This window comes from Bicyclus anynana, chromosome 2 (genome assembly GCF_947172395.1).
Source record: "Bicyclus anynana chromosome 2, ilBicAnyn1.1, whole genome shotgun sequence".
NCBI lineage: Eukaryota > Metazoa > Arthropoda > Insecta > Lepidoptera > Nymphalidae > Bicyclus > Bicyclus anynana.
In genome coordinates this window covers 6,675,308-6,740,063 of record NC_069084.1, presented here as the reverse complement: position 1 = coordinate 6,740,063, position 64,756 = coordinate 6,675,308, and the positions used below count along the sequence as shown (strand labels likewise).

The following is a 64,756-nucleotide window of genomic DNA, read 5'->3' as shown; positions in this document are numbered from 1 at the left end:
GAAAAACGGGGATAATATATAACCTATAGCCTTCCTCGATAAATGAGCTATCTAACACTGAAAGAATTTTTCAAATCGGACCAGTATTTCCTCAGATTAGCGCGTTCATCCAAACAAACTCTTCAGCTTTGTAAATATTACTTTATTATTTATAGATTCCCACGGGAATGGCAATAACATGGGTAAAAGTTAGGGGCATCAGCTAGTATACAAATAAACACATCCCTATAGGTAAGGTGTAGTTTGCGTTAGCAAGAGGTTTACCTGCATTTACCCTTTACCTAACATGCTTGGCTGAGCTTAGTCGCTAGGCAATTAACGCGTTTTCGTGTTTAATTTTTTGTGACTTATATTTTGTTCTGAAGGCGTATATTTTTTTGTATTACAGTACATATTTATTTTATCTTACGTGCAGGTAATAACAGAGTCGATGATTTCCGTAGGTACATTATTTTTAATAGTCATCACCATACTATTCGTATTATATGGGACTATTTTTGTTTTTTTTACGTCTTTCAAGATATTTAAAAGAAAACTGTGTAAGCTATATGCAAATAGTTTATAGCCTATATCACAGATCTGTGGCCTATAAGTTTACTGAACAATCTTTTGTCGTGAAAAAACAGCGAGATACCTGTTTTGTCAAATATTAAAATCAAATAAAATAAAAAGTTAAGATATTTGGTGAAATTATTAAAATCATTCACTGCAACTTTTAATTAATTATTAGTATTATTTTATTATCTACAAGTTAGCCCTTGACTACAATCTCACCTGATGGTAAGTGATGATGCAGTCTAAGATGGAAACGGGCTAACTTGTTCGGAGGAGGATGAAAATCCGAACTCCTATCGGTTTCTACACGACATCGTACCGGAAAGCTAAATCGCTTGGCAATACGTTTTTGTCGGTAGGGTGGTAACTAGCCACGGCCGAAGCCTCCTACCAGCCAGACCTGGACCAATTAAGAAAATCCAATCGACCCAGCCGGGGATCGAACCCAGGACCTCCGTTTTGTAAATCCACCGCGCATACCACTGCGCCACGGCGGTCGTCAAAAAAAATGCTTTCGTTAATATAATCAAATGAGTCTAAGAGAAACTTACTAAAATGCAGGAGTCTTGTTTTATTTTACAGAATGTTGTATATAACTAAAACAAAAATAAAATCCCATTTACAAAATAATACGTTCTAAAGGATAATATGTATGTAGGTTCAATACTCTATAGTTGTCTGAAGACTGCACAACGTAGACTTTACACATAATAGTACTTTTTATAAAAGAAAACATATTCGGATCCAAGCTACATTTTCATATAAATTACGTATGAAACTAAAAGAAAACCAAACTCAAAAATAAGCTTTTGATGCTTTGAGACGAGTAAAACATTACGTTGAACAGTAAAATGAATGCAAATGAAGTAAGGAATACGATCAAAGGAAAGCCAGTCTTGTCTTAAAACAAAAGCTTCCTTTTTGGATACTGAATATAAATTTTTGTTTAAACTTTGTTCAGGAATAAGATAAGGCTTCGACTATACAAAATCGGCACAATTTAGGGTAACTGCACATAGAAATGGACAAGATTTAGGCCATTTATACACTTTGTTTGTTAGGGTTCATTTACACGAGCGGCAGCTCTACCGACGACCGCTGTAGACTGCAGTCAGCGACGTCTCGGCGGCAGCCAACTGCATTCAACTGTCGGCGGCGGTCGACGCAAAGATTACAATGTATTATGTCGACGGCGGTCACCCACTGCAGTCGACTTCCGTTGGCGGCCGCCGAGACGTCGCTGACAGCAGTCGGCGTCACTGTCGCCTGCCGCCGAGACGTCACTGACTGCAGTCGGCGACGCCGTCACCTTCCGCTGAGACGTCACTGACTGTAGTCGGCGACGCTGTCGCCTGCCGCCGAGACGTCACTGACTGACGTCGTTAGCAGCTGCCGCTCGTGTAAATGAACACTAGTTGCTTGATCTACTTAGTTGAAAGTATTCAAGCAACTAATCAACGTCAAGCAGCTATCTTTTTTAATCCGAGCCTGCTTTTCTGATGACAGATGGACTGGAGAATTTCTTGCACAAATGATAAGCCTCGCTTTCCAGCGCGGAAATTCAGCCAGTATTCTTACCACCATACCACACGAGAAAATTTTCTATAACTATTAGGATAATAATTTAGCTTAACTTTCAAAAATTATTTTTAAATTTCTTTACGACGTTTATTGTGTAATTTCATTAAAAAATAATGATTTTTTTTACATTGATTTTCTCTCATTTATTTATTTGTCTTTTTTAATTTTTAACAATGTTACAAATACAAAATATAATTATATTTGTATTAATACTACTTCAGCCATGATAGCCCAGTGGATATGACCTCTGCCTCCGATTCAGAAGGGTGTGGGTTCGGATTCGGTCGGGGCCATGCACTTCCAATAGTTTTTTTAATTCTGTGCGTGATAAGCTAGAGGACGTGCCTCCGACTTTATAGACAACTAGCGGACGCCCGCAACTTCGTCCGCGTGAAAATCGATGTAAACTTTCAACTACCCCTACCCTACCCCGACAATATTGGTTTGTAGTACATGATAAGTATCAGAGATGGCGCTGTATGTGAAAAAAGATTTTCCCGCTTTTCTGTTGAAATTTTTCCTGAATTTTCTTTGCTATAAACCTCACGGAGCCCGAGACCTTTCCAACGAATGCAAAACCGTGGAAATGGGTACGTGCGTTCTGGAGTTATAGCGTCAGGAAGGAAAACCCGACTTATTTTTATTATAGACAACTAACTAACTCTATATACTAAAAGAAACTGTCATTCTACGCCGACGAACAATTTTTGATGTGAAACATCTATAGCCGCACGTAAAACCGATGTCTGGCGTGGCGACGCATGCCGTGGCGACGCGTCACCACCCTATATGATGGTATAACCACTCATCTGTTAAGTCAATTTACAAAATAACATCTGCCAGGCGTCCCGTGATAGCTCATTTTTTTTTTTAAGTTATTTCAAAGATACTTTCGTAAGAAATTTGTTCCAATGTTCTTTAATAAAACTGTTCAAAAAGATCAATATATTGCTTAATTGTTATCTACTTTAAACGACTTGCATACCGTTAATTAACTGGTGCAATTATTTAAGGTAATTAACTGCCTTGTTCAATATTCAGTACAAATGCAGTAATGATAAGAATTAAAAACAAAACAGTAGATACAAATAATGAATTGATAAATACGCAAAATACTCAATTATTTTGAGTATTTTGCGTATTATGCTGTAATGATACAAATTTTATCTAAAATAAAAAGGTTAAAAGCGCCGATAAGTAAAAAGCTGAAAGTTCTACACATTTGCAAATTAGAATATAAATAATCACAAATTTGCATATCTATGTAACTTAACACACTTAAATGTATGTGTAAACTACATAAATAACTTCTGTATAGTTTTAGATTGTCAATCAATTATCCGACTAATTATTATTAGATATATTATCTTTAGATATCTATACTAATATTATAAAGCTGAAGAGTTTGTTTGTTTGTTTGATTGAACTCGCTAATCTCAGGAACTACTGTCCGATTTGAAAAATTCTTTCAGTGTTAGATAGACCATTTACCGGCTGGCTATAGACTATAATTTGTTCCCGTATTTCTACAAGAACGGAAGCCACGCGGGTGAAACCGCGCGGCGTCAGCTACTTGTAATATAAAGTTAAAATTTCTTTTTTCGAAGTTCTAAGAAATTGAAACATCGCCGTATGGTGGTACTGCACAACTGTTTCAATTCTTTAGAAATTCGGGTTTACGTTTACGCGATTGTCACAGTATGAAAACATTGAAAACTCCCACTAGGCACTCAGCTATATGAAAAAATTGTAGGTGCTTCATATAAATAACATTGAAAAACCTGATTATATATTGCAACATCACAGACACGCTGAAATGGGTAAGTAGAAAATGTATGAAAGTTAACCATTAATACCTAACCTACTATAAATTCCTTTGAAGTCACAGGAGCCACTAGAAAATAACGAGCCAGTTTTCTCGGCAAGATAGCTACGGAAATATATACGGTTACGAAGCATAGCGAGTGTTTAAGCTTTGTGACAATAATTTTACATTATTCCCATAATGGTTAGTTGATCACGTTCTTTGCTGTACGTGGTCTAAATGACCCCTTACCTCTGTTACTTTTGGTCCGGTTTACAAAAAACATAGACATCTCTGTGGTGCAAATAGCGTTACTTTAATTTAATTTATTAGCGGAAAGAGTTCAATATATAATATTAAGATGTGCTATTAAGCTAGGAATCCGTGGCATAACGGCAAACCTCATCATTATTATTAAGCCAGAGAGTCTCCTCTCAGAATGAGAGGGGTTAGGCCAATAGTCCACCACGCTGACCTAAAGCGGATTGGCAGACTTCACACACTCAGAGAATTAAAAAAAATCTCGGGTATGCAGGTTTCCTCACGATGTTTTTCCTTCAACGTTTGAGAAACGTTAAACGTTTAATTTCTTAAAATGCACACAACTGAAAGTAGGAGGTGCATGCCCCGGACCGGATTCGAACCCACACCCTCCTGAATCGTTGACAGGGGTCATATCCACTGTGCTCTCACGGCAAACTTACCAGTAGCTAAATACAGGTTCAGTTTGAACTTGTAGAACACTGCAAAAATAAGGCTTCAAAAATACTCGTATTTTGAATTAAAGAAATATATCCCTTTAAAGAAATAACTTTTAGCACATCAGTTCGTTTTTACTTTGTCCTGTAATACCCCACGTTTCATCCGGTTCCGTCGCGCACCTGTTACCCGATTCTTTTTAAACTAACCTTTTTATACGTACAACAAACTTTACTAATATTTCAAACTAATATGATTTACAAATCGTGAACAAAAGATACCTGTCACGAACTGTATATTCTAAATATTCGGAACATCGAAATGTAGCTCTAAGAATACAATGAGGAATGTAAGCTAACTTTTTAAAATCGTTTATTTTTTACAGTCGTCGTCGTCATCAACCCATATTCGGCTCACTGCTGAGCTCGAGTCTCTTCGCTGAATGAGAGGGGTAAGGCCAATAGTCCACCACGCTGGCCCAATGCGGATTGGCAGACTTCAGACACGCAGAGGATTAAGATAATTCACTAGTATGCAGGTTTCCTCACGATGTTTTCTTTCACCGATTGAGACATTTGATAATTAATTTCTTAAAATGCACACAACTGAAAACTTGGAGGTGCATGCCCCGGACCAGATTCGAATCCACACCCTCCGGAATCGAAGGCAGAGGTCATATCCACTGGGCTATCACGGCTCTACATGATACAAATATTAATTTACACAGTACACTAACAACAAGAATCCTTAAAAATTTTCACAAAAACAGTTGTATTTTACTTACATAATTATTTTCCTTTTTAAAGTTTAATAGTATAAACCACAAACTATCCCCTAAAACCTAAATTCTCGTTTGAATTCTTGTTGTATTTATCTACAAAAATCACACTAATATTATAAAGGCGAAAGTTTGTCTGTATGTTTGTTCCTCCTTTACGCTGGGGCTACTGAAGTGATTTGGCTGAAATTTGGATTGGAAATAGATTTTACTCTGGTTTAACACATGTGATGAATCTATGGTTTCCGTGGGATTTGTGAAAAACTAAATTCTACGCGGCCGAAGTCGCGGGAGTCCGCTAGTAAAAGAGAAAACAATATTTTAGAAAGATCACAAAGGATTTACAAAGCATTTTTAATCGTTCTGAATTTAAAAAAGGCTCAGTAAAACGAGAGCCTACGACAGCCAGACATACTTCATTTTAAGAAGGCCAAAACATAATAGAGTAGCCAATTATGGAATTTGGACCGCGGTGCCTTTGAGATATAGTAAGTTTCTTTGTATAATTTTGACATTTTCTAAGTGATATCATGAGGGATCATGTATCCAGTCCCCATATCTGTAGCATTGTGGCAAGCCTTCGCTACAGACTCTATCGTTTGATTTAAACAGCGTTTTTTGAAAGTTTGATGCGAAGCTAATATGTAGGCAGAAAGGAAAGGAAAAAATACGCTTCCTCAACCATTCATGTATACCTTGGATAGTTTAGGGGTAGGACCCTCAAAACCGGCTATCTAAGCCACCAAAATCCAAAATCTAAGATTGACTATCATAATCTGTAGGGGCATAGTCAAACAATTTCTTATCGTGATCGAATCAAAAATGAGGAGATCCGCATACGAACCAAAGTCACTGACATAGCTCAGCGAGTCGCGAAGCTGAAGTGGCAATGGGCAGGTCACATACTTCGAAGAGCCGATGGACGTTTGGTTCTCAAGGAATGGTGACCCCGCACCGGAAAGCGCAGTGTTGGTGGACCCCCCGCTAGATGGACCGAAGACATCAAGCGGATTGCAGGGAGCCGCTGGATGCTGGCGGCTCGACACTGTTATGTTTGGAAGTCCAGTAGACGTCCATCGACTGATAATGATGATGATGATGATGATGAAGGCAAACGAACTTTCCGCCTTCATAAAATGTCTGGCTATTCAATTTCTTAGTCCATAATAAATATCACATTCCATTACACTAAAGTAAAACACACATAAATCTATTCACTGAGTATTAACGTTTAAGGTAGAATATTAAAAGCACCCATTTATGTAGAAAAAGCTGGTTCAAGGGCGAGTCTATTTGCGTAAAAAATAACGCAACACATCTGTAGGAACAGGGCATATCTTAAGTGTACTCCCGAAAACGATTTCCGCCTGAGTAGAGGCGATGCTCGAAAAAAATCAACCCCCCAAAAACATATTAATCTTCGTCAAGGTTTAGGCGAGCATTTTATCTTTCTACATAAATCTTTGCGCTAACATAGGCTACTCATATTATACCGTATGTATGGAAGTATGACTAGGTTCTCAGGTTTGTTTTTCAAAATTTTTGGTCTCAGAGTGATAAGTATTACCCCAAGATTGAGGAGTAAACATACAGAATATTAAAAGTTGTAAACTTTTGATTTAATATTTTCAACGTACCGGTAAACTGTCGCTTTGAATATAAAATTAAATATTACGTTGAAAAAAATATGAATCCAGTAAAATATTTTGTGTGAGAATACTACGCTTACATATTGCTTTGTGTACACTAAGCATTTTCGCCTTCAGTTATTGTGTTGGCTTTTTAAGCGGCTCACAAACGTAGACGTTCATTGTATCCGTGATGATTTTGATGTCGTGATGAGGATAATGATGATGATGAGTCACAAAATAACACTTTTGCCGTATTTCAATAATAAATTACTTCATATAACATAGTAAAGTAAAAAGAACAATTATTGTAATAGAGTCGTGGAATGCTAGAAAATAATAAAACGGTTCAGATCTTTATACTTTGCCAAAATTAAAGCTAATTTGGTATAAAACTCTACAAAATGTTTAAAGAAATGAGATTTAGCAAAATAATACACTCATATAACATCACATCGACGGCTCTGAAACATAAACGTTAATACACTTCAATCATTGTACTTTTTTTTATACGAGCAAATGTTTTTTAATATTTTATTTCTGTATTTAGTATGCAATAAAATGAAAAACAAACATCTTTTGTCATCAACATAAAAAAAAATTGCATTATTTTTGTACATAAACAAAAAATGCTTCAAATATAAACTAAACGTTTTTAAACGTTTTTATTAGTGTTCGTAGTAGCAGTTTTTATTTCCAGTTGCCATAACCACATGTCTTCTATTACCAAAGTGTCTACGTTTGCGGGGCGCTTAAAAGTTTGTGAATATTATCCACTTTCAAGCTGTGTTGTCTGCGTTTATACCAAATATTTTTTTTGCTTTTGCTTCTACGTGTATGCCATTTATGTTTCTTGTGAGTTTTTATGTAATCTAATATTATAAAAGTTTGCAATGTTTCACGTAACTTGGAATTGATTTTCTTGGCTGAACATGTCTATTATCTATGTATCAATAAATGTAAAACATCTGAATACTATCAATTTCTTAATTGCTAGAAATTTCTTTGACATTTAAAAAGTTTAAAATTTATTAAATATTATTTCGAGGAATGTTGCTTTAGCCAAATTGGTTTAGTTGTTGCGGGTAAAGGAGTTACAAACATACAAATACAAACACTTACACACAAAATAATAATATTAGTGGGATGTGATGTGATGATAACAGCGGCAGACGACCTTTGACCAGAGATTGTAGTCAAGGGCTAACTTGTAAAGATTAAAAAAAAAAAAAAATATCTTGAACGAATCCGTTTTAAAATAAATAATTAAAAAACGATATTATAAATCTATTTTATCAATCCCTATGGTATTTTTTTATCTGAATAAATAAATATTTAAAAATATCCTTGAAATGAAAATATGATACAGAATACATTCGCACCACTTAAGAACCCTCATCTTGTGAACATGACACTTGAGAAAAACAGGTCAGGTCAGCACAGAAATTCAAAGATCTATTTACTCCATTTTAATTCAATGGAAATGTTACTAATGAGGTTGTATAATATTATGAGAGGAAAAATTTCATCGAGCAGTTTTTTTCCTTCGGGGTGATTTATTATAATGGTTGTAAAATTTCACTAACATGGGCAATTAAAATCGCTATAATCTAGTCTGAATTCTCGAAACGGAAGGCCTTCAAAGTTATTGTATAAATAATAATATGTATCCGTTTATAAGGTTAAATTAATTTGGGTTAAAATAAAGTGTCGACCACTGTGCCAGCTAAAATAATCTGAATCAAAATTCACTGAAATAATATCTATTATGTATGCCGATATAAACTGAAATAATATATTTTTATGTATCTTATCAAAACATAAAAGTGAAAATGGGAGCTAAATTCTGTGATGTGTGTTGTTATCGAATATGACAACAAAAGAAATGATATCTAAGTGGGTGCGAAACTCTATAGATTATAGTACTCAGAATACATTAAAGGTCGAAATTATAATTGGCTAGTGTGTAATAAGAAATAATAATGCGACCTGTATTGAATCAGTGAAAGAAAGATAACAGGACAAGGACATTTAAATAATTGCACGCACTTAAATCTTTGCAATAATTTTATTTTTAAATATTCCTTAAAACGTAACTTACTTCAAAGGTCAAGTACCGAAAATAAATGCCAGTTAATATTAGTATTATTTGGGCTTGTTTTGTTTGTTAGTAACCTAGAAAGATTTTAAGAATACTAAGTGTTAAGTTAGAACCGTAGTTTTAACTTTGTGACTAAATTTTAACTAAGTTCCACAATGCCTAGTTAAGTCGACAATTTTAGGTTGATACTAGCAAGTATGGTTCTTAATTATTATCTACAAACCCAACGAAAAGTGCTCAGTACAATGAAAAAAAAAAATATATTACAAAGTTAGGTCCAAATTGCGGAAAAAATCATAAAAAAATTTAACTCCTAAACTAAACAAAATCGTAGAATATACATGGGGGTGATTCGGATACCCAAGGCATCCAAATTTTAACTTTGAACGTCAACTCCCCGGCCATGTATAGAGTTTACCCACCACGTTTCTCCAAAATAGACAAAGAAACGCAGACAACACAACGGGTTATCGAGCTTTGGGTTATAATATTCGATTATTTGACGATCATTATCAGATGTGTCTAATGATTACTCAGACCAATTATAGAAGAACCTGTATCGCACTCATAGTCACGAACATAATTGTCTGTCATTTTCTGAGGAAAACGAGCTTAGATTTGGTATATATCTTATACTAAATTAGAAGTTTTTGCCCGTTTTTTACACAATTACACAATTCAATTACACAAAAAGGTATTTTTACGGAGCTCTTTAACCGACGATCACGATTACAACTATTTAATATCGATTCTATAGAGACAGTTTTTATAATCGCATAGATCGTTGATCATATACTTTGACAGAAAAGTAATGTCTAGCGAGGCAGGCTACAATAATTGGTCTGAGAATGATTATGACCGGGACCGACGACTTTACATTCTCTGCGAGGCACGAAGGTGGAACACCACTTAATAACCATCTTTGAGCTGAGCATATTTGCTCAAAGTTGAAAGAATGTGAGTAAAGTAGTAGCATATTTTACTAGATATTATACGTAGATGTAGCTCTAATGCGGGTTGTCGCACTCTTGGTGATAAAATTTGACATAAATATCATTCTCAAATGATAATGATAACGTTCGGGACCGACGACTTATCTTTCTGTACGAGGAATTCCACCTTCCACCAAGACCAACTATCTCCTTGCTGAGTATGTTGCTAAAAAAAATTAGAAGAAAGTAAATACAGTGCTAATATTATAAACGCGAAAGTTTGTATGTTTGGATGATTGTTACTCTTTAACGCCGTAACTACGGAACCGATTTGGCTGAAATTTGGAATGGAAGTAGTTTTTACTCTGGATTAACACATAGGCTACTCTTTGTCCCGAAAAATCCATGGTTACTCGAGTTTTGCAAAAAACTGCCGATTTTGATGGTATGAATGTTTGTTACTCTTTCACGGCTCGGCTACTGAACTGAATCACCTAAAATTTGAAGTAAAGGTAGACTATAGTCAGTCTGACATAGGCTACAATTATTTCGGATAAATCCATGGTTCCCGAAGGATTTGTGAAAAACTAAATTCCACGCGGACGAAGTCGCGGGCGTCCGCTAGTTTTACTATATTTTACTCTATTTATCATCTCTGAGCTTGTTTAAATTTGAGCACGATCTCTTGAAAATACATTCCGGGTGCGGTTGGCGGTCACTTAAAATATTGGACGTCAGTTAAATATTGGTTCATATTATGTTGAACGCAAATTGCTTTCATCTGATTTATGGTGTTTGGGTGTCCCAATCTTTCTTTCAAACATATAGTCCACGTTGTAGTGAGTGGATATTACTTTATAATAATTTACTAAATGTAGCAACTAATTTGGTGGTAAAATTGGCTAAGGTATGGTCTGGTGGTACCTAGGCATTAGGGCGTCGTTAGTTACCACCCTATCGGCAAAGACCTACACCAAGTGATTTAGCGTTCCGGTACGATGTCGCGTAGAAACCATCGGATTTACGGGTAGATTAAATTTGGGGCAAGTAAGCACACTTCCAACTTAATCATCACATAACACCAAGTATGGTCACAGCCTAGGTGAAATAAGAAGTGCAAATGATTAAACAAACTGAATAATTTAAATTTTATTTTATTTATTTGTTTTCTTTACAAGTTAGCCCTTGACAATCTATCCTGATGGTAAGTGATGATGCAATCTAAGATGGAATCGGGCTAACTTGTTAGGAGGAGGGTGAAATCCATTCCCCTTCCGGTTTCTACACGACGTCGTACCGGAATTAATCGCTTGGCGTTACTTCTTTGTCGGTAGGGTGGTAACTAGCCACGGCCAAAGCATACCATCCAGCCAGACCTAGACCGATTAAGAAAACCTCAATCGGACCAAGGACCTCCGTCTTGTAAGTCCTTGCGCACACCACTGCGCCACGGAGGCCGTCAAATATACTCGTATGTTAAATAAATATACTGTAGGTATATTATAAAATAGGTGCAAGACTTGTAATCTAAAGTGCAAGGCGTTGGCTAATGTACTAGTAATTTTCTAACTTCTTAGTACCTTGAAAAGCAACCATTGATAATGAATAATGAATATCGAAGGTTCATAACAGTTATTAGATACACTCTCATAGCAACCATTATCGTGATATTATATGACACTGGGTGCTATTTATAAATATCGTGTATCCAATTCTGATAATACAATGGAGCAATAAAAAATATTGTTAGCAGTTCGTAATAGATTGGAATTTTGTAAACGTATATTTTATTACTTGATATCATTCTTGCGTAACAGTTATAAATTCCAGAATTTCTTTTATTTTTGGTGGATAATAAATTAACTATTTTGTTGTATTTCCGATTTATGGTAGGCATCTACAGATCCGCATCGTTCGTATTGGACGCATCGCATTAAACGGAATTAAATATTCTTTGTATAGAAAGTCATACAAGTGCGTCCACTGTTCCGGATCGTGCCTATTGGATGCATCGCATTAATCGTCTACCTGTGTTAGTCTACCATTATGCTATGCGTTCACTGATCCACATCGTAGTATCGGACGCATCGCATCGAACGGATTGTAGTATTATTTGTGTAAAAAGTCATACAAGTGCGTCCACTGATCCGCATCCGTACCGATCCGATTGCATCCGTTCGATTGCACGAATCTTCCGTAAAATTAAAAATCCGCTTAATTCGATGCGTCAGATAGATTCCGATAGGTTCAATGAGGTACTGTGGACGCCTGCCTTTAACAAACTTTCATGATAGACCAAGAGCCTGCCCCTATGATTGGCAGACATTTAGGTAGGCTGAAAGCTTGTCATCATCCTACCAATGGTAAGTACGATAGCCCGATTATGGAGATCCGCAATTTTCTACATATAGAACATATTTTTTTTCATTTTCTACAGGATATCATGAGGAATCATCTCTTTTGAAAAGACAGTTAACTTCGTAGCAACCCTTAGCTAGTGACTTTTCTAAAGTTTTCTAAAGAAAGTTCTATTAAACAAAAAAAATTACCGTGTTTTTCGAAGGATTGCCTCGAAGCTTATTGACTGGTGAGTGATGACTGGGTAGATACGTGATTTCTCATATTTTGCCTCGTAAAATAATTAAAAATACGCTTAATATTTGGACAGGTTGAGGATCCTTGAACCCTGTTATTTTCATAACTCCAAACACAAAAAAATAGTCCAAACTTCTAAATTGGATATTGTACTTACTTATTACGATACGTTGGAGAAAAATATGTTGACAAACTAAGGCGCAGTCTCCTTGTCTATAAATTATGGCGCGTCAAAATAAAAATATTGACCTCACAACATGCTCAAAGCAAATTGCTTCCACTTGATTTATGATTTGGACATGACTCCAATATATTACTCTAGATTAAAATAAGTTTGTAAACAATAAATACGATATAATACGCATCTCTTTATGGTCTACAAAAATATAACATCTATCTCAGACAATTATGAGATATTTAGATACTTATAAAAGACTCATCAAGCCGTGATAGCCCAGTGGACCTGTGACCTGTGCCTCCGATTCCGGAGGGTGTGGGTTCGAATCTGGTCCCGGGCATGCACCTCCAACTTTTCAGTTGTGTGCATTTTAAAAACATCGTGAGGAAACCTGCATACCAGAGAATTTTCTTAATTCTCTGCGTGTGTGAAGTCTGCCAATCCGCATTGGGCCAGCGTGGTGGACTAAGGCCTAATCCCTCTCATTCTGAGAGGAGACTCGAGCTCAGCAGTGAGCCGAATATGGGTTGATAACGACGAAAAGACTCATCGCAAACTCTCCGTGCATGAGTAATAATATCAAATGAAAAATAAAAAATACTCAATTTTCCAAAAGTTCTTGAGCAGTACTCAAGTCAAAATTAAATGAGTCATTTAATTTAATTAATATAATTATTATAATAATTGTATTTGTAAAATTTAATTTTGTAGCCGAACAGTTCTAAAACAAACTCTTTTCTTTAAAATAGTAGTATAGAGTGATATTATTTCAGAAACCAACTCACAGAAAGTTATCCTAAATAAGTGGGTAGTTAGGAATCCTTTATAATTCAAAAAGTAAGTTAATTGAGATGAGAAGTAAGTTTAATTGAAACATAGGTTTGAGAATAATAAATAAAATAATCCTTTCATAGAATTTTCACCTGTACAAAAAGTTGTCGTTCAAATAACTATCATTCTAACGATTTTTTTCAAGTCTTTTCACGAGACTAATGAAAAGAAATATTATTTTTATTTACAGTTTATTGCATTTTCTCTCGATCACAGCGTTGCGTCGCAGTATTGGGCGTACAGTTTGTAGATATGAATTGTCCACTAACAAGCTTATTTACAAATAACTTAACAGAATAAATTATTGAAAAAGTGAAGATCAAAATCAGTAAGAGCAAACACAATATTAAATTTATTTCATAGTATTCCGTCCAGCGCATATGTGCAGCTGCAGATCGCAAATGCGTCGCTCCACCATGCCTCAACACATACTCCGTCCACCACACGGCAAGATCTAAAGGAGACTGGGGTTGATCGTGGATTAAGTTACGAAGCCTTATAATATTGTCACGATAGCTGAAACAAAAAATATAGCAAAAATAGGTAATAAAAAGATAGGTTAAAAGAAAGAGTTACATTGCTTAAATTCATAATGAATAAAGTATAGTCGATTCATTTCACTGATAGTCTTGAAAAATCGACGAATTCATAGAATTGAACATTTTTGAGTCAAAATATTTTATGGATGCTTCGCTTTCGGAGTGAAACCTACTTTATTAATGCTTAAATTCGCTCGACTTCGTCGATTTTTACAGAGAAAAGCAAAATTAAACGTATTTTTACGGAAAAGGTAACAATCACTATTACATGATTGATAAGATCTTTGCATGGGTGTGGGATTTTTCCACCAATTTCCAAACTCTGGGCATTTCTTGAAAAACTAATATTTATAATTACCATTCATTTCCAATTACTGTGTTAATTGCACCTTTTATATTTTCTTTAGTCAGATATTTGAAGTCTAGTTTAATTCCTATTCCATGTTTTAAACATAATTCCATATTATACCATTCATCTGCTGCCATTGGAATACCGACAATTGGAATGCCCGCATCTATAGATTCACTCATTGACTGATATCCTACATGAGTAATAAATAATTTGACATTTTTGTGCCCTGAAAAACAATCAAGACATCTAAAGAATTTGTGACATTAAAATAATAACAATTTCGGATAATAATAAAAAGGTGTCTCTTACTCAACAAATCAGTTTGAGGAAACCATTTCCCAACTTTGACATTGTCAGGGCATCCTGGTAGTTCACTGTCCCACTTTATTAAAACATTATATGGAAGCTTAGAAAAAACATCAATAAACAATTCAATTATTTCTTGAGAAAACAATGATGTCTGGATTATACTACCAAAACTCATATATACAACACCTTTGGTAGACTTATCTAGATACGACTGCAGATCCTGTAAATACATTTTTGTTTTTAAAACATGTGCTAAGTTTAATTTATTATTAGTTACAATGAAATAGAAATTAGCTTTAAAAAAAACTCAAATGTAACCGACCTTTGGCAAGTCATGTGCAGGATTGTCCCGTATACCTCCTACATATATTAGGTTTGGGGATACTGGTCGATTGTTATCCCAAATTCTATGGGTATTCAGAAAAGTCAAATGTACATTGTTTTTTAATTCACTAAATTCAGGCATTTTAGGACCAAATATTCTTTTAAGCTGTTTTCTTTCATTTTTCTCCGCCACACAGTAGACTTTGTATGTTACATAAAATAAATACCACTGACTTAATTTTTCCCACACTGTAAGGTTGTAAAATCTTTGCAAAGGGGGCGCTGGATAAACAAGTGGGTGAATTGCACTGTCTATGGAATCAAATAAATCATACGTAGGTCCGAAAGAATTAAATGTAATTACTGGCACTTTATAAATATGAGAATAACTCAAAATTGGACGCGAGAAATGTTCGAGAAATAGTAAGTCAAATTTTTTATTTTTATCATTTATCAACTTTTGCACATCAACTGACATTAATTGTTGTTCGAATAAATTGAATATCACTGATAAGAATATAACTGATTTATCTTCCAGATTGTTGTCATCTCCGTTAGCTGTTAACGCGTATTCTTGCCATATTTTATATGAAATATCATGAACGTCAATCTCTGTGAGATTCGCGGGTCTCTGTTTTTCATTAAAAGCTGGATCTGTTGTAATTATTGTGACTCTATGACCACGTTTTACTAGTTCGTGCATAAGAGGTCGAAATACTACTTGATGGCTTATTGAAGGCGTTGGAAATATTGCCAATATATTTGCAGTTTCACTATATTGTATTGTAATGTAAAAATAAAGAACGAAAAATACATTTGACATTGCGAGTTCTTTTAATCAAATAAACGTTTAACAATTACCTTTTAATGCAATTTAATATGAGCATTAAAACGATAATATATTTTTTGAGTAACTTCTTATCGTTTTTTTGTATGGTAAAGAATGTCGAGTTTAAAATTAAAGTAAAGTCTCAAATCAATGATATTTTATACTATAGACTTTTTACGTTACATTACATTACACCACGAATTAAATTATGGCACATCAAAATTAAGAACATGTTGATTAATTATAATTAATCAACATGTTTTTAATATTAAAAATCTTAAAATATCGACATGATCACTTAAAATGATGAGGATTTCAACAAACACTGCATGATCAGGACCAACGGAATCACGAACTCTCCGAGGCACGGATCAACATTGGTGATTGTTACTGAAAATGTTATCTAGAAAAAGTTAAGCATCCTTTTCATTATCGATGAGTTTTAAATCTAAATTATATAAAAGCGAAAGGTCACGAAATCACTTGATGTACAAAATTGTCAGAGAGAGAGGTAGGAGTAGTAGTTAGTAGACGTCCGCTAAGAACGGATTTTGCGAGAGGGCCGGATTAAAGAGGTCTAAGGACGGACGAAGTCGCGGGCGTTAGTTCTACATAAAAAACAACTAAACTAACCAACCACTGGCACAAAACCTTGTTATAAATAGTAATAATATCATAAGACGACGCCACTATATTACATATAACTTAAACAGGAAGTTGGAAAAGAAAACCATGTGACGAAAACTTTTCTATAGGAACAATATTGTCGAAAGCAAAGAATTACGACAAAAATACTATAAAAGTCGTGAAAAGATACGCCGAGTTTACTTGACTATTAGATCAAAACTGCTAGGATAATGTACTTTCCTTATTTTCCTCTAAAGACAATATAAAATCAAAGCACAAAATTCTCTGATCAGCCTGCATTGTCACCAAGTCTGACATGAATAAGCAGTTCTGATTAAGCTTGCGATTTTAGACCTAAACTAACAATAAACAATATATTTAATTCCGGTAATCGTATGTAGGTATGAGTGTATAATTACTTTTAAATTTTATCTCCACTTTTTTGTTTTAGTATTTTAATAGGCACATAAATTAGGGAATAAAAAATAAAATACGTCATAATTTATCTCTAATGAGTACTTATATTAATACATTAATAATAATTGATATCTAGCTTAAGATTACAGACAGAAATGCTTATATTAATGACTTATCCAAATGAGACACATGATATCGTACAAATGACTTGGGTAGGTACTATTGATAAGAATATTTTCACTGGAAAATAAAAATTTCACAGCTGCATCATTACATAATAATCATAATCATAAATAAATCAGCGTGACAAGATTATTTATTTGATAATGATTTATATACTTGAAAAATTTATTTACGTATATCGTATTCTGCAATATCGCCTGTACGATTGTATTTACGTCGAGCAAGATTTTTCTTTTCTTCAGATCTTCTAAATATTTAATTTGCTCGTATTGGACTCATTCCTCTTTGGCTTAATAGTAGTTTGCTAGTGGATCCACCACATTATCGCCGTGGAACTTAAATGAAGATTTTCATACAACTTTTCATCCCCGTCATGAAATAGTAATAGGTAATATAATATAATAATTATTTTCTTGCGTTGCGTTTTTTGCATGTAATTGAGTCAGTGAAATAACTTTGTAACTAATTAGATCCGTTTGTTCAACATTTAATACATATTCAATTTAAATATTATGTGCAATAGATGTTTGATTGTAATGAACTGTAGTTTATTTAATGAATTGCTTACTAAAAATAAATAAACAGAGAAAAATTTTAACTCAATATCACTAAAATAATAGAAAAAACTAAACATCACACTTGATGTTTAGATTTTTCAAATTTGGTATCACTATACCAAATTTCTAAATAAAGAAGTTGAATATTATTTTTCACCTTTTCCTCGTATGTGTAGATTATAATGATAAAGTATAACATTTAAGTTTGAAAGTATTTGTAACTTAATTTAAATAATTTATAATGTACAAAATTTGTTCAAAACGAAACTATGTCAACTATATCAATATATTATGTATTTATTTTAGTATCTAATTCGAGTCTTACGAACAAAAATAGCAATAGTATTACTATTGACGTTTTTGCACTATCACTATTTTTGTGTTCTTCCTGTAATTTTTACACATTTATCTTAATCACAGTTTCAATAAATTTTTAACTTAATATTAGTTCTGTATATATTATACATAAATTTCAAAACTGACTTCATAATCCAGCCTAATACAGTCAATATTGTTATTAAAATTGCAAAAAGAATTAATACAAGTTCCACCTCATAATACTCTGTCCAGGACATGTCAGCAGCTGGTGATTTTAAATGATTTCCTCCGTATTTAATTATATGTTCTGTCCACCAAACAGCATTATCTAAAGGCTTTAACGGATGTTCTCTCATAAGTGTCTTTAGTCTAGTGATATTTTTCTTGTAACTGGAACAAGTAACAGAAACAATTGTCATTTCATTACTGCACTATATACAAAATATTATAAATATAGAAAGCCGTGATAGCTCAGTGAATATGATCTCTACTTCCGATTCCGGAGGGTGTGGGTTCGAATCCGGTCTAGAGCATGCAGCTCCAACTTTTCAGTTGAGTGCATTATCAGAAATTAAATATCACGTATCTCAAACGGCGAAGGAAAAACATCGTGGGGAAACCTGCATACCAGAGAATTTTCTTAATTCTCTGCGTGTGTGAAGTCTGCCAACCCGCATTGAGCCAGCATGGTGGACTCTTGGCCTAACCCCTCTAATTCTGAGAAAAGACTCGAGCTTAGCAGTGAGGCAAATATGGGTTGACAATGATGATGATGCAAAATACTTATATATTTTCTAAATAAAAAGTAAATGTTATCTACCTTTCATCATTTATAATTTTTTCAATGCTTTGCTTGAATTCTTCTTCTGTCAGTGTCATTATATCCAGTTGCAATCCAATATTATGATGGACATATTTCTCAACGTTATACCATTGGTCAATCAACATGGGAATACCTAACATCGGCACTTCAGAATTTATAGCTTCATCGGTTGATTGTAGACCTCCTTGTGTTATGAACAATTTGATTTTAGGGTGTCCTGCAATAAGATAAAAATTAGGTTTCAATAGTAAAAAAAATGTAGCTATATATTTTTAATAAAGTTTATTTCATCGTTAATTCATTTCGTAAATACTCTAAAGAAGCTTTTTCTATGACTGTAACTAAATAATATACCAAAACTAGGACCACGATAAAAACTTTTATAAATTCTCTGTCTGGGCCCCCTTTCCCCTTAGTTAGTTGGAAATCTGTTTGGTCCACTGGGAATGATAATGCGTATATTGAAAATATACAAGGCCAGTACACACTCATAGTGTTCTGTCTGGTTTGGTACTGTATGGTTAACGTAAAGCAAATTAAAGTTCTGGAAAATATACACAATTTCTGCGAACTGGTTGCGTATACATTCTGACGCTAATTTAGGGAATAGCTTAAGAAAATATTCAAGGCTAGAACAAACGTGTTCTGGCATTGTTTAGATTTAGAATGCAAACATATAACAAGTGTTTGTAAAGTAGTGTCGCAGGGATATAATAAAAACACGGATTCAATTCCCTAAGGGATTTGATCAAATCACGGAGAATGTTAAATAACAACTTGATTCTATCTTTTCCCTAAACCTAAACAAATCTAGTGAATTGAACAAATCCCTAAATTGGTTTAGTGAAATAACAGATTATAACCTAAACACTGACCTAAGTGTGGCCGGCCGCAGGGCACCTGGGTAGTTTATGTTCTAACCTAAACTTATCTAACTCTGGATTTTTAAAAATTTACTTATGGTAACTAGTACAGTATATTTTTCGCTCTAAATGCATACGCGCGTAACTGGTAAATATACGCGATAAAAGTTTTATAGTTGTTATATAAATTATTTTTGAAACTATATATAGCGATGTACAGTTTCAAAAATAATTTTGCTTTTGACATTTTTCAATTTATTAAATATACCTACACATAAACAAAGATTTTGTAATTTTGTTTGAACGCTCTTACAAATTTAACGTTCTCATGAATCGACGGCTTCATTCTTTCGTGTTATTTATTTAATAGGAGCGCTTTTTAGATATCACCAGAAATATGGCCCAGACTAAAGATACCCTGTTACTTCTACAAAATTGCTTTACTAATAATATACTTTAAATTTAAATACAGTTATAATACTTGTCATCATCCCTAATCGCGTCGTCCTATTATAAATTAAATAGGTATAAATTAAACGATCTTAAGATACCCTGTTACTTCTACAAAATTGCTTTACTAATAACGTACTTTAAATTTAAATACAATTATAATACTTGTCATCATCCCTAATCACGTGTCGCCTATTAAAAAGTAAATATATAGCTATTAAAGGATCTTAATTTTAATCATAATTATTATAGAGCTAAAACTTACTCAAGAGATCTGGCTGAGGAAACCATTTAGATATATTGATATTTTTCGACTGTATTGGTAAAACATCCTTATCATATTTCCACAAAATATCATATGGCAATTGAGACAAAACTTTTGCCATTATCTCTATCTTCTCAGGGGGAAGCAGTGAAGGCAAAACATTGGTACCAAAACTAACATAAATTACTCCATTCTTAGATGAATCTAGATATTTTTTGAGATCCTGTAAAAATAAGTTATAATTTTTTAATCAGAGTAAAATTACGGCGAAATTAAAATATTTTTATTTTGAAATCTGCAATATCACTTTTAAAAATCTGACCTTACTTTACACACGTTATTTGCAATATCATCAATAACCATGCTATTTCTTTTCATGTATGAAAAACTCAACAGAAAGTGAAATACTTACTGCAGGTAGATCCTTGTACTTGGTTTCATGTATACCGCCAATATATTGAATACTAGGTGGCACCGGGTGATTATCTGCCCATATTGGATGTTCGTTTAAAAACAGTAGTTCAACGTTATTTTTTAATTCTGGGAATGTTGGAACATCTTCACCAAAAATACTTTTCATTATTTTATGTTCATATGCATTAGAGTCAGATACTAAGAAATCAAATAAGTAGTACCCTAACATTTCAATACACTTTTCCAATAGAGAGAGTTTATATAATCTCTGTCTTCCAGCCGTTGGATACAATATCGGATGTACTGGAGCGCCCATAGTATGATATTGGGCTGGGACGGCCCCAAATGAACTAATGGTAATAACTGGAGCATCATAGATGTGCGAAAATCCCATAAGTCCCCGATTGCATGCCTCAAGTAACAGTAAGTCGAAATATTTTCTGTCCTTATTTAAAAGTTCCTTCACTTCCGTTGTCTGTGCTTGACGGTAAAATACGTTTGTAAACACTTCGAAGAAAGCTTTCACTTGCACCAAAAGTTCTCGTTTATTTCCTCTATGGTATTTGTAGAGGCTTCCCCAAATTTCATAGGATATATCATGAACGTCGATTTCCGTTAAATTGGCTGGTGTTTGCCCTTTCGGAAACACTGGATCCGTAGTGACTACAATCACTTCATGACCTCGCGCTGCCAATGCTTGTGTGAGGGGTCGAAATACCAATTGATGGCTTATAGACGGCGTAGGAAAATACGCTAATATCCTTGCTCCATGTATTCCACTTAACATTAACACAATAAGCAAGAAATATATACCTTTATTTGTGCCCATGATTAATTTTAAGTAAATGACTGACTAGAATATTTTCGACTGCCTTTATATTTATTATACTTACTATATTCATTCATATCTACTCGTTATCGATAATAATTTACAGGTAAGCTGATTGTATCGGTGATATCAAATAATTTCTTACGTCATACATATTATTGAGTGATTAAAAAATATTAGGTTAATGTAATAAGGTAGGTCAATGGTGATGAAAAAAAACATTTATTTAGATTAACAAGCTTATTATTTATTATTTAATTTAATGTGTATTTTAACCCTCTACACAAAAAGAGAGGTGTTATAAAATGGACGTCGATATCTGTCGGTGTATGTCCGTCTGTGATATCGTAGCACTCAAACTTTTTGCGAAAATCCAAGTTTTCTTGCGGTGGTTCTTAGTTATGTATAGTCAACATCGGCCCGGCAGTGTAACAGTATCAGCTCTTTTCCAAAATGATGTAAAGCATTTATGACGCACCAAAAATGTCTGTCTGCATGTGTGTGTGTCTATTTGTGACATCGAAACTTTTGAACGGATTGACCGATGTCGATGCGGTGTTTTAATTTTGAAAGCTAGTAAGTATCTAATCTAACTAATTTTCTTTGATCCAGATCACATATTATAACAACATTGAAACTTTTCTGATAATATATGAAAGGAATTTTTGGCATAAAAATAGCTATTCTAGTTAATCTCACGACTTTCGGAGATTTTCCAAAAACTTTATTTTAACTAATTGTTACTAGTTATATAATTTATTTACATTATAATATTATGAAGTTATCAGTTAATGCATCTTTATTTTAATGTTTGATTTATATAAGTAATACATCAATTTAAAGCTAGATTTAATAAGCCAACCTAGTAAAATAATGATAGACATAAAAATAGTTACTATGATAAGGACTAGTTTTACTTCGTAGTATTCCAACGTCGACATGTTAGCTGCAGGTGCCCTAAGATGATTTCCGCCATGGTTAATAATATGTTCTGTCCACCACACCGCCAGATCAAGGGGTTTGATGGGATACTCTCTCAAAATTGTCCTAAGTCTTGTTATGTTACGTTTGAAGCTGAAATAAAAATATCTTCATCATATCAAAGAGCCACTTAAAGTAAATCAAAGAAAAGATACAAGATACTTGAGATTATGAAAATTTATGAAGCGTAGGTAAATAGAATATAAATAGATGTTAGAAGGAGAAAGCCAAGGCGAACGTTCCACGAAATCCACGACAATCTCAATAAAAGCCAGCTAAAGATTACCAAAAATCGACGAACTATGAAAAAATTAATGCAAATAGAAGAAACACTTAGAATGTCTAGTCATCATCATCAATAACATTATCAGTCGATGGACGTGCACTGCTGGACATAGGCCTCTTGCATGGACCTCCAAGCATAACGGTCTTGAGCCGCCAGCATTCAGCGGTTTCCTGCAACCCGCCAACGAACCGCCCAACATTGCGCTATTCGGTGCGTCGTCACCATTCCAGCATCTTGAAACCCCAACGTCTATCGGCTCTTCGCTTCGCGACATGCTGAGCTATGTCGGTCGGACTTTAGTTCATCTGCGGATCTTCTCATTTCTGATTTGATCACGCAGAGAAACTCCAAGAATGTCTAGTATTAGATGCAAATTGCAAGTGGAAGGGCGTGGTCTTTGGTCTGTGTGTACTCGTAAAAATAGGGTATTAAATGGTGAAAGTGAACTCTGCCTGAGTCAGAGAAATATAATTATTATGCCTGGAATTTCCTGTAATTACTGATATCAATTGTTAAAATACATTTCAAGGTTAATTACAAACTTTTTCTCACCTTTTATCATTTATTACTGTTTCGACGGATTGTTTGAATTCTGTTTCGGTCAAAGTCGTTATATCCAATTGTAATCCAATATTATGATATACGTATTTCTCAACATTGTACCATTGGTCTACCAGCATTGGTATACCGATTACGGGCACTGCAGCATCTATAGCTTCATCAGTTGATTGTAAACCTCCTTGAGTTATGAATAACTTGACTTTTGGATGTTCTGCAAAAATATTATAAGCATTGCTATAGACTAATTTAGTATTTAAAATTACAAAATTAAGAAAGATGAAGTTTTATTGCCACGAGCCACGAGCCACGATATTTATAAGTGTCATAAGCTATATTTTATAATAATAATAATAATAATATTTATTGATTCACTAGTTCACATAAAAATAATTTACATAAGTCTGTGATCTCCACACTAGGATTCCCTGTATTGTGGTAATCACTTTCTTCCACAGTAGTGAAACAAGAATATAACAGTTTATGAAGTGTGTGACAAACAAGTTAAATTTGGTAGTAAAGTTAAGTTAGGTGGTAAGTTAATGCTAAGTTTATACAATTCAAAATAATTACAATATATATTATGTGAATATGCGCGTGTGGTGGTGGGTTTGTATGTGTGTATGTGTGTTTGTGGTGTGTGTGGGGGAATGTGTGAGTGTGTGTGTGTTAATTGCGAAAGTAAATAATATTAAATTACTAAGTAAGTTAATCAAAAAGTGTGCATACATAAACTAGTCGTTTATGCTCCAGCCCAAGTTAGTAAATTGTGGAATTTATAAGTCCTAAATTAGTCTTTATCAATAAGCTTCAAAACGATAAATTCTAGGTTTATAATTATTATCTATAGCCAAAGCAAAACTGCCAAGCATTTCATCACTTTTGTATTTTACTAAAAACATCATATTTTCTTATCTCATCGTACAGTAATCAAGGTATAACTCACTTAATATATCTGGTTGAGGAAACCACTTTGATATTTTTATGTTTTTTGACGATCCAGGCAAAACATCCTTGTCATATTTCCACAGGACGTCATAAGGTAGATTAGATAAAACTTTTGCCATAATTTTAATTTTTTCTGGAGGAAGCAATGACGGTAGGACATTGGTACCAAAACTTACATAAATTACACCATGCTTGGAAGAGTCTAAAAATTTTTTGATGTCCTGTAAATATGAGAAATATTTTATTCCGAATACAATCAGCTTAGTTAACACTTTTTAATAATAATTAATCATACACACATTATGAAAGATGGCGCTCTAGACATCTGTCGAGCGTGTCATCGTCCTGGGAATCGTCAGTCCCTCAGGCATATTGTGTCCGGGTATTCTCACCTTGCTAACGGCGAATACTTGCATAGACATAATCAAGTAGCCAAGATAATCCACCAACAGCTTGCTCTTCAGTATGGCCTTATCGATTCTGAGATGCCTTACTATAGGTACGACCCAGTGTCAGTTCTTGAAAATAGCAGTGCATTGCTCTACTGGGACCGAACGATTATCACTGACAGGTATATTGTTTCCAATAGACTTGATATAGTGCTAGTCGACCGGTCAGTGCACCATGCAATAATTGTGGATATTACTGTTCAACATGACGATAATTTGGTTAAAGCCGCAAAGGAAAAAGTATCAAAATACTTGGACCTCGCTCACGAGATTACCGCCATGTGGAATGTTGAATCAACTATTATTGTTCCAAAAGTTGTTTCAATCAATGGTCAAAGCCAACAGCTTCAACCAACACCTTAAGAAGCTTTCACTTAACTGTTGGATCAAGAGTCGGATACAGAAGGCAGTGATTCATGAGACGGCGCGTATTGTGAGGAGGTTCCTCACTCTGAGCCCTGACCACCGGTTGCTTGAGCACTCAAATGTCCTGCAGCGGGAGGACTGATTTTTTTTTTTATAAATTTTTAATAGTGTTTTATATTTTACTTTTATATGAACATTGTTAAAAAATTAAAAAAAAGGACTAATAAATTAATACTAGCATGTCTCGTAGTTATGAAACATTTCTATACCGATAGAAAAACGACATACATATTTCGCGGGAACTATCGTTTATAAAGTTTCTACTTTTATATAAAAAAATGTTACTTACCGTAGGTAGTCCCTTTTCTTTTATTTCATGTATGCCGCCAATGTAAACAACGCTTGGAGGTACAGGGTGGTTATCAGCCCAGAATGGATGTTCATTCAAAAACATCAGTTGAATATTGTTTGACAATTCAAAGTACGTTGGTACATTGTTACCAAAGTTTTTCTGCATTATTTTATAATCATAATGGTCAGTATCCAAAATTAAAAAGTCAAATACATAGTAACCGATAAGTTCAACTGCTCTTTCGACAAAAGAAAGGTTATATAGTCTCTGTCTCCCAGCTGTGGGGTATAATAATGGATGTACAGGAGCACCCATTATACCATACTGCATCGGAACTGCTCCAAAAGAGCTGATAGTTATAACTGGACCATCGAATATATGGGAAAATCCCAAAACTGCCCGATTGCATGCCTCTAGTATCAACAAGTCGTAATGTTTTCTATCCTTTTTGAATATTGCTCTCACTTCTGGCGTTTGCAGTTGCGCATCTAAAATGGTAGAAAATTTTTCGAAAAGTGATCTCACTTGTAACAGAATATCTTGTTTGTTTCCTCTGTGTAGTTGGAGCAGGTCTTCCCATATTTCATATGAGACATCGTGGACGTCGATTTCTGTCAAATTGGCAGGAGACTTTCCCTTCGGAAAGAATGGGTCGGGTGTCACTACGGTCACTTCGTGGCCACGTGCTACCAATGCATGTGTGAGTTGGCGAAACACAATCTGGTGGCTTATCGATGGAGTCGGAAAGTAAGCTAGTATCCTGGCACTATCGATTCCCGTTATTATAAACACTATTACGTAAAATAATATACACCTGGTAATAGCCATGACTAATAAAGACGATTAAGAATGTGACTGACGAAATTTCATAAAGTATGCCAATATTCAATTTCATAGATATCTAATTGTTATCTACACTGATTGCTTAATTGAAAAATGATAACATTTTACATTTCCCAATGCTCTTACAGCTCTAATTCAAGTAGTTAATAGACGCATAGTTTTACTTATGTTTTGTGTTATTTGTAAGTTTAACGTCTATGTTAGTTTAAATATTATCATTATCATTATTTTTTTACTATCTATTACGTACTACTAGGTAACTAACTATGAGCCTTATTAAAAGACTCAAAGTCACTCAGCGTGCGATGGAGCGAGCTATGCTTGGAGTTTCACTGCGTGATCAAATCAGAAATGAGGAGATCCGCAGACAAACCAAGGTCACTGGCATAGCTAAGCGAGTCGCGAAGCGGAAGTGGCAATGCGCAGGCCACATAGTTTGAAGAGCCGATGGACGTTGGGGTCCCCTCGGCTGTAATGGCGACCCAGTGTTGGTCGACATCCTACTAGGTGGACCGAGGATATCAAGCGAGTTGTGGAGAGCTGGATGCTGGCGGCTCGAGACCACTATGTTGACCATGCAAGAGGTCTATGTCCATCGCCTGATAATGATGATGATGATGACCTATTTTTATTGATATATAAATCCAATAAGCCCAGCACCCACCACCAGTGTACTTACAATAATGCAAACCATAATCTTAAACGCACAATTATCCGCCCACTTTAATATGACGCGAGTATATAAGAGTGGGCAGATAATTGTGCACATTATCACCATATAATATACATATATACGAGTATTATATCTGTAAAGGTACATTTTTTATACTTTGGTGCCCGTTGTCCTTTAGTACCTAGTGTTCAACTGTTAGTGTCTTAAAGTAAAACATACACGTTACATACTCGTACGAGTATATGAAAGTGTAGATATATACCACGGTGGAAAGTAAAGCCGCGCTGGCTTCGGGGTGATTAGCACTCTCGCGTACATTAGCGGTGATTGTTCAGGTGAGTAGACTCCACGCACTTGGCATTTCGCCAGACGCCATTGTCACGGGTCTTGCTCATTCGTGAGTGACTATGCTTATGCGATAAAATGCCAGGAAATCTATTTTATACAAAATTAAAATGTGCGCGCGTGATATTATAAGGGTTCCGTTATTATACTACGTACATTTGGAACCCTAAAAACTATATTTTTTGATTGCTGGAGTAATATGCTTGTGAGTAACATCTGTTTAAGCTTAAACATTGTCAGTCTATTTTAGCGGCTCACACCAGGGTAACCAACTTGGGAAGTTAGTGGTGTTACACCCCCGTGCCTAAGAGAGCATGCTAAGCCGTCGGTACCGTACATTATCGGTAACATCTGATAATGTTAATTAATGAATCTGACCACCAGCGTTTAGTATTTAGCTTTTTCTATATTCTGTGGAGTTAACATTATCACCATATTATTTTAACGGCCACCGTGACACAGTGGTATGCGCGGTGGATTGACGAAACGGAGGTCTCTTGAGGTTTTCTTAATTGGTCCAAGTTTGGCTAGTGGGAGGCTTCGGCTGGGGCTAGTTATCACCCTACCGACAAAGACGTACCGCCAAGCGATTTAGCATTCCGGTACCATGTCGTGTAGAAACCGTGGTGTAGATTTTCACCCTCCTTCTAACAAGTTAACCGCTTCCATCTTAGATTGCATCATCACTTACCAGCAGGTGAGATTAACTTGTAAAGAATAAAAAGAAATTAGCACATTGGAGCAGCGTGGTGGGTCTCAGCTCCATATTCTCTCTCGTACAAGAAAGAAACAAAGAAAGAAAATACGTTTATTTTAAAATTGTGCCACACACCACAATGTCGAAGCACCGATGCAGCCTCCGATGCCTTAACCACCTGAGCAAGGCTAGACCAAAACTCAAGTAGTAAGAGCATCAAACACCACACTGAAAGGAAGTCTGGCCTTGTAGTAGGCCCGTAAAATAGGCTGATAATAATGTCTACAGGGCCAGGCCTTTCTTTTTCTTACCCTTTTTTTCTACGTGGTTAGTCAATCGCTTCAAAAAATCTCAATTCTTCCCCCACTCAGGATTCCTTGTTTACAAAATCGCGGGTTTGCTAACTATTTATCACGAGTAATATCCACGAATTGCTGGCGTATGTACGAAGTAATTTTAGTAAATAAATAAAATTATCTTTTTAAATACGTTTACTTGTTTACGTAATATTTTTTTTGATTCTTACGAAGTGAAAAATATTACATCTGATTATTACCGCTGAAACGCAAGTCGTAAAGAAAATTTACCCTTTGAGCCCGCACGCTGCTAATTAGTCCACATTTCTCTCGTAGTATTTCTGTCTCAAAGTCGTATTTCTTTATACGTAATTAAGACTTATGCCATTATCTTTAATTATTGCGTCTAATTATATTTTCGTTTTAATGATGCTCGTTCTAATGAAGTCTCTTTGGCTTTGAATATGGATTAGTTGTAATATATTTATTCATTGCTCATTACATTATTTTTCTTTCGCGTCTTTGCCGCGCTTAAGTGATATCAAAAACATAAATTATAAATGTTGAGATCACGTTAAGATGATATCTAGACGTAGGTCAATGTCGCAGTTTTGTAACAACCAAAGTAATATACTTAGAATTTCAAAATTGAAATACTTGCCATAAGTAAATTGTCGTAAAATAAGGAAATTAAGTTTAACAATATTTTATTTTGTGCGTTAAATTCGATAAATTTTATTATAATCTCATCATCTCTTACCTATTGGATCATGAGAGAAATAAGTAGTTCATGATTAGCCTTGTCGCTAATGTGTACGATGATATGAAGTACCTACTTGGGTACGTTAATATTTAAGGTATTATGGATTTTTAGCTGCGACACAAAATGTTATATGCAAATTGTTTTATTATTGGTTTTATAAATTGACTTCCAATGTTAAATTAAAGCTATAGCAAAATAAGTTAGACATTCAAAACAACTCTCAACATGTTAAAATTTAAAATTTTGAAATTCCCGTTTTGACTTGCAAGTTATAATGTGAAGAATTTTTCAACTAATGGATTTAAATAAGAACCGCCTTGATCACGTCAGCCATGAAACAAAAAAAAATCGCTTCAAAATCCGTCCACTTGTTTAAAAACTACGATTCTACTGATAGACACACATATATACAGATACACAGACAGACAAGTCTTAACCTATAGGTCTAATCTTACAAAAATCCTCTTTATTACGTGAGGGTTAAAAAAGAGTGCATCACTGTTGCATAAACCCGTCCACGAAATGAGAGGGAAAAACAATGCAGCGAGCGTAAGCGCGGACAATCGGGAAGCTCTGGATGGGTGACCTCAATGTGTTGTATGTAGGTAACGGTGATTAGATTGAGTGAGACTATTCTTAGTAATGCAAAACTAAAATCTTTAAGACACAAAACCACTTGTGGTTTTACTCTGACCTTTAGAACTTGATTCCAAAATCATCATCATCATCATCATCATCATCATCATTATCATCATCATCATCATCATCATCATCATCATCATCATCATCATCATCATTATCATCATCATCATCATCATCATCATCATCATCATCATCATCATCATCATCATCGTGTGCTATCGTCGAATCAAAGTTTGACGACCAATATGTGAAAAGCCTTCCTATTTTTAGCTGCGGATAACCAGTACACTCAAATCAAATTCAAATCAGGTTCATAGACAAAATAAATTACTTTTTAAGTCCTCTTAACCATCTAATCAGTAATCACAATTTCGGAAGCGAGTCTAAAGAACAATATTTGAAATTCGCACCATTCATTGCCAATATTAATGCCAATGGCTCATTTTCAAAAATTAATGGCTCTTTCCCTTTTAACTTGTTAATTTAAGGGCTCTAAAGATTTCTGTTCAGTATTAAATATATCATTTTTATTACCACTATAAGTAATAATTATCAAGAATGTTAGAAAAACGTTTGCCGCCATAATAATATGGAAATTAAAATGTATAATACTACTATAATATTCATAATTTAACTACTATAATATTCATAATTTACTTACGAAGTACCTATAGTTATGAAAGTTACAAAAGTAGTTAATGAAAGGGTAGTTAAATATTATCATTATCAACCCATTTTTGACCCAATTCTACTGTGCCAATACTGAGCTCGAGTCTCCTCTCAGAATGAGAGGGATTCGGCCTATAGTCTACCACGCTGGCCCAATGCGGATTGGCAGACTTCACATGCACAGAGAATTGAGAAAATGCTCTGGTATGCAGGTTTCCTCACGATGTTTTCCTTCACCGTTTGAGACACGTGATATTTAATTTCTTAAAACGCACACAACTGAAAAGTTGGAGGTGCATGCCGCGGACCTGATTCGAACCCACACCCTCCGAACTCTGAGGCAGAGGTCATATCCACTAGAATATCACGGCTCTTTATCGGCATTAAATATTGAAGAGAGAAAAATGGCCGTTACTGCAATCGAGAAGCATCTTTAATTATTACATTTTTTATATCGTATGATTTCGAAACATAGTTATAGGAAAATTTTCATAATCTTTAACAGTATTAACCTTATCATAGGTTTAATTTAGATATGCTTACTGAATAATTGAGTACAATTTGCTACCATGTAATTCATAAAACGTTACATGATAAGAAAACAAATTACATATCATCAAAATATGTTTTTTTTTAATTCATTGATATTATTGTACGATAAGAGAATAAGACGATTTAGGTTTCTTAGATTTTGATTACACTACATTTTTGTTGATATCAGAAAACTTATCTAATGAGAATAAATATTTTCAACCAACTTTTAAAAAGAGAATCAACCGCAGTCTTTGCCGATCTCAACCCGGGATGTAAAAGCAAGAGCGTTGGTTAGGGTGTAGGGTTCCGTAGATTAAGTTGGCACTTTAATCCCTTATGTAATTCACAAAAATACCGATAACGATACCCGATCGATAATGAATTCACTTTCACTTTGCATGTAGGGAATGGACCCCAAAATATTTAATTATTTTTTAAATTTTCGTTTTACCACTTTATAAACGTTATTAATATACATACTTTTACCATTACCAAATCACATTTTTCTAGTTTTAATACATTCTGAGTTATCGAACTGACAACTTTAACTTTTTAATTAATAGCGGAATTTGTCTTTGTCTTTTTCTTCTTTTTTATTTTTTTTTTAAATAAATAAATATACTTAAACAATACACATCAATATCTAGCTCCAAAGTAAGCATACAGAGTAGCTTGTGTTATGGGTGCTAAGATAGTTGATATTATAATATTAATATACAATTATATACTTCATATAAATACTTATATAATGTATAAATACACACAGACACTGGAAAACACTCATTCTCATCACACAAATATTTTCCAGTTGTGGGAATCGAACCCACAGCCGTGGATGCAGAAAACAGGGTCACTACCCACTGCGCCACGCGGCCGTCAATGTATGAATTAGTATGCAATTTACGATTTCCAATTAAGTTCTTTAAGCTGGTTGACCATTACTCTTTAAATAGCAATCACTAATTAGCCGTTACAGTTTTCCTTGTAATTTAATTACATATCCTACTTTCGTAAATTTTGCACATAAACAACCGTTTAGCCGGTAGAGAGTGGGGACACTTGACTCTAACAAAAATTAGCTCTTATAACCTTAGTATTTTACAAAATTAATTAAATTACTTATTACTTTTGTGAATTAGATTATAATTGTTTTCTCTATGTATAGTATATACTTGATATCTTAGAGTTTGTTGTACCTATGAATTAATGGATATCTATAACTAAGAAGTGTACATAATATCTAAAATTGTGAAAGTTGTGAAAATCTTTTAATAGCTAAGCATTAACCTAATTTATCAATGTAATTAATTGTAAGCATGAATTTAATGTATTAGCGGTTGATTTTCCTTAATAAATAAATAATAAATAATAAAATAAAAGAATCCCTAATTTGAAATATATTGGTAGAAGACCCCTCACTTCTTTAAAAAACTTACCCAACGATACTCCACACTATGAAAACGAACAAAAAAAAAATCCTCTTTACGTGTAGGGGAGGTACCCTAAAAACAAATATTTTTCAAAATTTTATTGTACGACTTTGTTCATTTATATTTTTACATGTTCATGCTAATTTACAGCTTTACTTACTTAGCTTTACTTAGTTTACAGTTAAGACAGAGATAATTTCGAATGATAGTCATAATTCACACTCGATCACGGTTTACAATCCTGGCAGTGAATGATAGGATAAGATGGCGTTATACCGCGAAGAATAAAGTCACGACCCTCAAACGTGAAAAATTAATCAAAAACAATAGAGGATTATGAGTAATTATTTCATCTATTTGGCTTTGCTTAGCGGCAACACCTGTTACTAAGTCTTACCACTAAGTAAATGACGTCATTCAACAGTCACCTCGTTGCTGATCGTCTAAGACTTATTCTCTTGATAATAAATATTAGCTATGACGTCATAAGTGATTACGGTTGTTTTAAAATTTCAAGGCTAAATCGAATCATGACCCAGGATGACGCAAAACGTGATATCCACATGGAAATCATAATACTAATTAATTACTTCCTGCTTTTAACGTATTAGGTACTTATTTTAATAATAATATTTAAATAATAATAAACGTGTGAACAAAGACTTCATAATAAGTATACCTATGAGTATGTATATTGTACATATTTTTCATGTACATTGTACATATGTACATTGTACTTTCTATTCATAGTGATTTTAGCTGTGCGCAATTTGGTCACTGACTTAATTATAAATGTCTTTCTGTTGTTAGTTACTTATTTTTCTCTCGTAATTAAATATATTTTACTGAATACTCCATTACAGGATTGCGGCAAAATCACCAGGGGTTTTCGGCTATCGAAGAAGCGCAGCTAGAGTCGAGCTATTGGACAATGATAACGAAGGCAATTGAACGCCTTTCTCCTCAGAAAGTTCTGAGTTTTGAGATGAAACATCCTCATGTTTCATCTCAAAAACTCAGACCTCAATACTGTGCCTCAATTAAAAGGAAAGTTCAGATTCGGAACCACTTTGGGATTATATAATAACTAGCGGACGCCCGCGGCTTCGTCTGCGTGAAATTTAGTATTTCACAAATCCCTCAGGAATCATGGATTTTCCGGGGTGAAAAGTAGCCTTTTTTTTCAGAGTAAAATCTATTTCCATTCGAAATTTCAGTCAAATCAGTTCAGTAGTTGCAGCGTTAAAGAGTAACAAACATCCAAACAAACATCCATACAAACTTTCGCGTTTATAATATTCGTAGGATTATAAAAGTGACCTACGTACGCCCTCTTGAAGCCAGTTCCAGCTAGTCCAAGTCAGTATCAGTTAGTAGTATCAGTTCCACTAATCAGTGACCTCGTCGTCACTGACGAATACTCTGTGCATAGGTTTATTTTATTACTAATGGATATGGGCATTGTTTTTGGTAATATTATCATGTTTCGTATTTTAAACAATTTCCTTGTATTTAGTTTCTTTTATTATAGACGTTTGGGTTTGAGGTGAATAATCAGTGGCGTGCACTTCGTAGATGCAAAAATGCACTGCCTACCCTGTGGAGTCCTTAAGAAACTGTATCATTATCAACCCATACTCGGCTCACTGCTGAGCTCGAGTCTCCTCTCAGAATGAGAGGGGTTAGGTCAATAGTCCACCACGTTGGCCCGATGTGGATTGGCAGACTTCACAGACGCAGAGAATTAAGAAAATTCTCTGGTATGGAGGTTTCCTCACGATGTTTTTTCCTTCACCGTTTGAGACATGTGATATTTAATTTCTTTAAAATTAAAAAACCCGCACCCTCCGGAATCGGAGACAGAGGTCATGTCCACTGGGCTATCACGGCTCTCTAAGAAACTGTAAGTATAAGAGAAGGAATTTCCTTAGACTCCTAGTTAAACACCTTATGCACACCAGTGCATATAACAAATATTAGCAGTAATCATAATCATTATCAGCCGATGGACGTCCACTACTGTTCAGAGGACACTAGCCTCTTGTAAAAACTTTTGACATGATAATAGTGCTGAAATAATCCTAATAGTATTACGTACGTATAAACGCGAAAGTTTTTATGGATGCTTGTATAGGTGTTTGTTTGGCTGTTTGTTACTCTTTAACGCTAAAATATCACCATCTAATCTACATGTCTGTTAGGTACGTCTGATTGTTTGTGTCAATAATATCATTTCCATTAATCTAACAACATGACGTAATAGTCTAGCTAACCGTAATTAAAATCAATTATCTAAATCGTATTCAATAATTTATGGGAAATCACTGGATATTCCCTGAAAAAGGTGATTGATTATTATAAATCACTGACAATTTGTTTTAAATAAAAAATTGTCACGTATTTGGATATCTACGCCTATTTTCTGAAGCTAAAAGGGTCAGAAATTACTAATTGTTAGCTTCCCCGTTGATCCAGTCTTTAGCTTATGTAGCTTTAGATTAATAGCATGTAACTTTAAATAGGTCTTGAATACGAGTTTCAGTCCGACTATAAGATACTGAGTTTTGTTTTGAGAGCCGCGATAGCCCAGTGGGTGTGACCTCTACCTCCGATTCCGGAGGGTGTGGGTTTGTATTCGGTCCGGGGCATGCACCTCACTTTTCAGTTGTGTGCATTTTAAGAAATTAAATATCACGTGTCTCAAACGGTGAAGGAAAAACATCGTGAGGAAACCTGCATACCAGAGAATTTTCTAATTCTATGCGTGTGTGAAGTCTGCCAATCCGCATTGGGCCAGCGTGGTGGACTATTAGCTTAACCTTTCTCATTCTGAGAGGAGACTCGTGCTCAGCAGTGAGCCGAATTGATAATGATGAAAGCTAATTTTTCGTTTATGTACGATGTAGTTTACGATTATGTTGAAGTATGTTTCACTACTTTACAGTTAGCTGATAATGTTTTTTCATCAAGATATAGGTTAACCGAAAAAAATTCTATCCGGTGGAAATTCCTGTTTTTTTGTGAAAGTTTTGTTTTGTGAGGCAACTCTCCTTCAACACGTTTTTGGAAACTAATTTAAGCTGCTTAAAACAATGCTGTCAAGCACTATATAAGATTAATAGTGCTTGACAATATTATAAGTGTTGAGACCCATGTTTTGTTTGTCTTCCTGGTATCGGGGCGTCCGTGAAATAATAATTTTCGGAACTGTGAGGTTGCCTGTCCAAATTACTTTCTATTCTACTAAATTACAACAGGTATCTTAACTAGTTTTAAGCGATTCGAATTAATGAAAATAGTTGGTATATTAGGCAGTGAAATTCGTCGAAAATTGACGACTTTTGTTAACAGCAAGGCAATAGAGACATATTGTTGTGATCCCCAAAACTTGTTGAGTAATCCCAATTCTATCTTATCGATTGGAATTGTACTTTAACCTGAGTATTGCTAAATAATTAACATTATAATCAACGCTGAATAGTTCCGTTATAAAATTTATCTTCAGATTTATGTTGATAAAAATATGGACTATGTTCATTATAATCAAAGCTTACGATTTATACGGAAATAAATTTGTCATTATTTGCCCAACTTGAATAAATGCCAAGAAATTCGGTGTACTAATACATAAGAACAAAAATATGTCGTAATAATAAATATTTAGGATATATTAATAATAAATATAAACAAGATATACAATATACATACGTATAAAATAAGCAGTGCGTATGATACGCATGAGCAAACCGCATTACGCCAGAACAGGATCCAGGAAATAGAGCTAACAATTCTCTAGAAATGTCTTTTGTATTAATTGTAGGTATGGTATTGGACTGAAGTTAAATGTAAAAGAGATATAGGTTGTTAAACCTCATAATTATGCTTGTAACTACAACGGTGACTACAGCCTTCTAACCGAATAAGCATGGCCGTAGGTACTAGTCCTGAAGCAGTCATTTTGGATTGGACCCTTTGATTAGCAGAAATACACACTCAAAATTATAATTTTTTATTATATTTACTTAAATATGAGAGTACGGAGATGGTATTTCTGAGGAGTTAAGTAGTATAGTATAGTAAAACTACACAAAGCTAAGCTTAAGCACAGTATCTGAGCATAAAATTAATATTTTTCGAATTGTATCGTAATATAATGTACTAACCGACGCCCCGCGGTTTCACCCGCGATTTTTCTGTGAGAATACGAGGGTAAAATTTAGCATATAAAACTCACAAATAACTTGGCTTTGTACTAGTAAAATAATTTTTAAAATCAGTTCAGTAGATCCAGAGATTACACCTAAGAACATCAAAAACTTTACCTCCTTAGAATTTTAGTAGGTATAAATAACGATACAAGTCGAAAGAAGTTAATTTTATGCTATTGTAAGAAATATTTTAATAATGTGCGATACATTGTAAAATAATAATAATAATTAGTAACAAAAAAAAATATTTTGTTATTTAAATATGTTGTTTGTGTAAAGTTAAACCATTAAATTGTTTAACTTTACACAAAATAAAAAAAAAATATATTTTAATAATGAAATGTAAATTAATCTGCTGCCACATCTATAATAACTTTATTCTATGAAAGAGTTCCTAATAAGAGATTTTATGGTAACAGACCTTGGAATAAAACAGCGGGATGTCGCCTTTAAGAAAATTATTTTGGCTACAATTCTTCATATAATTTCGAGCTTGTTAACATACGATTATAATTATTATTAAATGCGAAAGTATGTTTGTTTGTTTTTTTCTTGTTAAACGTCGTGATATACTCGTGGCATAGATTTTAGTATTATTTGTACAGAAAGTTATATAAGTACGTCTACTGTTCCACATCCTAGGTAAAATTGAAAATTCGTTTAATGTGATGCGTCCGATACGTACGATGCGGATATGTGAACGCCTGCCTCAAACTGCACCAATACTAAGTATACGGTGTCTATTTTACGTATGCTGCACCAGTAGTAAGTAATCGTCTTCAAGCTCAATAATGTTCACGTAGCTTATTTTGTACCGTAAACTTAAAAATCCATTTGATGCGATACCTTTGGGCTGATCTTGACACAATTCAACTAAAAAGCATACTGAAAACCTGAGATGGACATCCAAAAGCTTTTGTGGAATCCTTTATAATGTCGTAGGTCTATACTAATCATAAGAAGTATATTTTTAATGGCAGGCAGGCCTTTCTTGTTGAAGACGGGGCTGAAACCCACCACACTTCTTTAACTGGCGTTGGAGCAATTATTTTCCTCTCTGTAACGATCACTAGATGTTGACAATGACAGCGACGATAACACCACATAGACAACATTCCTGGACCACCATACTTAAAATACCAAACCAGACATGCTACTTATTGTGTTTGTAGCCGGCACCATCTTGTATACAAGCTCGTTATGTAACATTTTGTTGCTTCTAAACGGCACATTAATGGTAGGCGTCTACAGATTCGCATAGTACGTACGTATCGGACTCATCGCATCATACGAATTGTAGTATTCTTTGTATCCTACGTAATAATGAAAATCCGTTTAATGGGATGCGTTCAATACGTACGATGCAGATCTGTTAACGCCTGTCTCAAGCTGCACCAATACTAAGTATACGGTATCTATTTTACGTATGCTGCACCAGTAGTAAGTAGTAATTTTCAAGCTCAATAAAGTTTTGCTCAATGCAGCACCACCAACTTGCAAAAAAGAAAATCTTGATCAATTATATCCCAATTCTCGAGTATAGAACTTAACAACCCCAAAATTTGCCGTGTGTAGGTATCTACTACACTAAATTGTTCGAGTTTTTGAAAACACATTTCACATTCGCTTGTATTGCCACGCGCTTTAAATGGACTGTAAGTCAGTTAATGTTGGTTTAACTATTTTTATTGCCGTACTTCGCTTGATTTATCTTCTCATAAACTTTACACTATCAGCACTTGTATAAACACACCATTTTGTAATGAAATTCCGTTCTGATGATCTTTATTAAAAGTACAAATTATGTACGAGAATTCGAAACTACCTCGTTGGTCCAGTGGTTGGCCTATGTGATTTTGGACCACAATGTCCTGTATTAGAATCTTGGGTCGGTCTATATAGATATTGAGTTTTTCTTAGCATTCATTCATTTTTAAGCCCGCCATACTGCAATGGATCAGCGTGGTGTCCCCTCTCCTATAAGGAGGGAGGCCTGGCCCTATAATGGGCCGTTTAAATAAGCTAATATTGGTGATAACTTAAAAGTATCATTAAACGAAATATAATTAAAAAATTAAATTTAAATGCGTTATCCATATAGTACCACCGCCGGCTCTTGTAAGTTCTGAAACAGTTACTGCTATTGTCTTGAAAACATTTTATAAAGTGTGCTCCAATATGGGTAAACCGAAGCTTACTTATCCGACCCGTTCTCAGCTGACGTTTACTAACTATAACTACCTCCTTGCCAAATTTCATGAACTTCTTTCTACGTCATGCGATTTTCAAGATTTTGCTTTTATATAATTAAATTAATGTCAATAAAAAGTTTTTATGTTCAGCCATTTCTATTAAGAATTTGAAGAAGCATCATTGAAATTCATAAAGTAAACAGTACCACTTTGTCGACGTAAAACCTAAGTTAGACATTAACGCTCTGTTTGAGCCTAGAATTTGTACAACACGAAAGAACGATCGAAACTATTGGAAATAAATATACCATTACACGAAATACAAGACACATGTTAAGGGAAAGCTTTACTTAGAAAATTCTAATTATCTACGACTTAAAACATGGGGAACATCATAATGTAATTTTGTTTTTATAATCATTATGATTATTTCAAGGAAATTACGTATAATAACGTACGTTTAATCAACGGTTTTACGTTAAAGTAACGTAAACGTTATATTAAAGAGGTAATGTTTATAAGTTAAAATGAGGTTGTAGAGGTAATCCCTAGATTTACTGAGCTGATTCTGAAAATTCTTTTACCAAGAGTTACGTTATTTGATAGTGTCAACGGCCTTGCGCATATTTTATTCCCGTAATCTTATGTCAACGGGAACTATGTGGATGAAACCGGTGCATGCTGGTATTGTATAAAAAAATGGGGGAAACAAATTTCTGTAAAAGTAACTAACCCTTAAGTGATAATTACAGAAACAGTCCGGATATTCGGTTGGCGATACAATCTTCCGCTCTGTTTACTTCGCAAATGGAAAGAGTACTTTTTAATCGAATTACTACATTAGACCGATTTTGAACTTGAGTTAGACCGTTAAAAAGATAGATTTGATTTATGCTCATTTATGGGTCAGTTTTACACGACAGGAGTTTTATTTTCGCTACTTTTCAGTACAAATAGTTCTTATTTACTTTTACACCATACTAGCGGAAGCCCATAACTTCGTCTGTCTGGAAACCAATATAAAATTATACCTACGTAAATAGAAAAAACGATTCCATTTGAATTACTCATTTTTTTGATAAAAACTACATAAAATATTTCATAGTAGGTTAGAGATTTCGTAGGTTTAAATTCTTTCTATTCTGGAAAATCTATGTATCCTCTTTACGCGAAATATTCTTTTAGATAATTTTAATTATTTAATAATATAATTATTAATTCTTAAATTACATACTTACATAATTACCATTTTAATTTTGTAATTTACATTTAATATAGTCATGAAAATTGCTTCAAAGAATTTTCTTTCTGTCGTTTATGTAAATAATTTTGGTTTCAGATTGCCGTGACTTCCGTGTAAAATGAGAGAAGATTTACAATTTACTTTTCATACGTGGCCACGAAGAACGCGTTTCTTTTTGCTCACTTTAACGTCTTCTGAAATTAATAATCTATGTTTTCAAGTCGAGATGTGTTAAGTTATAAGGCTTACCTTATCTTTTTAACGGTTGCATCGAGGTAAAAGTTTATTTTTTCATAAAAATTTAAAAAAATCCAATGACTTTTGTGGTTAACTTTGATAAGACACGTAGGTTAGTAAAGAAACTAAAAAAAATCACATATTAATATTGTAAGTCTTGTTACTAATTTGATTCCTGTTTAACATTTAGTTTTAATGTTGGAGTTTACTTTAAGTTTCCACTACTCTACTACTAATGATCTTAGAAATCTTATAAGACTCACTGTAGGAATATTTATTTTATATTGAAAAAATACTATTTTGTCTCATTCAGTTTTCGAACGCTGATTTCGTTGCTCAACACTTTGTTTTGCTTTATTTTAACATTCCTTCCGCTGCTAACAGAAATTGGGCCCGGACAAAATGAAAGTGATAATTCGGTTAATCCGTGACCTGCCGAATGATTCCTAGCATTGTAATTCGCCTGTTGCTTTTGATTGCTTATCGATTACTCACACAAAATAAATAAAATAGTCATTATTTCTGCGACCTTTATTTAGGCCAAAGGGTGCCACAAGTATTATACAGAAATCGTTTTAGAAGAAATAAGTTTAGTTTCTTTTAGCGAGAATTTTCTATAATTATTACGGTTAGTAGAGTTGCCTCTATCTAATTTCCTGTCTATCTAATTTCTCCCAAACATTGCCGCCTCTTAATGTACTCAGCCTGTCGAAAGATGTCCTTTTTTCTTTCTTTCCTTTTTGTTTTCTTTCTTCTTTTCTTTTTTATCTTTGACGATCCTTTTTTTGTTCTTTTGCGTTATTTTCCCCCCACGTTATTTTTGACGGCCTCCGTGGCGCAGTGGAATGCGCGGTGGATTTACAAAACGGAGGTCCTGGGTTCGATCCCCGGCTGGGCAGTTTGAGATTTTCTTAATTTGTCCAGGTCTGGCTGGTGGGAGGCTTCGGCCGTGGCTAGTTACCACCCTACCGGCAAAGACGTACCGCCAAGCGATTTAGCGTTCCGGTACGATGCCGTGTAGAAACCGAAAGGGCTGTGGATTTTCATCCTCCTCCTAACAAGTTAGCCCGCTTCCATCTTAGACTGCATCATCACTTACCATCAGGTGAGATTGTAGTCAAGGGCGAACTTTTAAAGTATAAAAAAAAAATCATTAATTTATCCTACAAATGTGCCCCGTCCAATAGATCAGCTGAATTTAACAAACCTTCGTCTAGCATATCCAATCATTGTATTTTTCTGATATCTATGTTACCTATTTACTTTAAAATATTTCTATCAATATAAGAGCGAAAGTTTGGATGTATGTTTGGATGTTTGTTTGGATGTTTGTTACTCTTTAACGCCGCTAGTACTGAAGCGATTTGGATAGATTTTACTCTGGATTAACACATTTGATACTTTTTATCCCGGAAAAATCCATGGTTCCCGAGGGATTTGTGAAAAACTAAATTCCACGCGGACGAAGTTGCGGGCGTCCGCTAGTTTTTCATAATGGTCATCGCGTTGTCTTGGCGATATAACCCGACGCTCGTGGTTCTTAAATTACTGAGTGGGGTTTTAATTGTCGTATTAAAGTGAATTTTTATACATTTACCATTTGACTCCTAAATGGACGACCCATCGTATCCGTTACGTGTCATGTAAAAAATATAAAGTAAGTAAGGGTAATAGGCTAGCACAGTATCATGCTCCGCGCGATAGAGGAAAATAATTTTTTTTTTATGGCTCACAACGGTAGATTAAAACCACAATTCCCTGACTGTCGGCTTCTTAAACGCAGACGGACTTTTCGATAAAATACTCGCGGGCAGCGAATTATTAAGCTTTAATTCTCATAAAATCAAATTCCAAATGCACCTGGATATTATTATCTTACGATAAACGCCTATAGGTATCTACTGACTTACTTTTATAAGCACTAATTGCTTCTACGTCATGTATAATTAGGTCTTTGCCATATATCTGGCGTGACAACTTATTTTATTAAGATAACTGTGTATGATAATACATGGTTATCAAAATTTTCACTGCATAAAATATTAGTAGTGCACTCGGTCATTTTTTTATCGATTATTTTTATACCTACTTGATAATAATCAATTACCGAGTGTTTTTAATCCGTTTCTATGAGAAACACATGTGTTACATTCAAAGATGAATTAACCTTGGAGTTGCATCGCACCCAAATTCACAAACATAATAATTGTCGTCTGTCATTTTTTTGCGGGGGACGATCGAAATAATCGAATATATTTAACACCAATAAATTTAATTTTGTGCCCTTACACTATACACAAATACAAATTTGATTCGCAATACACACATGTGTTTTTTACACAGGCTTAGAAACACAATGCTTACAGAGCCAATTCGATTACTTGATGGATATTTTGCTGTTCCTTTGGCACGAAGTCCAAGGGGTAAACTAAACATCATATCTCACAGACAATGTAAAACAAATACTCGGACAATAATTGAGGATCTAGACCCTTAAAACCTTCCAAAGCCAATACCAAACGTAGTGGCTTTGGAAGGTATACTTACTTAGGGTACGAGCATGGTGTAATAAACTAACTGAAAAAGAGTATTAAAGTATGTTTATTTGCAACAGTTATAAAAGTATTGTACACCCTTTTATGGAAAAAATAAAAATTCCACTCCCTAACCCTGACACCGATTTTTATCACAATAATTGCTCATTGAATAAATTAATTTTGTAACGATGTCGGACCGAAATTTAATAATGGAGGTTCTTGTTTGATTAAACATTGATTAATGTAGGGACCCTGTTTTTGCTACATACTTGGGCGGCGACAAAATCAAAATTAATATTCAGGAAGTTGAAGTTTAGGGGGAGTTTTATTGTCGTGGTTTGTTTATAAGCTACTTGTCAAACGGAGATGTTATTTGCCTCACAGTTTCTATTGAATGCTACAAATAAGTTTGATTGGAATCTAAGTCAATCAGACTTGTTTTTAATAAAATCTGGCGTTATTTTGCTTGACAAATAATAATCTATATCTATCTATATCTATTCTATACTTTTAATAAAATGGTCGAATTCTTTACATTTATTGGCAATTTGAGACTTTAGAATAGAATATTTTGAAAATTTTTGTTGGGGGGCATTATATAATCGATACTGAAGCAAAAAATTTTTTTTTCGATTTTCTGTCTGTCTGTCGAATAACAAAAAAACACGGACAGACAGTCCGTGTTTTTTTGTTATTCGACAGACTACTGAATAAATCCAAATGAAACTCGGTACGGTTTAAGACTATAATACGGAGAAGGATACAGGATACTTTTTATTGCGAAAATAAAATAAAAAGAGGGTGAAATAAGGGTTGAAAGTTTTTATGGAAAGTCCTTCATTTTTGGAGTTCCAGTTTTAAAAATTTGTTTATAAATCATATAAAAATGTAATGGGATTCAAAATTTTCTACAATTCAAACTCTAAAGTGGTGAAATAGGGCTTGAAAGTTTATATTGATTTCCACACGGACGAAGTCGCGGGCGTCCGTTAGTTAAATAATGAAAATGGTCTGTAATATTAAATTCACTGTTATAGTTCAGCAAGTCTCGAAGCTGAAGTGGCAATGGGTAATGCACATAGTTCGAAGAGCCGATGGAAGTCTAAGAATTTCGCTGGTGTGGAAATGACGGTCTCGCATCGAAAAGCGCATTGTTGGTCGATTTATTTCACCCGACAAACCTACCTACGTTTACTTTATTGAACTTGTCTTATTTTTTACTGATAGGCTATCTATTTGAGACACCAGACGGGCTTTGTAGATCAAGGCCAAGTACGTCGTAACTACCTAGGTAATCATAAGATAAAAGATCATCAATAAAATCCTATAAGATCATCATGAAAAACCAACGAGATAAGTTTGTACATACGGCCCATAGACTCCATGATCATTGCCATTCGCTCGGCTGTCGGAATTATGTTAAAACTTATCAAATAGTTGCTCCCCGTTTAGCAGTGGGACTTTTGTGCGCCATTTTTATGAAACATAAATGGAGTTTACAGTATATCGCTGTACAATACATTATTAGCAACTAGGAGGGGGATCTAGACTTAAACTTAACTAAGCCTTACACGAAAGGCTTACATAAATAAAATTAACTAAGCCTTACAGAAAATCTATAGCAAATAAATCGCTTGATCTATTTGCTCAGTGCAAAAGTCTTTCAACGATTAAGCATTCTGCAGCACTATTAAGAATAGTAGTTTGATTCTGGTGTGCAATTGTGCTGTGTACCATAAATAAAGATTACCACGGTGCGCGTTCTGGACCAAAATATCCCTTTATTTGGGGCCAGGACATCTCCGGACAGTATTTTGTAGAACGTTCAATAAAATTTTATCAAATAATTCCAAAGAAATATACTAATTTCTTGATGACTAACATCGATAGTTGAGCTTGACTTATTAAATATTTTTCATAAGCGAAACTTTGTAACGCCACCTTGTTATTATGACTTAAAATATTATATTGATCTTTGTATATTTACTGTTATGATTATATTCTGTGGTACTAGTATCAAAAATCAAAAACCAAATAGAGCAAAGCGATACAATCAAGAGGTAGGTACTTCAGATTGAGGTAGGTACTTAACTACGTTAAAATCGCCAAAAAAAATTAATATTACGTAATATGTAAACGACGCAATCCCATCGAGTTTAGGCTCGTTTAATTCATATAGACGAGTCTATGATACTAGATGGTATCCAGGGTCTGATGGTGAAGCTGTAAAGTGGCTACATGAACTCCTTAATTAAACGACGCAATCCCATCGAGTTTGGGCTCGTTTAATTCATCCGGACTAGTACTTTGATACTAGATACTAACCAGGATGTGATGATGTAGCTGTAAGGTGGCCATAGGAACTCCGTGATTAAAGGACGCAACCCCATCGAGTTTGGGCTCATTTGATTTCTCTCAATGAGTACTTTCATACTAAGAAAAGAAAAAAAGATGATGATGGGAATGTGTTTATTTCAACAGTATGCCGCACATACTACTTTGTACTACTTCTTTGGATAGTAACTAGTTTTTAACATTTTAGCTCATTTTATTACAAATAATAAAAGCTTGTTTTATCAAAAAAAGGTTTTTAATGGTAGACTTGTTCCGAGTCAAACATCATTGCCTAGTAATCATTATTGGGGCAGCAATAAAAATAAGCCAGTTATACTTATATTATCTTCCATGAGTTTGCATAGTAGGTTAAAAATAACCGGATCGCTTTGCTAGTGGCCCAGCCCGCAAAACGACTATGTCCCTCTCTGTCGTTATCATCGGTCAGTTTCGTCGTTAAGCCTTAATAAGGGACGATAAATATGCCAAAATGAGAATGCCCCGTACCGCAACAGTCTTAAAGTGATGACAAGGAAATAGTGAGCATTCGTAACTGGTCTTATGACCTTATTTACCAAGTAGGGTCGTCTGAGCTTCTTCGAGTTTGTCCTTTTATTCCTTTGTATGTATAGCGATCTATATTGTCGGCCACGTGGCACATTGTAGTGACCCTGCGTCCTTTATCCACGGTCGTGGGTTTTATTCCCACAACTGCAAAATACTTGTGTGATGAATATGGTTGTTTTCCAGTAGGTATCTGGGTGTGTTTATAAATTATGTAAGTTTTTATATGTAAGTGTATATGACGAAATCAGCTGTCTTAGAATCCACAAAAGCTACTATTACTTCGGGACTAAATAGTGATGAGTGCATTGTACGTAGGTATAATAATTTTAAAATTATTATATTGCATAAGAATATTATTAAGACATTGCACGATTTGGATATTACTTTAGTAAGTTGTTCAAAATACACTAAAGTTTCATTAAAAAAAAAAACTACTATGACATTACAACGTATAACGGATTTACTAATAAAACTCAGATATTTTTTTAAATTCTTTAATTACATATACAAATCAATGTCCATTTGAAAGCTTTTATTACATTCTGAAGATGTGAGTCAGTCTCAATTTGACCGATTGATCATCAATCCATTGTCTCAATGCCGACACCTTGGCATAAACGCCGGGGTACTTTGGTCTGGCGCATCCTAAGCCCCAAGATACCACACCAGCAAGTTTGCCGTCTCTAACTAGGGGCCCACCGCTGTCGCCCTGTAAAAAAATTAAAGTTATGCAATGCGGAAAATGTTGGTCAACCCCCATCAGGTGTACTGACGACATTAAGCGAGTCGCAGGGATTCGCTGGATGCAGGCGGCTCAGTATCGTGATGTTTGGAAGTCCCTACAAAAGGCTTATATCCTGCAGTGGACGTCCAGGGGCTGATATGATGATGATGATGATGATGTAGGCTTTCAATTTCTCAGCCAATGCTGTATGTAGAGTATGTTGCAAAGTAATTTAATTGAAAAAAAGGAAAAGAAAGTTGAAAAATTCTAACGCTTCAAGCTAATCGTAGCTTCTCTTGTAGCACTTGGTGGATTCAAAGTATAAAATACTTTTAGGGCAATTAAGACTTGATACCGGAAATCAACCGATAACGCTGACTTAGGAACGGTGAATCAAGTAGCTAAACAAAATAGTTTAGTTACTTGATTCATCGTTCCCAAGTTAGTGTTATCGGCGGCTGACTTTGAAAGGATACGAGGAGGATGAGGCGATGGAACGAGCTATGCTAGGAGTGCATAGTTCGTTCCATCGCCCGCTGTGTGACTCTGGACCTTCTTATGAAATAAAAGCCTACATAAAATAAGGTTGTAAGTAAGGATGCAGGCGGCTCAGTATCGTGATGTTTGGAAGTCCCTACAAAAGGCCTATGTCCTGCAGTGGACGTCCATCGGCTGATATGATGATGATGATGATGAAAATAAGGTAATTCTGGCTATCGAAGACTCTCATTCTAATAGTATAAGTAAATATAGATAGACGATACGAGTATGTCGAATTCGTAAGTTACCTGGCAAGCATCTTTTCCTCCTTCAGGTATTCCAGCGCAAAGCATCGTTGGTGTGATGGTATACATAGGAGCGTAAGCAGCAGTGCACGTCTCTTCGCTGACTTTTGGAACCAATACTATTTGCAACGTCCTGGGCATTCCACCACCTTCCTGAAATGTATATTTAGATGAAGATATTATACTTATTTACTGACTTTTACATTTTTTTTTTATTCTTTGCTAGTTAGCCCTTGACAACAATCTCACCTGATGGTAAGTGATGATGCAATCTAACAGGAAAGCGAGCTGACTTGTTAGGAGGAGGATAAAAATCCACACCCCTTTCGGTTTCTACATGACATCGTACCGGCACGCTAAGTTGCTTGGCCTTAAATCTTTGCCGGTAGGGTGATAACTAGCCACAGCCTAAACCTCCCACCAACCAGACCTGAGCCAATTAAGAAAACCTCAATCGGCCCAGCCGGGGATTGAACCCAGGACCTCCGTCCTGTTAGGTAGATACGTGGTGTTTGGAAGTCCATAGAAAATGTTTTTGACTTGCAGTTGACATCGGCAGCTGATGATAATATTGATGCTCATGAATACACTGAGAAAAATAGGCTACTTAAATAAGCAACACACGTAAGGAGCTCGCAAATTACTGCTTACTACAAGTGCAACATACGTAAAATACTTGGGAATCGTGCAGTTCACTGTGCCGTTTAGAAGCAACATCATGTTACATAAAGGCCTTGTGTACAACATGGTGCCGGACACAAGCGTAATAGTTTGCTACGTATTTTAAGAGGCAATCCAGGATTTTTTTCTCAGTATATATTCCATTCGGGGCTGCATTCGGGAAACTTCGCGACATCTTTTCGTCCGAAATTCCTCAGTGCCTGAAGACAAAAGTCTTCGAACAGTGCGTGTTGCCAGTGATGACCTATGGTTCCGAGACTTGGTCGCTAACTATGGGCCTCATAAGAAGGCTCAGAGTCACACAGCGGGCGATGGAACGAGCTATGTTAGGAGTATCTCTGCGTGATCGAATCAGAAATGAGGAGATCCGCAGAAGAACCAAAGTCACCGACATAGCTCAACGAGTTGCGAAGCTGAAGTGGCAATGGGCGGGGCACATAGTTCGAAGAGCCGATGGACGTTGGGGTCCCAAAGTGCTAGAATGGCGACCCCGCACTAGTAAGCGCAGTGTTGGCCGACCCCCAACCAGGTGGACTGACGACATCAAGCGAGTCGCAGGGATTCGCTGGATGCAGGTGGCTCAGTATCGTGATGTTTGGAAGTCCTTACAAAAGGCCTATGTCCTGCAGTGGACGGCCATCGGCTGATATGATGATGTATATTCCAATTACTCACTCTTATGTTCCCCCATCCAGAAACTACGGTTATATCACCATCTTGTATCTCTTCCCCAGCGTCGAACATAGGTATCGGTGCAATACTATCACTATACTCCAGAGGTTTGGTTAGCCATAATATAGCAATGTCACTGTCCATTTTGTTGTATGTGAAGTCGGGATTCCACGCATAGTCACCGACTTGGTACAGCTCACCCCCTGTTTGGCTTGATGATGACCCTGCCCTTATTTGGAGGTTCTTCACGGAGCTCCTAGAAAATGGAAAGTAGTAAAATAAATGTTGATGCTCTAGGAGTCGATTTTTTTTTATTCTTTTACAAGTTAGCCCTTTATTACAATCTCACCTGGTAGTAAGTGATGATGCAATCTATGATGGAAGCGGGCTTACTTGTTAGGAGGAGGATGAAAATCTACACCCCTTACGGTTTATACACGACAACGTACTGGAACGCTAAATCACTTGGCGGTACGTCTTTGTCGGTAGGGTGGTAAGTAGCCACGGCCAAAGCCTCCCACTAGCCAGACCTGGACCAATTAAGAAAACCTCAATCGGCTCAGCTGGGGATGTATGTGACTGTAACTTAATACAATTGAACGCTATTTTTATCCCTCAATGAGTTAGACTTTCAACTCCGTTCTAAAGCCTTTATAATTCGGGTTTCATGAGGCACCGATGCATCGTCAAATATACTGCTCGTATTTTGGGTATTTTACGTTTATTGGTCTCCCAAGGTAAGTAAGACACCCTGCCCATTGCTTGTTCAGTTTTAGTTATGTCTCGACTATTTACCTAAAGTTGCTAGCTGCAGTCCGCTGCAGTTATTGTCTTTGATAACATCTGTACCCAAATGCAGAACGTTGTTTTATTCCTACTTGTACAAAAGCACGTACTTCTGATTTAATCGTTAAATAAATTATTTTATAACTCATTGTTATTAAATCTTGTTGTAATGAAATAATAAAAGTTAAATGATGTTAGCCGTGAGACAAAAGCAAAACCTAGATCTTTTTGTCTTATCATATTAAATTATTAAGATGTCTTATCAAACATTCATATAATTTAAAATAAAATTTTAATTATTATTTTGAAACAGTTATTTTGGACAAAGCAAAATTAACCGTTATTGTTGGAATTTTTATGGCAAATTATACCATAGGATTAAATTTTTGTGACAAAACTCAGAAACTACTGGTCCGATTTGAAAAATTATTTCAGTGTTAGATAGTCCATTTCTCGAGGAAGGCTATAGGCTATATATTATCCCCGTATATCTACGAGGACGGGAACCACACGAGTGAAACCGCGCGGCGTCAGCTAGTATATACTAAAACTTACCCAATAACACAATGAGCCGCGGTTATGACGAGATCAGTGTCGATGATAGCACCACCACACATGTGTCTGCCTCTACTCAACAGCGACACTTGGTACGGTATCTCCTTTATGTCCACATCTTCTCCTCCTACTATTCTCGTGTCTTCCTTGAGCGGAATGGACGCTGAAAGTTTGAATAAATTATGTTAGAAATTATATGAATTCCGGCAATTCATCAGCACTCTTGAGAATGAGTCTCCTCTCAGAATGAGAGGGGTTAGGCTAAATAGTCCACCACGCTGGCCTAATGCGGATGTGCAGACTTCACACATGTATATAATTAAGACAATTCCCAAATGTTCAGGTTCCTCACGACGTTTTTTCTTCACCGTTTGAGACACGAGATATTTCAATTCTTAAAATGTACATAACTAAAAAGTTAGAGGGTCATACCCCGGGCCGGATTCAAACCTACGACCTCCGAATCGAAGGCAGATGTCACATCATATCATCATATCAAGTCATGCACTGGGCTATCACGGCTGTCAATGAATATAATAAACGATGCTTTCAAGATGATCATCATCATTATCAGCTGATAAATGTTCACAGTATTTTTTTTTTTTTTTTTAAGAATATTTGCCATATGTATTAAATATGACCAATATTCCCACTCCCCTCCAACTAGTCGGGTAAGACTGTGCTAGGAGTGGGTACGACAATAGACCAACGGGGCGGGGATCGAACCACCACCTCTCGGTGATGAGTCCGACCGCTCTTACCGTTGAGCTATTGAGGCTAGAGAGCTATTCCTGATCCGTGGTCCCATATAGATTAATATTTTTTTGGGTATCACATTATGTAGCAGTAAGGAATTTTCTTGACCGAGGACATTATAAGATATAATTTTTAACATAAAATTATTAATTGTTATCGATGTTCACCAAGCCACATTATCTTGAGATTTGTTAATTATATTTTTCAACATTTTAAAGTCGTTTTTTTTTTGATAATTTTAATTATAATACACATGTACAAAATCACAAACAAGTCAGTTGCTAACTAATTAAAACCATCAATAAAAACAAAAACAGGTCTGAAGAAAACGAGACTTGATAGTCGGATATTAATTTGTCGTACACTAGCTTCAAAGTAATTTAATTAACACAGAACTAAGTCTCCAAATTCCATTTATTTTTATAAAAACTTCCTATTGTTTCTAAAGTCAGCGATGATTTCGGAATTTACTTTTTGTAGTATTAATTTACATTAAGCCATTGTTATAGTTATCTTACCAGCATATCCAATACACATAAACAATACAACTTTGTACATATTTTTGCGTTACAATCGAAACTGACCATGGTACACCCCATTGAAGCTCCATTTATACCTAGGAGTTACAAAAGAAAGAATATTGGGTCAATACAATTATCGAATGTCTGATAACGGTGAACCTTCACACCGATTCACAGATAAAGATTATGTTATTGAAGATTAATTGTTTATAATTATGGACTGAGCCTGCGATCGCCGGACATACCTCATTTTATGAAGACGGTCTCCGTGGCGTAGTGGTATTTGTAGGACAATGTGGCTGTCAAGTTATTCAACTCTTAATTAAGCATAATATGTAAAAATAACAGCTAGTTAGTAATAATTTTTGAGCAACTCCCCTCCTCCTAACTTGTATCAATAACGAGTACCAACCCCGTCGGTTTCTACACGACATCGTACTGGAACGCTAAATCACCGGCAGGTTGGTAAATAACCACATCCGAACCCTCCCACCACCAGGCCTGGACCAATTAAGAAAACTCCAATCAGCTCACCCAGGGATCAAACTCGGGACCTCCGTCTTGTGAATCCACCGCGTATACCAACACGCCACGGAGGCTGTATGTCTGACCATTGCAGGCTTTCATTCTACTGTATTTTGTGAAGTGCTATGACAACCGTTATGAGTTCGACGTTTGATACTGACTGATAAGAAACTGCGTCTTGGGGCGATCCTTCACATATTATAAGTAAGTAAGTACTCGCTTATAATGTAACGATCTAATTTTTTTTTTATTTTTTTTTATTGAGAATTTTTTTTTATTGACTTCACACTCGTAGAGAATTAAGAAAATTTTAAGCTTAGCAGGTTTATTAGGATGTTAACTTGTGTTTTTTAGGTATACTAATATTATAAATATGTAAAGGTTGTGAGGACTGCTTGGATTTGATTTTTTAGTAAATTTAGGCTATTTTTGTTAAAGTCAAGTCCTGCCTCTCTGCCAGAACTATTCATGTGAGAATACGGTGATTAAATATATCTTATTACCCAAATAACGTGGCTTTTAGTGGTAAAAGAGTTATCAAAATCGGTTCAGTAAATCCAGAGATTACGTCTAGAATACAACAAACTTTACTTCTTTAATAGTAGTAAGTATAGAAGTATACATAGATGAATCTCGTTCCCAAGATAATCATTATTTTAAATCAACATAAAGTAGCTAGTTAGAGCTAAAATAATGTTCACACTGTTTTATCTTATAGCAATTATATTATAATGTAGTTCAATGTAATTCAATCCACATTACCTACTTAATTATAAGTTTCAATGTAAGATAAATATTGTGCCTTAAAATAAAAATCTAGGACGACGTATTCAGTAACTAATTAAGCAAATATACAGATGAAGTAGGTGTAAATTGTGTGTCACGTGATATTAGAAATTTTATTCGCATTTTTGTGAAATATTACGTAGACCTAAATACTATTCATAATAGAGCTTGATACGAATTAATATTCGAAGCAGTAAATTTCCTATTCAAGTCAAATAAACGAGAAAAATTGAGTTTATGAAAGCTTTGAACTAGTTAAATACTTTTCGAATCCAATTAATACATCAATAAATTAAATTTCTGTCTCATCATCATCATCATATCAGCCGATGGACGTCCACTGCAGGACATAGGCCTTTTGTAGGGACTTCCAAACATCACGATACTGAGCCACCTGCATCCAGCGAATCCCTGCGACTCGCTTGATGTCGTTGACTCGCCTGGTGGAAGGCCGGCCAACACTGCGCTTACTGCGGGGTCGTCATTCCAGCACTTTGGGACCCCAACGTCCATCAGCCCTTCGAACTATGTGCCCCGTCCATTGCCACTTCAGCTTCGCAACTCGTTGAGCTATGTCAGTGACTTTGGTTGTTCTGCGGATCTCCTCATTTCTGATTCGATCGCGCAGAGAACGTCAGGTAATAATATTAAACTTAAGATAATGGTGATAATAATTATTCGAAAATTTAAAATTAAAGTTACGAGGGTTCCAAACGTGGCTGATGATGAATTTATCTAGCTATACTAATCTTTATAGTTAGGTAGGTACAAGTCTGATCCCAATACCTTTTACTCAGCTAAAATAACATATTTCAGCAGTCGAGTTAAGGTACTTTCTCGACGAGCGTAGTTATGACCGCATTTTATAACCAGACCGCTCGCCTCGGTTTGATAATGTAGATAGGAACATAGAGCGTCACGTGCAAGGTCTTAACTGGGAGCCTGGTTCACAATATACTGTACGTTCATATTATAATTTCAAATCCTCGCTAGCTACCGTTAAGGACAAAATATTACAATGTCTAAAGTAAGATATTAAATTCCATCTATTTTACTCAAGTAGCAACTTTAAATAGCATGAAAAACCATTAAATTATAATGATGTTAGTTCTGAGGGCCTAGTGCCAGTTTGATACTGTGACGATAGCGTTAACATAAACGGGAATTTCTAAGGAATTGAAACAGCGCCATCTAGTGGCACTACTGCACAACTGTTTCAATTCCATATAAATTCGCGTTTACGTTAACGTGATAGTAACAGTATGAAAATATTAAAAACTCCCACTAGGCACACTGAAGACTAATGAACTTTCCTATAACGTGGCTTTAGCTGGTGACTTGGTCGATATTTTAAAATCCTATCTCAAATTAATAGAGCAGCATGTCAATCCAAATTAAAAAGAAATGGCGACGCTAGTTTTCTAAATGATTGGTATTATCAATCTTATAGGTACAAAAAAAATGTACAACTTTGAATTATTAAAGTATTTAAAGAAGGAACGCAAAAATAAAACTTTTTTAATTTTTAACTAAATTAGCACATGCTTGACCAATTTCTAATGGTAAAAATGAGGCCAGAGATGGAAATAGGAACTTGCGTAGAAGATGTACATTTACTTTTGTTTTAAAGATGTATCTTATATATCTAGTTGCGAAACAGAAAACAAATTTTGAGAGGAATATTCACAACATTGTTCTTTTTAAAAAAAAATATGCTTGCTTAAACTTTTTGTTTTCAGTGTGCCTAGTGGTAGTTTTCAATATTTTCATACTGTTACTATCACGTTGACGTAAACGCAAATTTATATGGAATTGAAACAGTTGTGCAGTAGTGCTACTAGATGGCGCTGTTTCAATTCCTTAAAAATTCGCGTTTACGTTACGTGACAGTAACAGTATCAAACTGCCACTAGGCCCTCTGAGGGCCTACTGTTACTTATTGAAAACTCCCACAGGCACACTGATTTCTAAACGTAAATTTACTTTGCGGCTTGTCAAATATTTTAATTTGCCAAATAACATACACAGAATATTATTAATAACGTCAAATCTCAAACATGGAAACCAAATTTTGGTCAAAAATCACTGATTGGGACAAAAATGACTTTTTTCATGGAATGTGATGATTTACGTCAGACCACTCTGTTAGGAAACCTCATGAGTGTTATACTTATCAAGTTGTAATGATTTATCATGGCAATGATATATCAAGTATTATAATAAAATAAATTATGTCAAGGTGCAAAACAATTAATTAAAATTACGCAATTGGATTTAAATTATCAATTGGAAACTCGAGTAACACGTCTATGAAATTGTGTTTTTCACGTGACTAGAGATTTCAGTGAAGAACAAGGTTGATTTCAATGATTTTTAACCGACTTCAAAAAAAGGAGGAGATCCTCAGGTTTGTTACCGCATAACTTCGTCATTTGTTAACCAATTTAAAAAAACTTTTTTTTTGTTTGAAAGAAATCTTCCAGATTGGTCTCAATTCCAAATTCGTTATTTTCACTTTAACACAAATGCTAGAACACACTAAAAACAGAAAAATAAACTTAAAAGCGAAAAATAACATCGTATGTGCTAACTTCTGATCATGTTGAAGGCGATGCCAAGCCAGTGACGTAATAAACCCGTTTCTGAAAGAACCACGGGAACGAACTGTCTTTGAATCCTAAAAGTTTATGATTTAATCGGCTTCAGTAATGCATCAGAGTGTTGGCACCTCCTTCAAAGAGATCAGAAGGTAGCATACTGATCACAGGTAGCTTTTAAGTTTATTTTTGTTATTTTGAAGTAGATACAATTTTTTTGTTAAAAAGATTTTGGAAGAAAGAAGAAGAAAATGGAACCGACTTCAAAGACGTATTTCAGTTATTTTGATTTTAACACAAAATTATTAAGCTGATTTTTATAAAAATAAAATGGGACCAATCTGAAAGTTTAATCTTTCAAACAAAATTTCAAATAATTTTCAAAATTGGTTAATAAGTGACCAAGTTTTGGAAAGTTACAAACCATAAAAAAAAATCATACGCAACGAATTCAGAACCTCTTTTTTTGTAGTCGGTAAACAATACGTCAATATTCTTTGCTAGAAAATATTATGCATAAATTCATATGTTAATAGCTTTTTAATCATTATCATTGGTATTTTTATACCAAATTGATTTTTATACACATTTTCCACATTAATCGTCAAGATTTTTTTATATTATCATTTAATGGTATAATCACAAGTCCATTATCATCATCATTAACAGCCGATCGACGTCCACTGCTGGACATAGGCCTCTTGCATGGACCTCCAAGCATAACGGTCTCGAGCCGCCAGCATCCAGCGGTTTCGTGCGATCCACTAGATGTCCTCGGTCCACCTAGTGGGAGGTCGACCAACACTGCGCTTTCCGGTGCGGAGTCGCCATTTCAGCACCTTGGGACCCCAACGTCCATCGGCTCTTCTCGACTCACAAGTCCATCTCAGTGCAAATTCTGAACTGGATATATTAATATATTTGGCTCGATAGATATCAGTGGCCAAGGATGTAATTTAGATGAAGGTAAGCCGTTCAATGGAAAAAGAAATTCACACTAATACACCTGGTGACAGAAGGGCTGGCGCATTTTTTTGCGCAAAAGATCAGCCTGACTGTCCAGCGCGAAAATGCAGCCAGTATTCTTGCCAACATTCCACGTGGGCATGATTTGTATAGTTATTAGGATAAGTTAGCTTAAGTTCCATAATGATATATTATAACAATGAATATGCATGGATTTTCAAAGGTAACCCGGCGGGAATCGGCTTGCATGAACTCTTCGCCGCTGACAGATGTACATTTATAAAGGTCAAAGTCTCAGACAAATAGATACGAGTACAAGACCTATCGAAGTAATGATCTCTCGTTAATTTGATAAAGCAATACCTAACATCGAACACAGGCGGCCTAAACAGATTATCGCATTTGTACAAGCTTGATCAGTTTGTTAAAGGTTTCGGTAATTTATTAATAGACGTTAATATTAATTAGTATATTAATATAATAGTTAATAGTTCATTGTACTTCTAAGATGAGATGAGAGTCATTGAAAGATAATAAAGACAGTTTATTCATTGAAAATACCTATAATAAATCTGTAGAGGGGTCGATTCTGTACATGAAATATATTTCCAAAATAACTATCGGGGGTGATAAGTGATCGATACTGATGCCAAAAATGGAATTAGTAAAATTTTTGTCTGCCTGAATATATACGTTATAAAAACAAAAACTACTCGACGAATTTTAATGAAACTTAGTACAATTATTCTAGTACTCCTGGGCAGGTTATATTAGAGTAGGAGTAGTGTAGGAGTAGTTTAGGGGTAGGGTTGAGTCCCTACTCATCCCCTGTATGGTACCGTAGCTGTAGAGTGGGAGTAGGGTAGGGTTGTAGTAGAGATTCACACAGACGAAGTAGCGGGCGTCCGCTAGTACAAAATAAAAATACATCAAAGCATTAACGTACATAATAATATTATTCTTACTTATCTTGTTGACATATCGCTAACTTTGCATACATATATCGTTATTTTTCAAACCAGCCATTGAAAATACTTTCACGAAGAAGTAAGATTCAAATCACCTTATCTTAGATCTTGCAATTTAAGGTCCTTGATCGATGAACGGTTATTCGCGATTATAAAGGGGATTTGAATAAAGTCCTTTGAGTTCTAATGGCATCGGTCTTGATTGTAATCCATCATGTTCGGCCGAAGTTTCGTCACAAGGGAACCGTTGAGCAATTTAATGTAAATAATTTGTATAATAAAATAGATGTTTATAAAAAAATATTTATTTTTATTTAAGCCTTTACAATTCATTTTAAAATAATTTTAAAACTGTCTTCTTAAACTGACTACCTTAATCTATAATACGTCATCAACCCATATTCGCCTCACTGCTGAGCTCGAGTCTCCTCTCAGAATGAGAGGGGTTAGGCCAATAGTCCACCACGCTGGCCCAATGCGGATTGGCAGACTTCACACACGCAGAGAATTAAGATAATTCTCTGGTATGCAGGTTTCCTCACGATGTTTTCCTTCACCGATTGAGACACGTGATATTTAATTTATTAAAATGCACACAACTGAAAAATTGGAGGTGCATGCCCCGACCGGATTCGAACCCACACCCTCCGGAATCAGAGGCAGAGGTCATATCCACTGGGCTATCACGGCTCTAATCTATAATATTAACTACTTATTATAAAAAAGGAAATATATAAATATAGCTTGTCAACTTCGTTCGTAAAATATAGCCTATAGCCTTTTTCGAAAAATGGGCTATCTAACACTGAAAGAATTTTTAAAATCGGACCAGTAGTTTATGAGATTAGCGCGTTCAAACAAACAAAAACAAACTTTTCAGCTTTATAATATTAGTATAGATTTGAAGCCTCAATATCTCAGCGATAAATGGGCTCCATTCTTCACCAAGAAGTCGTGGTTTGATGATCTATTGTCATACTCACTCCAAGTACAATATTTTCTATTGGTATTTAGAAGATACGGGCAAATATTATTTAAATATTTACGCAAAGAAGAGTAATATATTTTATTTATTCTTTACAAGTTAGCTCTTGATTACAATCTCACCTGATGGTAAGCGATGATGCAATATAAGATGGAAGCGGGCTCACTTGTTAGGAGGAGGATGAAATCCACACCCCTATCGGTTTCTACACGACATCGTACCGGAACGCTAAATCGCTTGGCGGTACGTCTTTGACGGTAGGGTGGTAACTAGCCACGGCCGAAGCCTCCCACCAGCCAGACCTGGACCAAGAAAACCTCAATCGGCCCAGCCGGGGATCGAACCCAGGACCTCCGTCTTGTAAATCCACTGCGCCACGGAGGCGTCAAATACTTACAATACTTAGTATTTAAAAAAAACTAATGATAATTTGGAAATTGGACAGCAGTGAAATACAATTTTACAAAGATATCGTGTTAGAAACTTATTAAATGGTTCCCTTTCATCGTTCTTTAGCAGCCATGATTGATGGGCGATTTTATTATTAAAAAAGGGATCTGAATAAAGTTCCTTTGAGTTTTAACGACAGACTGCGATCCGTCACATCTTTTCACAGCTGATGATTTCTGCTTCCCTACAAAGGTAAATAAAATTGCTCAGCCAACAGTTTTACTGGAAAACTAGTAGGCACGAGGTTCTCGTATATTTACGTATTTTATTAACCGATTTAAAAAAAAGGCGAGGTTCTCAATTCATACTATACCTACGTATATATCGTATATTTTTGGTCAGTTTACAACCAATTTTTTTTGGTTTCAAAAGTATTACTTCCAGATTGGTCCCATTTGATTTTATTAAAAATCGGTTTAGTAAATTTGTGTTAAAATCAAAATAAAAGAAATATATCTTTGAAGTCAGTTCCATTTTCATGTTATAAAATTATATTTTTAACAAAAGAATTGGACCGACTTCAAAATCACAACAATAAACTAAAAAGCGAAAAATAACATCGTATGTGCTACCTTCTGATCACTTTGAAAGCGGTGCCAAGCCAGTGACGTATTAATTAAAAGTTAAATGGGCCGTACTGTGGTGCTTCTAAGCCAAGATCGCTATTTTCATTTTAACACAAAATCACTGAACCGATTTTCATGAAAATCAAATGAGACCAATTTGGAAGTATACTCTTTCAAAGAAAAAAAGATTTTTTAATTATTTTTTTTTTCAATTACTTTTTAATTAATTTTTTAATTTTTAATTGCTTAAGAAATGACGCACCTACTTATGCGGTAAAAACATAAAATTCCTTTTTTTAAGTCGGTTAAAAACGGCTATTAAAAATGTACTTTTCCTTACGTCTAATCTGAATGGATCAAAACACAAAGGGTCTAACATAAAAAATTTAAATCGTCCTATTCTTTTATAACCAGTTATCTGAATTACCATTTTTAAATTGTCCATGGAAGCGAATTTCACATAATAAATGTTTTTAAAAGTGTCAACACAATTTATCATAAACCTTACTCGACCTAACAAATTCCCTGATACAGTCGAGTGCTGTAATAAATTTTGGATGTAGGTAATATATGCGTGCCATACACGATTAGGCGGTGTTACAACCCCGTGCTTTAGAGAGTACGTCCGTCCTCTCTGAAGCAAGTTCTAGTCATTATCATCAATATGGAACGATTGATTAACTTATACCTGTAACTGTAAGTGTTAAACATCGTTTGCGGTATGTATTTATAGATAAATTTAGTCCCAAAACAATAACCTACATGACGATATAATTTACTTTAAATTCGATGGTATAGTGTTATTCTGGTGAATGTTTTTATCACGACAGGGAGCACAGAACACTCGCGAAAACTCGCGCCGTGGGCATATCTGCGTAATTTTGATTCGATAAGTGGCGTTCAAGTGGTTAATCGTACTAACAATTGACATTTTGAATCGTTAACTTTAGTACCAATTTGTGTAATTTTCTTAGTTATACCTGTAATATAGTTTAGGTACCCCAAATTAATTGTTAGTGATGTAAATTAGCTTATAATTGTTTTTTTTTTATTTTATTGTAAACACTATAAATTTATATTATTGTTTATTGTAATGTAACAGAAATATTAGAAACGACTACATATTTTACTACAACTACAACGTTAGCGAATTTAATGACATAATATACTTAAAATTTGTGAACGTTGTGAAAATCTATTAGTAGCTAAGCATTACCTTATTAATGTACATAATTACAAGCATGGACTTAATGTATTAGCAGTTGATTTTTCTCAATAAATAAATAAACAATTCATCGGCCTCATTTAGGAGAGGGGGTTAGGAGCTTAGACCCACCACTCTGCTGCCACCACCACCAAATGCACCAATGCAGATGAGTGGGTGATAATGTTAATGATAATTACTGGGACCTTACCGTGCTCTCTGAGGCACGGAGGTGAAACACCACTAACTTGACAACTATGGACTGAAAATTTCTACTGAAAAATTTTCTCAGAAGAAAGAAAAACTCAATATCTCATCCGATTCAAGATTCAAACCTAGAACCCTGTTATCCGAAACCACATCGGCTAACCACTGGATCAGCGAGGCAATTAAAGAAACGGCTATTTAAAAATGCACTCACGGTTTTGTTTTATATAGTGGGTAACTATAAAATACTCTAAATCTTCTAAACAGATTTCAAAAAATCTTTTACCAATTGAAAGCCACATTATTTGTGAGTGATATAGGCTATATTATATTCCCGTATACCTACGGGAACGGGGACTACGCGGGTAATGACGCGGGGCATGCACTAGTGTTTTATACAATGTTACAACTGGGTAATTTCACAGTATTAAACGCATTAGCACAAAAACAACTATATACATTCATGTTACCAAAATTAACACCAAAATACTGGCACAGCATTACCGTCCCACAGGATTTATGCTACAGCTCACAGAGGATTTTACATTTACCTGAAATTCTTGTAACTACAAGTAGCTACCTATTGTAACTGTTTCAAAATGCCTCATATAAATATAACTGCATAAAACATACATTTTATCAAGTGTTGATCTTCCAAACGTTAAAATATTTTAATTGGCATGTGATCGTCTATCAATTAGAACCCATTAATCAACGTTATGTCCATAATAACACAAATACTTATAAAGCGTCAGAGATACAGTTCTTGTAACACGAATTCCCTAAAATGTAATCGATACACGAACTCTTCGTAAGTTACCAATCACTTCAGCTTCGCAACTCGTTGAGCTATGTCAGTGACTTTTGTTCTTCTGTGAATCTCCTCATTTCTGATTCGATCACGCAGAGATACTCCGAGGATAGCTCGTTCCATCGCCCGGTGTGTGACTCTGAGCCTTCTTATGAGGTCCATAGTAGTATTATAAAAGTTATTTAATTTAATTGAATGTAACAAGCAAGAGCGATAAACTCAAAGTTACTTTTAGAACATAAACTACTCCCAACATACTCGCAAAATTGAAAGCTCAGAGAACATTGTTTGTTTGTTAGAATGCGACTAATTTAATGAATTGTGGGTATATTCTAATCTAAGTGAACAGTTTTCCAGTCTGGCGCATTTCCTTGTAGACTCAACTTTATCTCAACTGTAATTGGAAATAATTACATCACCGGGACCCTCATTAAGGGAATCATTAAAATATCCCTCAAAAGGATGCTCAATTAATTTCTTGAGATCTTTTTGTGAATCACTAAACTTTCTCGAGCAAATTCTTTGATCTTTTATGATATTGCCGCTATTATACTGAGCTAGGGTCGAAATAATATGATAATTATTATCACCAACGCTGTACTTACCTAATCTGGGTGACCTCATTAGCTGTAGTCGCACTAACTATAAAGATTAAGTTTTGTATAATATTATGCTTAGTTGGAATACTTATTTTCACTACTCTTGTTCAAAAACCCTGTCATATTACCACTCTACAGCGGGGCTAAACAAGCATTTCAATCTCTAGGGGCTAAAGTAATTTGGTTTTTTTAATTTTAATCTGTAACATTTAACATTAAAATTCGTACTTGTAGCATTTTATACATTTAATTTTTAAATAAAATAAAACATTGAATACTGTACTCAGTTATTTTATTTTCTCGCAATCGTAGTGAAAAGTATAGTGTAACACGCGGGGCTAAACCCATTATAACTCGGTTTCTATTTAAAATAATTTATAAAAGCCAATGGACGCCAACTGCTAGACATAGGTCTTCTGTAAGGAATTCCAAACACAAGGTTTTCAAGCTGCCAGCGTCCAGTAACTCACAATTCCGAATCAAAATCTTGTTTTGACAAGCCTCAGCTTTAGTTGAAGAGTAGTTTAGGTTGAAGAGAAAAACATTATAATCATTCTGAATACTAGCCAAGAATTCTTTTTATATTATTATTATAGTTGAATTGGCTATAACAATAATATAAAAAAATAACATAATTTATGTCAGTGACTTTGGTTCGTCTGCGGATCTCCTCATTCCTGATTCGATCACGCAGAGTAACTCTAAGCATAGCTCGCTCCATCGCCCGCTGAGAGACTTAGAGAGCCTTCTAATAAGTCAGCGACCATGTCTGTGTGTTGTGTGTTGTCGGAATACTGCACTCAATTCATGAGGTACCCTCCTCTCAAGCTTTTTAACCTTCTCAACTTGCTTCAACTAGATTAAAACAGTTTTACCAATAACACCGAAGCTTGCAGCTATCTCGGACGTGGTTTGCAATGGATCTGTTTCCACAATAGTCTTCAATTTATTCAATAACCACTTTGATATATCATTCTACATTAGGTCTACATTATGTTTTTTTTTATAAAAAGTGAACAAAGTTATAAAACGACATGCATTTTCTACCTTCATTTCTGATTGGTTTGTTGGTAAATCGTCGTTTTTAGCATAGTAAGTATTGATATTATAAATTACAATGTTACATAATATTATAAAACATAATCATAGTAACGAGTTCCTGAATCGCGAGTGGTGTTAACATTCATAATTTTATTATTTAAAAAAGGAGTGGCGCAGTGGATTTACAAGACGAAGGTCCTGGGTTCGATCCCCGGATGGATGCAAACGGGACATTTGCCCAGAGTGTAAAAAATGAGGGGCGGTAAAAATGCCGTGCGACAAAATTGTTTTATTCCCCAACAAACTTAATTTATTTCTTTCAACTACTTTAGTATTATTACATAACAAACATGGCTCACTAAACTATACTATTATAAGAATATACTATACCATATAACAATTAATAAAAAAGTATTTTCGATGTATGTAGGGGTAGCTTAGGGATAGGGTAGGGGTAGGTTAGGCGTAGGGTAGGGTAGGGGTAGGGTAGAGGTAGGGTAGGGGTAGGGTAGGGTAGGGGTAGTTGAAAGTTTACATCGAGTTTCACGCGGACGAAGTCGCGGGCGTCCGCTAGTTGTATATGTATATATATGTCTATTAATACCTCATTTATTATAATCCTACTCGTATTTATAGCGAAATACGCAATCGGTATGTTGTTTACTTGGTACAAATAAAACAGATCATTGGATTAATTTAAATTCCACTACAGATGACCAATTATATTCGGGTAAAGGTTTCGTCGGAAAGGCTTTTGTGAAGGTTTTCGGCTTTACATTTTGAAATTAATATTCGGAATATTTTAAGACTAATCGATCCGTTCCTGGGAAAATTAAAGGCTCAATCTAACTGATAGAGATTAATTTATAACTTATGTACATGTTAGCTAGGTATACTTAAGTATTTTTTTTATTATTTATATTATTTATGACCTCAGCAGCGTTTCTCAACAGGTGGGCCTGAAAATGAACATGGGCAAAACAAAAATAATGTGTAATGCTCATGTATCGCTCCACCCAGTTATAGTTGAGAACGCTGCACTCGAAATTGTAGACGAATACATATACCTAGGACATATGATCCAGTTAGGTAGGTCCAATTTCGAGAAAGAGGTGAACCGTCGAATCCAACTCGGCTGGGCTGCATTCGGGAAACTTCGCGACATCTTTTCGTCCAAAATTCCTCAGTGCCTGAAGACAAAAGTCTTCGAACAGTGCGTGTTGCCAGTGATGACCTATGGTTCCGAGACTTGGTCGCTAACTATGGGCCTGATAAGAAGGCTCAGAGTCACACAGCGGGCGATGGGACGAGCTATGTTAGGAGTATCTCTGCGTGATCGAATCAGAAATGAGATCCGCAGAAGAACCAAAGTCACAGACGAGTCGAGTCTCAACGAGTTGCGAAGCTGAAGTGGCAATGGGCGGGGCACATAGTTCGAAGAGCCGATGGACGTTGGGGTCCCAAAGTGCTGGAATGGCGACCCCGCACTAGTAAGCGCAGTGTTGGCCGACCCCCCACCAGGTGGACTGACGACATCAAGCGAGTCGCAGGGATTCGCTGGATGCAGATGGCTCAGTATCGTGATGTTTGGAAGTCCCTACAAAAGGCCTATGTCCTGCAGTGGACGTCCATCGGCTGAT

At 35.1% G+C, this 64,756-nt stretch overlaps 4 protein-coding genes across 4 annotated transcripts; all 4 read right to left on the bottom strand.

The window, feature by feature from the left end:
• Positions 1-13,873: 13,873 nt before the first annotated feature.
• On the bottom strand, positions 13,874-16,029 carry LOC128198669 (UDP-glucosyltransferase 2-like). The gene is made up of 4 exons (XM_052885079.1): positions 15,715-16,029; positions 14,883-15,102; positions 14,580-14,799; positions 13,874-14,198 (listed from the first exon to the last, which is right to left on the bottom strand). Exons 1-4 carry the CDS (start codon positions 16,027-16,029, stop codon positions 13,874-13,876), a joined length of 1,080 nt encoding a protein of 359 aa, XP_052741039.1.
• A 2,043-nt stretch (positions 16,030-18,072) lies between these two features.
• On the bottom strand, positions 18,073-21,781 carry LOC112045616 (UDP-glucosyltransferase 2-like). The gene is made up of 4 exons (XM_052885076.1): positions 20,951-21,781; positions 20,539-20,761; positions 18,958-19,177; positions 18,073-18,527 (listed from the first exon to the last, which is right to left on the bottom strand). Exons 1-4 carry the CDS (start codon positions 21,779-21,781, stop codon positions 18,242-18,244), a joined length of 1,560 nt encoding a protein of 519 aa, XP_052741036.1. The 3' UTR covers positions 18,073-18,241.
• Positions 21,782-22,093: 312 nt separating this feature from the next.
• On the bottom strand, positions 22,094-26,549 carry LOC112045615 (UDP-glucosyltransferase 2-like). The gene is made up of 4 exons (XM_024081881.2): positions 25,719-26,549; positions 24,553-24,775; positions 23,601-23,820; positions 22,094-22,855 (listed from the first exon to the last, which is right to left on the bottom strand). The coding sequence occupies exons 1-4, from the start codon at positions 26,547-26,549 to the stop codon at positions 22,570-22,572; spliced, it is 1,560 nt and encodes a 519-aa protein (XP_023937649.2). The 3' UTR covers positions 22,094-22,569.
• A 19,869-nt stretch (positions 26,550-46,418) lies between these two features.
• LOC112045605 (vitellin-degrading protease) lies at positions 46,419-51,507 on the bottom strand. The gene is made up of 5 exons (XM_052886328.1): positions 51,409-51,507; positions 50,135-50,297; positions 48,797-49,049; positions 47,444-47,593; positions 46,419-46,640 (listed from the first exon to the last, which is right to left on the bottom strand). Exons 1-5 carry the CDS (start codon positions 51,446-51,448, stop codon positions 46,467-46,469), a joined length of 780 nt encoding a protein of 259 aa, XP_052742288.1. The 5' UTR covers positions 51,449-51,507; the 3' UTR covers positions 46,419-46,466.
• Positions 51,508-64,756: the final 13,249 nt, after the last annotated feature.

What these genes read in the sequence shown, in the direction of transcription:
- LOC112045616 (XM_052885076.1), bottom strand. Translation starts at nt 21,781, where the DNA reads ATGGGCACAAATAAAGGTATATATTTCTTGCTTATTGTGTTAATGTTA. An exon ending in AGTACAAGGATCTACCTGCA is followed by an intron (nt 20,762 to 20,950) that starts GTAAGTATTTCA and finishes TTATTTTTACAG; the next exon opens with GATCTCAAAAAATATCTAGA. An exon ending in AAAATTATAAATGATGAAAG is followed by an intron (nt 18,528 to 18,957) that starts GTAGATAACATT and finishes TACTTGTTCCAG; the next exon opens with TTACAAGAAAAATATCACTA.
- LOC112045615 (XM_024081881.2), bottom strand. Translation starts at nt 26,549, where the DNA reads ATGGCTATTACCAGGTGTATATTATTTTACGTAATAGTGTTTATAATA. An exon ending in TCCTCAACCAGATATATTAA is followed by an intron (nt 23,821 to 24,552) that starts GTGAGTTATACC and finishes ATATTTTTGCAG; the next exon opens with AACATCCAAAAGTCAAGTTA. An exon ending in ACAGTAATAAATGATAAAAG is followed by an intron (nt 22,856 to 23,600) that starts GTGAGAAAAAGT and finishes TTTTTATTTCAG; the next exon opens with CTTCAAACGTAACATAACAA.
- LOC112045605 (XM_052886328.1), bottom strand. Translation starts at nt 51,448, where the DNA reads ATGTACAAAGTTGTATTGTTTATGTGTATTGGATATGCTG. An exon ending in CTGGATGGGGGAACATAAGA is followed by an intron (nt 47,594 to 48,796) that starts GTGAGTAATTGG and finishes TATACATTTCAG; the next exon opens with GAAGGTGGTGGAATGCCCAG. An exon ending in GAGGAAAAGATGCTTGCCAG is followed by an intron (nt 46,641 to 47,443) that starts GTAACTTACGAA and finishes ATTTTTTTACAG; the next exon opens with GGCGACAGCGGTGGGCCCCT.
- LOC128198669 (XM_052885079.1), bottom strand. Translation starts at nt 16,029, where the DNA reads ATGTCAAATGTATTTTTCGTTCTTTATTTTTACATTACAATACAATAT. An exon ending in TCCTCAAACTGATTTGTTGA is followed by an intron (nt 14,800 to 14,882) that starts GTAAGAGACACC and finishes ATTGTTTTTCAG; the next exon opens with GGCACAAAAATGTCAAATTA. An exon ending in ACAGTAATTGGAAATGAATG is followed by an intron (nt 14,199 to 14,579) that starts GTAATTATAAAT and finishes TTTTTGTTTCAG; the next exon opens with CTATCGTGACAATATTATAA.